This window comes from Dasypus novemcinctus, chromosome 10 (assembly GCF_030445035.2).
Source record: "Dasypus novemcinctus isolate mDasNov1 chromosome 10, mDasNov1.1.hap2, whole genome shotgun sequence".
NCBI classification, from domain to species: domain Eukaryota; kingdom Metazoa; phylum Chordata; class Mammalia; order Cingulata; family Dasypodidae; genus Dasypus; species Dasypus novemcinctus.
In genome coordinates this window covers 39,610,697-39,682,785 of record NC_080682.1, presented here as the reverse complement: position 1 = coordinate 39,682,785, position 72,089 = coordinate 39,610,697, and the positions used below count along the sequence as shown (strand labels likewise).

Below are 72,089 nucleotides of genomic sequence, written 5' to 3'. Positions count from 1 at the left end.
ATGGGGCTATTAGCATAGTGAACCCTGTTCCTGACAATGATTGTGTTTAATAGTACAAATTTAAGAACGTTCTTCAGTGAAGCAGAAAAGTATACATTACTAGTACAAGATGTTAATAGAAGGGTTATATCTAAGCTAAAGTGCACTTAAATTATGGACTATAGTGAAAAGTAAAATATGAATATTTTTTCAATTTAAAAAAAGTGTGAATTATTAGGTGACAGAAACTAGACACAGTACTACATATTGTTTGTCCTCCTTTGTATAAAATATAAATATAAATAATTTATAAAGATGGAATTGATTAACATATGTATAAATGCTGGATAGAGGAATTGAAGTATAACTGCTAAGGGTGTTTTTTTTTTTCTTTTTGAAATAAAAATTCTCTAATATCGATTGAAGTGAGATGAATACACAGCTCAGTTATTATGCCAAAACCCACTGAATGTACACTTTGGATGGATTAAATGATATATGAATATTTCACAATATAATTGCTAAAATATATATATAGTAGCTTTTTCCTGGTCTAATATTCAATATTGAAGTACTCCATCTATGCATGCAGAGACTATATATTATTTAATATTTGGAGGCATCATTTTGGGTTTATCTAAATTTGTCAGTATATTCTGTGTTCTTCTAATTTTAAAGCCAAACGCTATAATTTAATAAGTGTATATAAGAACAGATTATTTTCAATGGAAACTCTGTTGTGCAGTTCCTGGGGTAAGAAGAGTTGAAGTCTGACATCTGATAAATAGAATGTAGGTGCTCAGGTGGAGAGAGAAGTGCAAAGGAAGAAATGAATATAAAATAATGTGAAAGAACTCAAAAGAATTTTCTGCTCTGAACTAAGGCCTAGGATTGATGCAACTCTATTTTACTATGTTCTACTGTAATTCTCTATCCTACCCCCTCACAAAGCAAACAGACAAACACATATCAAAACTACTTTAATAATATACCAAGGGATGTTCCTAATTCTATTAGGCACCCTAATAATAGATGATGCCTAGTTATAAAAAATGATACCTAGTTAAAAAATAAACAGTATCCTGGCTTCAATGTTTCCAATGGGTGTAATTAAATATATTATAAACTAACCCATATACATATTAATGACAAAAATTCTACATTGAAGAGGAAGATCTTAATGATCTTCTGATACATATTTAACATATTTATCCAAATGAACATTTGTTAAGTATATAGCTGTATTGTATATACCAAGATAAACATCACTAACTTCTGATTTTGAAGAGACTATTCTAGGAAAGAATGGGTATGGAAAAGCAAATATCCGTAATGTTTCATCAGTACTGGCAAAATCAGAGTAATCTTGAATCATTCATAAGACATTATGAAGATAAAAATGAAAGAAGTAAAAGCCTAAACACATCACTATAACTAGTAAAATAATATTGGCTTTATTTCTGCAGTAATAACTATGCCTACATTGACTGCAGTAAAATGCCCAGGCGAGATTTTTCTGCCAGTCATTTTTGTGCCTTTTAACTCAAGCTGTTCCCAGCATTTCTTCCCTAAAATGTTCTATTGGATAAAAGATTCATGGAACACTCAGAAGCTTTCCACATATATTTGCTGCTTTCATAGCAAAGTCACAGAAAAGCAAAAAGACTTAATGTGGACATTCATCTTTTAGAAACACAAAATTATCTGTTGGAAGAGAACATTATAGTTAGTATATACAAATGATATTAACAGATAAATTATAAATGGATAGATGATAGATATATAGATGACTACTATATATGTGGGTTTGGGGATATATATATAAACGATAAAATTGTTGGAATTCTAAAAAACTCATTTTATTTAAAATATTATCATAGTAAATTCAAATTTTTAAGTTTAAGTTCTAGATTATTTTAGCTTGTATTTATTTCAAGACAGGTAATTCAGGATAATCTGAATAATAATTTGAGAGAAAATTAAAGTTTTAAGACTGTTTGAGAGAAGAAACTTAAGAATAATGAAAAAATGCATGAGATTTAGAATCATACGATTATGGTTTGGATATACACCTTTCCCTTAGTATTTGTGTAGTTTTGGGTTTTCATTTCCTTATTTGCAAAACAGTAGTAATGCATGCATAATCAAGTTGTGGTAAATTGGTTTCACATATTTGAAGCTATAATGTTAGTGCTAGTATCACTCAGAGTGTAAGGGCATATATAACTTCTCAATATTTTACTTGCTTCCTATACGACACCTAAACATTTTATTATAAATCCATCTAATAATTAAGCCCATGAATTTCACTTTCACACATTTTATTATCATTAATATACACGTGATAAGCAGTTAAAGAAACTGAAAACAAAAATTTTAAAAATTGTCCTTGGATATTTACACTATCATTTACTCCCATGACATATAATCCCACTTCTCAAGAGGCTTCTTCAATGGTTTTGTCTACCTTTCAAAATTTTCAACACATCATTTCAAACAATACCTCACAGTACTTTTCTGCAGGTATTTAAGTTTTAAGGGTAGAGAAAATTTTGGAAGAGACTCTAACGTATTAAGGTATTTGAACAGGTGGATTCAAAATTCTTTCTCCAAAAACCCTGTGTATCTATGTATGCATGCATACACCCGTGTGTGTGTGTGTCTGTGTGTGAGGGAGAGAGAGAGAGAGTGAGAGTTTGGGTAATATATATCAGCATAAGGTACCTGTTTCAAAGGATTCCTAGTAGAGACTCTGGGCACTGATTTGAAGGATCTTTTTCTTCATGGCTCTCTGTTTTCCCAGCCAATGGTCAATTACCATAAGTAGAGAAGTACTAGATCTGAATGACAAGTGATGCAAAGGCTGTACTTTGTTATAGAATCTAAAATCAGAGTTGGGTTTCTTCAGTTATAATCCCATAGTTTTTCTTGAGTTTTGTTCTACAGTTTTAATGAAAAGTTATCTATAAGACCTTTTTAACTTATCACATTCTTCATGTACACAGAGCACAGATTTGGGTATTCTTAATTTTGAAAATTCCTTATTAGTTTGCAATTTGAAACATGAGTAAACTTTACCAACTCCTATCATTTTTCCTCTAGTTAATAGTTATTGTATGTTAATTCTTCCACATGTCACTTGTGGCAGAATAAAAAATCCATGAGTGATAAAACCAATTAACTGGTAAAAATGCAGATACTGGTAAAAATGCTCTTATCAAAAACATTTTTAGATGTTTTCTTCTCTAAAACATTCAATGGTCTTGTAGTAAGTTAGAATCATAAGCCCTTAATATAATATAGTCTTTTTATGGACTTCATTTCCTTTTCTTTTGACATGTATTAAATGGACCCAGTTTCATCAGTTCTGCCAGATGAAGAAAGAGAGTCAAAGAAAATGAATTGCCCAGTGCTAACATCGATTAATAACATACCAGGACATCCAAGACTGCATGCTTTTCCTTGTGATCCTCAGACTACACTATATTGTATCCTCACTGATGCTATTATAAAGCTAAAGTAATTTCATCTAAAGTGAAAGTATTTGGGGCAAGCCATTGTTTTTCTGAGGACATGTGCATTTAGGAAAAGGTAATGGTTTCAGTGTAAATGTATTAGCTCCCTCCTCCCAGATACTATACATATGAATTTTGCAGTCTTCTAAATGTGTGCACAAATATGTAGGTCATTTCTTAATCTCCATAGGGCCTTCAAAACTTCCTGAGAAAAAAAATGAACCTTCTAATTTCTTCCTAAAGTGTTAACAGCAGCCTCTAAAATGTACCTTTAACATAATTAGTAGAAAGGTGAAGCTTTTATATAGCAAGATCATTTTTCCTATATTCAGTACCCAGTAGTTACTGCCTCTAGGTCCCAATTTGCAGTCTTTTCATTTTCTGAATGGACTTCAATCAAGTATACCAAACATTATTGTCTGATTCAGAGTATTGTATTTCTCTGTTATGATTAAGAGCCTTGATTTTATTTTTTTTTAATTTCCTGAATAAATATTTAGTTTTGGTGGATATATGGAATATTAGTGTAAGATTAATTTTACATTAAGGTTTACATAATCCTTATGTAGCATGTATGAGGGGAGTGCATTGCTTAAATTTTATAGTTAGTGTCATATATGGAGAAAGGCTTCTTTTCTTTTATAGAGATAGACCAAAAAAATGGAATTCCTCAGTGCTGAGGATAATGTAGCATGGCTTTGAAATGCATGGAATCTTGCGTAAGATACCGGTTCATATCTCAAGTCTGGTACTTAATCTTAATGACTTGGTGTAATTAACAAACCCTCTTCTACCTCTATTAGCCCACATGTAAATTGTAAATTGAGTATAATAAGAGCATGCATTTAAGCTTGGGATTGATACTGGAGATAAATATGTATAATATAATTATAAATATTCCAGAAGTAAATTATGCCTTTATTAAAAACCTCTTTGTATGATAATGATGGCTTATTCTAAAAAGGGTTTAAAAATATAATCCTATAATTAGTCTGTTATGATGTTTATTATCCTCCAATTTATAGATCTATTTAATGCCAAAAATTCTATTACATATTTAATATTATGTTTTGAGCCATTTATGATAAATTAAGTTGTGAATGCACATTAGCGTCATGGAAAATCAGATCAATGTCACTGGATTTGTCTTCTTACGGCTGTTGGAAAATAGGCAGATAGAACTGCTGTTCTCTTTCTTGTTTCTGCTTTGTTACTTGGCAGTCTTAATTGGGAACTTCATTATCTTCTTCACCATCACTTGCAACCATTTGATTGAACAGCCAGTGTATTATTTTCTCTGTCACCTATCCATCACTGACCTTTTCTATACCTCCACTGTGGTTCCTCTGCTAATCACAGACTTAGCTTCAGAGAGAAAAATTATTTCTTATAACACCTGCATGGCCCAGCTCGTCACTGCCACATGCTGTCAGGTGTGGAAATATTAATCTTGGTGCCCACGGCTTTTGACAACTATGTTGCCATTGTCAAGCCCCTGCACTACATGGTCATCATGAAACGGCAGAGGTGTAGCATGCTAATCATGACAGCCTGGGTCTTGGCCGTTTGGCACTCTATTGGTCTACTGCTTATAGTCCTCAATTTACCTTTCTGTGGCCCAAATCAAATAAATCATACGTGATGTGAAGCTACTTTTAAAACTTGCCTGTAAAGATATATATGTCTTTAATATTTTATCAATTGTCAATTCAGGAATGGTGGGGGTAGTAGTTTTTCTTGTCCTTTTGACTTCTTATATACTCATACTCTGCCATTTTAGGACAAACACCTCTTCAGGGCAATGCAAAGCTCTCTCAACCTGGAGCTCTCACATGATGGTTGTAGGTTTGTTTTTTGTACCCTGCATCTTTACCTCTGTACTATCTGCTGAACGTGAAATCAAGGAGAAGGAAATCTCTCTGTTTTACACAGTGATTGCACCCATGCTGAACCCTCTCATCTATACTCTGAGAAATACGGAGATGAAAATTGCCTTGCAAAAGGTATGGTCTCAAATGGCACCTTCGGAATTAAAGTAAATAAGGTGATATTCATTGTTCATTCTATTTTATGTTTGAAGGGTAGTTAATAGAGATGGTTTAGAAATAACTAAATGTCCTCTACTATTACATGAACTGAGACCCAAATTTCTGTTATTCTTACTCCAACTGATTTGAAAGCTGAGCAATTGTATTTCATGAATGCAAGAAATACTTCCTGAAAGCACATCATTCATCATGTTATTCAAATCTCACACTATTTACCTGGAAGACTTCTTTGAAATAAAATCTTCCAAAATTGTCCCAAGCCTAATTTGCTAATATTAGACCTATGACATTTGTATAATATATAATGTACCAGAACAATAATAGACTTTGAGGTCAAGGAAATGTTTGTCAAATACTAATTGTACATTTTTATATCTGGGTATTGCCACTTTGCTTATGTCTAGTCAGCCTCCATTTCTGGAACATATATGAAAATGTGGTAATATTATTCCTATGATGATTGTAAAACTATGTTGACTAATGCATGTGAAGTGTTAGATGGCATACGGCATAAATAAATGCATATTAGATCTTTTTGCACTCTCCTTTAATAATTACTCTTTGACTGTATGCTTCCATAAATCTAAACTGGAAACAGTCTACCTTCTGTTTTCCCACATTACAAAATGTAGTGTAAGTATCTCAGACATGTTTGAAAATACGTTTTGAAAAAATTCTAGATCCTTTTTGTAAATAACTGAATATTTATTTTCATATCTTATACACAACAGGTAGAAATATGAGAAGGGAGTGTTATCAGGTGAAAATCTACTCAAGATTGAATACAGACGGACACTTGCCATATGCACATGCGGAAAATATGTATACTTTTATTTGATATAGGGTCTTGCTGGACAGTAAGATACCTTGATCTTTCCTTGAGGGGAGAGGCAAGGAGAAATATACATCAAATTCTTCAAGGTGGTATCACTTTTATTCTCCTAAAAAGACTTAAAGTGCATTACAAATCAAGCCTCAATCCTTACTGCTAGAGGTGGCCTCAAGGCCATAATTGATATTCATCAACTTAGTCTTCCAATCACCCAGGGTATATCTCCCCAATACTCAACTGTGACCTCTCAGTTGCTTAACTGCTGAGGTGACCCTGAACTTCACCTGAAGGAGTCTGGCCTCTTTCTTATTTTACCCATGTCAGTGGATCTCACTGACAATGATCAAGATTTTCATTTATTGATTGAGAATAACACTCACATGGAGTAGATGTTGCTTCCAAAAAAGAAAGAGCCATAAAATATTGTGCCTATTTCTTAGTGATAGAAGGTGTCAGGCAATAACAATTTTTTTTCTTTTTTTTTGAGGGAATTTTTGCATACCTTAGATCACATGAAATCTAAGAACTTCAGTCACGTGGCAGTCTATTAGAATTTATTCATGGTACTTATCTCCTATTTTCTGGCATGTAGGTAACTTAGTCATATAAAAATTATCTTTTGTATACTAGCAAATAAAAGTTAAACTAACAATTAGTGGCATAAAATAAAAATTTAGTCCAAAAATAAAATGGGTGCACTCATAAAGGGCTTAGGTACATCAGTTTTCTTTCATATGGTCATTCATTCTCTAGTACTCTAAGTTGGCTTCTAACACAACATGATTGTATTGCTGCAGTGGTTGTCTCACAAAAGCTAAAGTTGCAAAGCTCCTCAAGGACAACCCTCAGGTGTTACACACATCACTTTACCACAATCTGCTCATCAAAACATGTCACAAAGTGACACCAGATAAAAGGATGGGGGATAGACCTCACCTATTAATGGGGGAAGTTGCAAAGAGGTAACGACTATTTTAAATAAATTATACTGTGATATATAGAACACTTTTCATTTCTTGCTTATCAGTCCATTTTGCATGATGGTATCATTTTAGTTGACCATTCTGATATTTTGAAATATATCTGGGATTCTATGATAAAAATAATGACAGGAGTAAACACGGTCCCAGGCCAAAAGTGTATTGTCACTTGCTATATATAAGCAAATTTATTATGTTTTGCCTTTTCGTAGGATTGGAGAAAAATTCATCACAAGATCAGAGCTACAAATTAAGTGTTAGAGAGTATGATGTTCTAAAAAAGTTAATATACCTGCCACTACAGTTTTGATTTGAGCAACCACCTGTGTGATATTACAGTAATCTATAGAAATATGTTATAATTCATCTACTTGTTACACAGGCTAGGCCAATTAACTCAATGGCAATATTATGGGGACCTTGAATCTTTTAATGTATCATTGTTATTATTTCTGGAAGTCCTTATAAAGTATCTTTTTTCTTTTCAGATTTTCTGTCTTGTCTGTTATGTAAGGTTTTTTTTCAGTAGACTAAATAGAAGAATTCTCTCAGATACTAAGTATATCTGTTTCAAATAAACATTTAATAATGAGGAAATAGTCACAGAAGATAAACAGCCACACAAAACCTACTCTGAAGTAGTCTTGAATTAAAACTCAATTTATAATGTGGTCTTAATGAGCTTACCCTCTAACTAGAGGATTATGATAGTATTTTGATTCTTCTTGTATCAGTAACAGGTCAGAAGTTTTATCCAATAGCTATTAAAATGTCTCACTAATCCTCTTCCTCCAGTGCACAATTCCTCTGACAAACAATCCCCTTCTCAAACTTAACCTTCTCCCAGGAAGTTTACAGTCTTCATGTCATTTGTAATAACTGTCACCCTGTCCAAGTTCCAAAGGTATGGCTGTCTATACCATTAATAGAATATTGAATCCCAAGGTTTTATTGAATATATCCTCCAATTCCTAGAATTAAATTCTGCCCATCACCCAACTCTAACACACTAGAGATCCATCCTTCAAAAGTATTCTACTAGGTCACATAGTTCATATTAGTAGAGTATTGAAAAGGCATTAGGTTTTAGGCAATTATTTCTTAAATTAGGATCCTTAATTGTGTTAAGCTGAGATGTGGTCATGATTATTGGTCTGGAGATATTTAGGAGTGGTGTCATTTGATTTTGGGAATTTTGTAAGGTTCCTGTTTCAAGTGAAATCACCATGTGTTATCTAGTCATGAGAATGCTATTTATTTGGAGAAAGGATAGGGGATTAATTCTTTTAGCCAAAAGATTCAGATAATTTTGAAGTTCAAGATCTGAAGCTTTATCAAGCAAATCTCTTATTCTCCCCTCAAGTATAAACTTTTCAAAAAAAAAAAAAGGGTAAACTCTAATTTGTAGAATATACGTACTTTATTAAGTGTCTTCATCCTACAGCTAGCTTGGATATGAAAACTTAACACCTAGATCCCAAAGGAGACAATTTTCTTGTATTTTTGAAAATAGATATTTGGGACACTGTTTAGTTGGAACTGAACCTGTCAGAATCCCCTGACTATAAATCTGGGCCCCAATCCTGTATTCCTGAAGTAAGTGTTTGGGGCTTGTGTCATGCTCCTTGTGAACTGGAGCATGAATTTTGGTAGCAACATGAGTCCCTTAAATTGACCTCTACTGTATTAGTCAGGCAAAGGGGTGCTGATGCAAAATACCAGAAATTGGTTGGTTTTTATTAAGGGTATTTATTTGGGGTAGGAACTTACAGATGCCAGGCCATAGGGCACATATTACTTCCCTCAGCAAAGTCTATTTGGAGCAAGATGGCTGCTGACATCTGTGAGGTTCCAGGCTTCCTGGGTTCTTACACTCCTGGGGCTTGCTTTACTCTTACTTTAAGGTTCCTTCCTTCCTGGGACTGGCTTCTCTTTCCTCAGCATGCTTACTTCCCAGGGTCCCAGTTCAAGTCTGCAGCATCAAACTCCATAATCAAAACACCAACTTTAAAAGCCCTCAACTCTGTTCTCTGCCATGCCTTTTATCTGTGAGTCCTCACCCACCAAGGTGTGGGGAATCAACACCCTATTCATAACTCAGTCATGCCCAGGTACAGATCAGACTACAAACATAATCCAATATCTATTTTTGGAATGTATAAGCATATAAAACCATTTATCTGTTTCCAATACACAAATGGACAGACATAGGATAAATATTTTTATTACTATAAGGAGAAATTGAGGGAAAAAAACATGAGTTACAAGTCTCCTACAGTTCAGTAAACCTGCAGGGCATCCTCCATTTAATTTCAGTCTGAGAGTCATTCTTAAGATGATGGTTTCTTCTCCTTGGGGCCATCTGAGGACCAACCCTTTCCACAGGCTTGCCCAATGGCCATTTTCTTGGTTCCACCCTCATCAAACATTTGGGTGTTGACCAATCCAGACCTCTCCCTCCAAGAGTGTTGAGGTGATTGCTGCGCCTTACCCAAACTTTGGACTAGAATCTTAACCCCCCTAGTGTAGTGAAGTGAAGACAACATTCCCCCTAACCTTTAGTATACAGGCTCAACCCTCTCAGAGAAATGCAATGAGTTATTCACCTAGTCTTTCTTAACCTTTGGGGGACAGGTCTACCCCACTCAGACCTCTGGGGTGCTGCCCTTAACCACAGTAATCCTTGGGGAATGTGCCCCACCCATTTTGTACCCTCGAACAGCAAAACTCTCCCAAAACATCAGACAGAAACATCCACCTCTTCAACTTCTGGGGCAAACTCACCCTCTCTGTACATATAGGTGGGGTTCCTTCCTTGGCCCAAGGTAATGTCTTAATTCCAGATCTCAGCTTTCATGGTTTTCCTCTTAAAGCTGTTTCCCCTTCAATTGCTCCTTTCCATTCCTTTTTATTTCAGGTTGACAGTGGTTTTGTTCATACAGCTCTCTCAAAAATCTTGTTGGTTTAGCATGCAGGAAGCAGGGGTCCAAGCCTTCAGACAATAAGATTTTCCACAAGTTTTCTGATGTAACTGCATCTTCCTTCCTGATTTGCAAGTTCCATGTTTAGTTAAGTTCTCCAGTGGAGCACTTTCATCTGGAAGCCTGATTTCCAGAGGCTTGGAATTTTCAGAATCAGTTTCTGTTTTCTTTGTGCTCAGCAATTCAGTTCTCAGCTTATCTCACTCATCTAGCAATTTTTATAAACTGCATACAGAAGCCAAGCCACATTCTCTGGGTTTACTTTGGAAATTTCTTCAGCTAAATGCCCAAGCTCTCCATTTTCAAATTCTGCTCTCCATAAAACACAAGGAGTTAATCTTGCTAAATTCTCTGCAACTTAAAACACTGATCACCTTTCCTCCAGTTTCCAATAATAGTTTCATCATTTACTCCTAAGGCCTCATAAAAAGCCTCTTTAGCATCCATATTGCTATCGACAGTCTCTTCAAAGTATTCTAGGCCTTTTCCATCAAGCATCTCACAATTGCTCCAAAAATTACCCCTTACACATTTATGAAACCATTTCAGTATTTTGGTAATTGCAAAAACACTACCCCACTTCTGGTACTAAACTCTGTATTAGTCAGCCAAAGGGGTGCTGATGCAAAATACCAGAAATGCCAGAAATTGGTTGTATTTTATAAATGGTATTTATTTGGAATAGGAGCTTACAGATGCCAGGCCATAAAGCATATGATACTTCCCTCACCAAAGTCTATTTGGAGCAAGATGGCTGCCAACATCCATGAGGGTTCAGGCTTCCTGGGTTCTTGCATTCCTGGGGCTTCCTTTACTTTGACTTTAAGGTCCCTTCCTTCCTGGGGCTGGCTTCTCTTTCCTCAGCATGCTGACTTCCCAGGATTCCAGTTTAAGTCTTCAGCATTGAATTCCTATGTCAAAACCCCAACATTAAAAACCATCAACTCTGTTCTTTGCCATGCCTCTTATCTGTGAGTCCCCACTCACCAAGGGGTGGGAACTCAATGTCCTAATCAAAACTTAATCATGGGAAGCGGACTTGGCCCAGTATTTAGGGCAACCATCTACCACATGGGAGGTCCGTGGTTCAAACCCCGGGCTTCCTTGACCCCGTGTGGAGTTGGCCCATGTGCAGTGCTGATGCGTGCAAGGAGTGCCATGCCACTCAAGGGTTTCCCCCACATAGGGGAGCCCCCCACACAAGGAGTGCACCCCATAAGGAAAGCCACGCAGTGCGAAAGAAAGTGCAGCCTGCCTAGGAATGGCGCCACCCGCACAGATATCTGACACAACAAGATGGCAACAAAAAGAGACACAGATTCCCATGTCGCTAACAACAACAGAAGTGCACAAAGAAGACGACGTAGCAAATAGACACAGAAAACAGACAAGTGGGGTGGGGGAGGGGAGAAAAATAAATAAATAAATAAAATCTTAAAAAAAAATTAATCATGCCCAGGTACAGATCAGATTACAAGCATAATCCAATATTTCTTTTTGTAATTTATCAATTATATCAAACTGCTATAACTATCAATCAGTAGAAAGATAAAGCACAAAAAAGAGAGAAAAGCTAAGTAAGAGAACAGAAAAAAGATGAAGGATTATAAGAAAGCTGAGAAGTATAAGTCGTATGAGACTATGACCACCAACTTTACCTCTATGAACCCATCTCTTCTGGACAAAATTAAATTTTCCCAAGTAGGTAATAACCAAGAATTTATAGCATCTAACCTCATAACCTAAGGATGTTACCCTGATATCTGTCATTAACTCAAATTTTTCATTTAAGTCACTGGAAAAGCAAAGGCCTTCTCTTGCCTCATTTTAATCCCTCAACAAATGCATTCCTTTCTCTCTCCCCTTTCTTGTTAAGACCTCAGTGGTTGAGAGCCTACTTCCCAAGTATGAGGTCTTGGGTTTAATCCCAGGAACTTCCTAAAAAAATAAAAATAAAAATAAAACCCTGCCACACTCAGCTGAATTTTTTGCATATGTGCAAGAAATATACATACATATTTCGATATCGAGTAGGACTTTTCCTCTCTTATCTTGATATTACTGAAGAACCACGTGCTATAAATAAAAAATTCTAATTATTTCACATTTCAGTTTAACAAGATGTTAGCAACTGGGGCCAACTACTTCCCTCTCCTTGCTAAAAAAGAGAATGCCATTCATTTACAAAATGTCTTTACATTCACAACTCTAATCTTTCCCATTTCATGGTCATACCCCTTACAGTACAAATACAAGATTGAAAGGTGAGTATATTGAAGGTAACATACGAAGTGTGGTGTTTTAGTTGAGCTGGTCTGTTCTCTGCTTATGGTTTCAAAAAGTGAAAATCACTCTGTATTATCTGGAGGTTTGAGGGGAGAATCCATTACCACGCTCATTTAGGTTATTGATGGGGTTGTGTTCCTGTGAGTGTAAAGCTGAGTTACTAGTTTCATTGTAGACTGTCAGCCAGAGTCTCATCTCTGAAAGGTCACTTGCATTCTCATATTCTTACCTTGTCTATCCTCAAACCAGTATCAATGTTTGAAGACATTCTCATGCTTTAAATCTGTCTGACTTCTCCTGACATATCTCTCTTGGCTGGAAATAGTTCTCAGATTTTAAGAGTTATTGTGGTTTTTCAGTGAATGCAAGATGACAACATATGTGGTCATTAGAATCACAAGATAGTTTGTGCAAATGACCCCATTGTGGACACCAGCAATAGGTTGATTTTATATATATATATATATATATATATATATATATATATATATATATATGCACACACACCCATACAGACAAGTCACAGCAATGATTGTATATCAAAGCACTAATGATCAATTAAATAGGACTCAAAGAATGGAAATCTCAGGCTCAAAATAATCTGATTACAGAATGCCAAATGGACTCAATCTAAGCCAAGAAAACAAATAAAGATTTTTGCCTGCTCCTGACTGCTTTGTAACATAAGGATTCAAATATTGCTACATAGAGATAAGCAGTCATGAGATGGAGAACCAAGATCTTGATGTCACTAAAGATATGGTGTGTAAAATGTGGATTAAGTAATAATTGTCGACTATTGCATTCATTGCAGAATAGCTTCAAAAAGTAATCTAAGGGTTATGGTAGTTGAGAGATAGGTGTGTGTAATGGCCAGGTACAATTGGAAGAAATTTATGGATCACAAGATCCCTAATAATGAGAAATTTCTACACCTTCGTCCTCAAGTAGAAATGAAAAAGATTTTAATTTATTCTCTGCTTTGTAGGATCCAGTGTCAGTCTTAGTTATATGAACATAATCACTGTATTATTCTGTTGCAAGGTTTCAGTGTATATGAGGAAGCCCAACTAAGGAATCATCTGCAAGGAGAAAACACAACTTAATAAAATGAACTTTGAGTCCAAAATCTCTTTTCTCACTGAGTTTTACAACTTACCTGCTTAGAGCATCATTTGCCTCTCTGGGTATTTTTATCATCCAGACAAAATGGAATTAATTCTACCTATTTATACTATTTAATTTTTAGGATGTCAGAAAAAATATTATTGCCAATAATAAAGATATTTTCCTAAAATAGGATTCCCTAAATTTAATTTATTTAATTCCTCTATCATATTCCTTGGACCTCGAGAGAAAGTTTGGGTTAATATTTGAAACTATTTTTTTTTTCAGTAAGAAATAATAGCAACAGCTTCAAAGAAATAAACAATCAAGGAAATTTGAAACCATATACTTCAGATAATTGCTGGATAATATCAACTGAAAAATAATGCAGTGAAGAACCCTTTAGGAGTTTAAACAACATGAACATTTATTATACTCTATTGCCTTGACTATAGACTTGTCTCTTATATTTTGCTCCCCCCTTCTTATAATTCCTAGTTTTTTCTACCTCTAAATTCAGCTTGTTTTATTAAATTTTATTTTTGTAAATTATAAAATGTGTTCACAGTCAAGTCTGCCCCATTTCCAGTTTTTCTCTGAATTCCTTAAGTGTTTCTTAAGATATAGGAGGGCACTAATGTTATATTTAAAGAAAGTAAAAAAGCATTAACATGCCACTAATCAGATTATCTTTGTGCATTTCAGTTTTCAATTTCAGCTTTTGTGATACAGAAAATAAACTGTAAAATTTTAGGCCATTCCTGATGTTTTTTCAATAACTTGCATCTTGTGGAATGCATCATATGTGCCATACTATGACTTCAATGGAGAGAAAACAAAAATATTAAGGGATTAAGATTTCTTGAGATTCAACTGTGGTCCAAAATATAGAGATAACTTTCTACTGATTACATTTATATCACAAAAGCAAAATACAAATACCAGAACTTGTAAATATATTTATAATGCATATGATAGATAAACATATTTCTTTATCAGGTAAATAACTCTCAAAATCAATTAAAGAGTGATAAGAAATTATCTTCACTTGCATTGCAAAGTAAGAAGTGCAAAGTAATATGTACATTTTTTAGGACACTTTTACAGATTTTTTCATTGACTGCTGTCTGATAGGCTTTGTATATAAGAGACAAAGTCCAGTGATTTAATAATCACTGACTTTGAATAACTTACAGTCCAAGGAGTGGAGGTGGCATACTGTACATGGTTTCATTTAATATGCTGAATGAAAAGAAAAGCTAGTAACATAGAAAAAATAGATTATGAAAGAAATAATATCAGAGTTGAATCTTGAAACATTAGTTACATTTAAGGTAATGAAGACAGATGGAAGAGATAGTGCCAACAGAGGGGATAGCACAAGGGCCCAAACCATCTCAGCACCATTAAGACTACTCTTCCTGCCCTTGGTTCATCTTTAAGCAACTCTTAATAGCTTGTTAATTCTCACATTTTCTAACTTTCTTGCTGACTTCGGCAATTGAATCAATTCTTCTATTCCATTTCCTTAGTAATTTATGGTTTCATTTACTTTTACCTTTCCAGTTATCTTTACCTAGGATTTAGGCAACAAATCCCCCCTGGTAACACAGTTTGTAAGGGCCAGGGGTCAGCCTACCCTTATCTGGAAATTTAACTCCCTATTCCAATTATTTCATTTCATTTCTGCAAAGACCAGCTTTTCATACTTCCTTAACTATTCGTGGCACTCAAGTTTCACTCTGGAACACCAGGCAAGGCACACCTTTGCCATCAAGATTAAGGTATTAGCAAGTAGGCAGATTCAAAGCTGAAAAGTATGAAAATAATCATTGATAATATTTAGTAAATATCTAGGAATGGGGTTGAGACATACGGTAGATGTACATTTAGTTTTATAATAAACTGCCAGAATTTTTTCAAAATAGATGGAACATTTCATAACCCCATCAACAATAAAAAGTATGTCCATAATAAGAATACTTCTCACTATCTGTACTGCTACTTACCTGATCCAAAATTCCATCATCTCTTTCCTACACTATCACAGTACGTTCCTAACCAAACTTCCAGCTTTGACTTTTGATGCTCAATAAGGCAATCAGAGTAATCTTATTAAACAATGAATGAGCTCATGTCCTGAATCTATAAAATGTTTTCCATGTGCACTCTGGATAAAATTCCATATCCTTTGATGATGAAGGGTCCAAATATATTTCTGATCTCATTTTTAATTATTCTCTCTTATTCCCTTACTTTTGTCATTCTGGAGTCCCCAATTTTCTTCCTACAGAACAAGCATACTACATTGGCTCTTGTTATTATTATCTCTAGAACTCCCATTCCCTTGCAGAAATAGTCAAAATTTATTCCTTTAGTTCATTCAAGTCCAATAGATGATATTGATATTTTGGACTAGATAGTTCTTTGTTGTGAGTGACTTTCCTACTTATTATGGGCTACGTAGGTATGTCACTGCCACTAATCACAATATGCCATTACCATCCTCCTTCTTCAGTTGTGACAATCAAAAATATCTCCAGAAATTGTCAAATGTCACCTGGGGGAAAATTCTCCCAATGGAGAACCAATGACTCAGGTCATAATTCAAATGTCACCTTTCAAATGGGCCTGCACTGACCCTCCTTTCCTAAACAGTGCACAACCCATCTCCTTAGCTTTGCTACCACCACTCTTTTTGGTTACTTTGTTTTATTTTTATTTCATGGCACTTTTCAACCTGGCATATTATATATTTGCTTCATTATTTATTATCTACCTTCACTGTATTTAATATTATATAGTATAGGATAATGAACATTATCTATTTTATTCATTGTCATATTTTCAATAGGGAGACTAACACATATAAATGAGAAGGTGGCAGAATATTACCTGTTACACATTAATCTTTTAAAAAAATTTATCTGGTACATTTTAAAGGAAGTTTTAGACACCACATTTGCTTACAAGCATAGTCATTAGAATCAAGGGCTCATTGTTGGACCTTCCTATTTTTTTGTCTTTGCTGTTGCACTTGGGTGATTGTTGCTGTTCCTTTAGGGACTGTGATAGAGCTCCCCTGGCTAGGAACACAGCACTCCCTCAGTTGTTGTTTTTAATTGTAACCACAATGAAAATATCCAAATAATTTTATGTACCCTGGATATATGCCCTGTAGAACTCCCTGCCAACCATGTCTCCGCTCTTAATAACATTCCACACCAGTATTCCTCCCATGCCATTCTTGAACCTCTCTGTTGTGGCGGCTTGCTCGGTCGGTAGAGGTGGGGTCTGGCTGCGGACGAGGGGTCAGTCCAGCTTTGGACGAGGGGTCGGTCCTGCTTGGGACGAGGGGTCGGTCCGGCAGCAGACGAGGGATCGGTCTCACAGGGGTTGCGCGGTTCAACTGATGGGGTCGCCCAGCGAAGCTGGCGACGAAGGGGTCGCCCGGAGAAGCAGGTGACGAAGGGGTCGCCCGGAGAAGCAGGCGACGAACTGGGGACAAGGGAGGCCAGGCCCTTGTCGGGGGCTCTCAGGACTGGAGGGCGCACGGCAGAAGAACTACCGTGGAGACAAGGTAAACACGCAAGTCCACTTTACTGAGGGAGAGGCAACAGTTTTATAGGGGCTGGGGAAGGCTGATTGGTCAAAGCCATGCCCTGTTCTGATTGGTTGCCGGCGAAAGGTTAGTGGGCGGTACTGGATGGGGGAGGGGTGGTGGTTAGGGATTGGCTGTCGCTGTTGCTGGGGGAAGGGGCAGGGTTTAGGGATTGGTGGCTGCTGTTGCTGGGGTGGAGGGCAGACTTGAGTTTACCGCCCACACCCGGCTGTTGCTGCTGTCGGGGGAGGGGAAAAGGGCAGACTGGAATTTTCCGCCCTGTGCCTGCGCAGGGAGAAAGAAGAAGAAGGCTGCCGCCCCACAGGCATCGGGTGGCGCCATCCGGGAGAAGGGGTGGCTGCGGAAGCATGGCTGCCGAGAAGGGGAGACCCGAGGGCACTCTGCGCCCATGCCGAGCTTCCTTCAGGGGTGGCAGTGAGTCCGACCAGCCACCCTATTATGGGGGCAGCGGCTTGGCCTGCCGCGGCTGCTCCCCCGCCAGGCCAGCAAACCACACTTCAGCCCGAGGGGTGACCGCACACTCTGTGATCCAAAACTTCTTCAAAAATGAAGCCAAATATATTGCCAGGTTCCATTAATAGTAAAATGGAATATAGTGATGAGTTTAAAGGTTAGATATAAAATACATATTAATTTAGAAAAATTAAGGTAAAAATATATAGGGGTTTCAAAAACTTAAAAAATGCAAAAGCTTTGTTTTTGATGTTTTACCTTCCATTACTGTATAGTGTTGCCCTGTATGCAAATTGGCAAGGCAACTTCTTCTGTCTTTTCCTCGTTGTATACATCCTTTCTTTTTCTTTTTTTCCTCATTATTAAGCTTATCTTCACAAAAGTTTTAGATCACAGTAATTCATATATACACTATACAGTATTCTCACATATCCAACATAAAATCCTTTTCCCTTCCACAGCAAAAATCTTTTTACATATTCATACTATATTTACTGAAACTGATGTACAGATATTGAGACAATAGCTTTCAAAGAAGGCAACATTTGGGTTTACATTGTGGTTTATATTTTAGAATATACAATTTTCTAAATTTTTAGTTATCTTATGTTTTACATTATGATTTACATTTTAGCCTATCAGCCCTTATATATTTTTGGTGTAATTTAACATGTCTTACATACACCCTTGTGTAATCTTGTGGAACACTTCTATTGCCCACCCAGTTACACTGATTCTGTCTATTCAATACTTCTTTCCCCCTCCCCTTAGGGCCAAAATGACAGTCAATCTTCATTGCTTGAAGGGCCATGTTCAGAAATACTTGCAACAGTGTTGAGGGCTTGACATGCTCAACTGCCCTAATGCAATGGGAGCCACCATTTCTCTTGAGAGATACAATTCCCTCTATTTGAGAATAGCAGTCCTCCCCAGAATATGGATATACCTTCACTCTCATTATATTATAAGATGTGAGTTGGTAATTCTCTTTCATTCTTTTACATATGGATATCCAGTTCTCCAGGCACCATTTGTTGAATAGGCCATTCTCTCCCAGTTGAGAGTGTTTGGTGGCTTTATCAAATATTATATGACTATATACCTGAGGATCTATATCAGAACTCTCAATTTGGTTCCATTGGTCTGTGTGTCTCTCCTTGTGCCAATACCATGTTATTTTCACTACTGTAGCTTTGTAGTGTGCTTTGAAGCCAGGTAGTGTGATTCCTCCAATTTCGTTTTTCTTTTTCAATGTCTTTGGCAATTTGAGGCCTCTTTCCTTTCCAAATAAATTTTATAGCTGGTTTTTCTATCATTAAAGAATGCTGTGTTGATTTTTATTGGGATTGCATTGAATGTGTAGATCAGTTTTTGGTAGGATAGGCATCTTAATAATATTTTTCTTCCAATCCATGAACAGGGAATATTCTTCCATTTATTTAGGTCTTCTTTGATTTCCTTGAACAGTGTTGTGTAGTTCTCTTTGTATAAGTTTTTCACATCTTTAGTTAAATTTATTCCTAGGTATTTGATTTTTTAAATTTACTATTGTAAATGGTATTTGTTTCTTGATTTCCTCCTGACTTTGCTCATTACTGGTGTACAGAAATGCTACTGATTTCTGCACATTGATCTTATAACCTGCGACTTTACTAAACTCATTTATGAGTTCTAGAAGCTTTTTTGTAGACCTCTCAGGATTTTCTATGTATAGGATCATGTCATCTGCAAATAATGAAATTTTTTCTTCTTCCTTTCCAATTTGAATGCCTTTTATATATCTGGTTCTTGCCTCAGTGCTCGATCAAGTACTTCTAAGACAATGTTAAATAGAAGAGGTGATAGTGCGCATCCTTGTCTTGTTCCTAATCTTAGAGGGAAAGATTTTAGGATTTCACCATTGTAAATGATGTTGGCTGTGGGTTTTTCATATATACTCTTTATCATGTTCAGAAAATGTCCTTTTATTCCAATCTTTTGCAGTGTTTTTATCAAGAAAGGGTGCTGTATTTTGTCAAATGCTTTTTCTGCATCTATAGATATAATCGTGATTTTTTTCCTTCAATCTGTTTATATGGTGTATTACATTGATTGATTTTCTTATGTTGAACCATACTTGCATACCTGGAATGAATCCCACTTGGTCATGGTGTATAATTCATTTAATGTGTCATTGAATACAGTTAGCAAATATTTTGTTGAGGATTTTTGCATCTAGGTTCATTAGAGAAATTGGTCTATAATTTTTCCTTTCTTGTGGTGCCTCTGTTTGGCTTTGATACTTGGGTAATGTTGGCATCATAGAATGAGTTAGGTAATGTTCCTTCTGTTTCAATTTTTTGGAAGAGCTACAGCAAGATTTGCGTTAGTTCTTTCTGGAATGTTTTGTAGAATTCACCTGTGAAGCCATCTGGCCTGGGGCTCTTCTTGGTTGGGAGGTTTTTAATGACTGATTATATCTCTTTACTTGTGATGGGTTTGTTGAGATCATCAATTTCTTCTTTCATCAATATAGGCTCCTTATGTGTTTCTAGGAATTTGTTCATTTCCTCTGAATTGCAATTTTTGTTGGAATATAGTTTTTAAATTATCCTCTTATGATAGTCTTTATTTCTGTGGGATCAGTAGTGATATCTCTTTTCTCATTTCTTATTTTGTGTATTTGCATCTTCTCTTTTTTTCTTTGTTAATCTAGTGAAGGGTTTGTTAACTTTATTAATCTTCTCAAAGAACCAGCTCTTTTTTTTTGCTTATCTTTTCAATTGCTTTCTTATTTTCTATTTCATTTAGTTATGCTCTTATCTTTGTTCTTTCTTTCTTTTTTCTTCCTGTGGGGTTATTTTGTTGATTTTTTACTAATTCCTCCAAATGTGCAGTTAGTTCTTCAATTTTTGCTCTTTCTTTCTTTTTTTTTTTTTTTGATGTATGTGTTTATGGCTATAAATTTCCCTCTTAGTACTGTTTTTGCTGCATCCCATAAGTTTTGGTATGTTGTGTTATCATTTTCATTAGTTTCAATGTAGTTATTAATTTCTTTTGAGATTTCCTCTTTGACCCACTGGTTTTCTAAGAGTGTGCTATTTAAATTCCATATCTTGGTGTGAAATCTGGGCATCTGGCCCTTGCAGATTTCCAGCTTCACTGCATTGTCTGTGGTCAGAGATATTATTTTGTCGACTTTGAACTTTCTGAATTCATTGAGCCTTTCTTTGTGGCCTAGCATATGATCTATCTTGGAGAATGATCCATGTGCATGAAAAAATGTATATCCAGCTGTATTCAGGTGTAATGATCTGTGTATGTCTATTAGGTCCAGTTCCTCTAATATACTGTTCAGAGTTTTTGTTTCTTTATTGTTTCTCTATTGAGATGTTCTATCCAAAGTTGATAGTGGTGTATTAAAGTCCCCCAATATAATTGTAGAGACATCTATTTTTTTCACTAAATTTTCCAGTGTTTGCCTCACATATTTGGAGGCACCCTTTTTAGGAGCATAAATATTTATGATTGTTCATTCTTCTTGAAAGATTATCCCTTTCATGAATATTTAGTGTTCATCTTTGTCTCTCACAACCGTTGCACTTTTAAAGCCTATTTTGTCTGATATTATATAGCTACTCCTGACTTTTTTGGTTATTGTTTGCTTGTAAGATTTTTCCAGCCATTCACTTTCAACCTCCTTGAATCCTTGGGTCTGACATGTGTTTCTTGTAGACAGCATATAGATGGGTAATATTTCCTTATCCAATCTTCCAGTCTGAATCTTTTGACAGGTGAGTTAATCCATTGACATTCAGTGTCATTACTTTCAAGGAATTATTTATGTTAGCCATATTTTTGGACTTGCGTTTTTCATATTTTGGTTGTTTTTTTTCCTTCTCTCTCTTATTTTATTTTATTTTTTTTTTGCTCTTCAACTCTCCTCCAACTCTGCCTCTCCTGTTTTTTTTCTCTCTTCCTGCCGAACTTCCTTTAGTGTTTCTTGAAGGGCTGGGTTCTTTTTGGCATACTCTTTTAATTTCTGTTTATATGTGAATATTTTTAAGTCTCCATCATTTTTGAATGCTAGCTAAGCTGGATACCCTGACTTAGCTTTAGTACCTTGACTATATCATACCACTGCCTTCTTGCCTCCATGGTTTCAGATGAGAAATCAGCACTTAATCTTATGGAGCCTCCCTTGTATGCAATGTTTCTCTTTTCTCTTGCTGCTTTTAGAATTTTTTCTTTGGCTTGAGCATTGGATAATTTGATAAGTGTATGTATTGGGGTAGGCTTTTTGGGATTTATGGTATTTGGGGTGCATTGTGCTTCCTGGACATGTACATCAATCTCCCTCAGTAGATTTGGAAAGTTTTCAGCCATTATTTCCTCCAACACCCCTTCTGTCCCCTTTCCCTTCTCTTCTCCTTCTGGGATGCCTGTAATATGTATGTTTGTGCATTTTGCACTGTCATTCAGGTCCCTAAGACCCAGCTGTTTTGTTTTTTTTTCTGTCTTTTTATTGATCAGTTCTACTTTTTGTTTGATTTCAGATGTACTGTCTTCCACATCACTAATCCTCTCCTATGCCTCTTCTAATCTGCTGCTATTTGCTGAGAGTGTATTTTTGATTTCTTGAACTGTGGTGTTCATCACCATCATATCTGTTATCTTTTTGTGTATGTCTGCAATTTCTTCTGTATTCTCGCCAAGCAATTTCTTCATATTGTTAATCTCTTCCTTTACTTCATTAAGTTTGTCTCTAATATATGTTTTGAGATCTTTAATTACTTGTCTGATGTTCTGCTCCTCTTCTTGGTTTTTAGTTTTTTCATTGGATTCAGCCATGTTTTCCTGATTATTTTTTTGGTTTGTAGTTTTTTGTTGCTGTCTGGTCATCATTTTATCTTGATGGGTTTAATCAGTTCCTTAGCTTCTTTGTCTTGTCTTGGGGATTAATTAGTTTTTGTTCATGTGTAAGTGTTATGTCTTCCCTTTGTCACTTTGTTCTTCTTACTCTATTTTCTTGTTGCTGGCTAAGTTCACTTTGAAGGAAAATATTAGGGCTAGGGAAAGCAAAATCAGTAAGAAAAGAAAACATATAAAGTAATATTGGTAATAAATGTTAACAGAGCAACAATGTGAGATCTAGGAGAATGTATATTAGACTCATGAAAGTTGTGTAGAGTTATAGCAGTAAGTAGAGTACCTATAATTAGACAGTCAACTGAACATAGGGAGGAATATAATATGAATTAAAAGACCAGTGTTTTCATGAAAGAGGGAAAGAGAAAAAGACAATAATATCAAGAGTGGATAAAAGACAGAAAACAGAACAAAGGTACTAGATATAAAATGTCAGACATTTTGGGGGCCAAAGAAAGGGAGGTGGACTATAAGAGAAACAGTAGATGATGGAGGATAGAAAGTTGTAGGGGAAAGTGGATACTGTAGGTGGCCAAATCAATACACATAGAAAATAGGAAATAGAGGATGAGGAAACACAGCAAATGTGAAGCACTCCCTGCAACACCTATTATAAAAAGAAAAGAAAATTAAAAAGAAGAAAAAGAGAGAAAAGAAAAAAGAGAAGAGAAAAGGGGGGCAAAGAAAAGGGGAGGGAAACAAGCAAGAAAAATAATAAAAAGAGGAAAAAAAAAACTAAATAAATTAAAAAGGACCTTGGGGGATAAAATGGGAGAAAGACCAAGAGACAAAGCAATATTAGCAACCATGACAAAAAAAAAAAAAAAAAAAAAAGAGAACCAACATTTCAAGCTAGGAATCCTCTTCGCAGTTAAATAAAATACTTAGGGACCTGACCTTCCCCCTTTCTCCCTTCCTCACTTCTCTCTCTCCCAGGGCAGCAGGAAAGCTGCCTGAGATGTCTGGTAGGAGATTCAAGTCGGTCCTTGTTGAAACAACTCAACACAGAAGGCTATGACTCTTTATTTCCAGCGTGAGAGCCCCTACACCTCACCAGAAACTCCAAATATACTATTGGAAGCTTGGATAGTCCCTCCCCCTTAGGTGTGCTAGGGGAGGTCTAATTGATTTTCTGACTCCACCTTCTCCCAGACCAAGTTTCCTATTCCAGGATGTTTAGGTAAATTGGGCTTCCTCAGCAGATTTGTCTCTCCTTTCTTCCCGGAATCTCCCCAAGTCAGCTGGTACACTCCTCCAAGCTCATGGAGAAAAACAACAACAACAACAAAAAACACGGAGGGCTAGGGTAATCAAGGACCTCAGATGGACTTCAAGGCATGGCGGATTCAGGAATAGGAAGTCCGTGATATTGCAGACTCAAGGTGTGTGAGTCTCTGTAGCATGGGCTACCAGGGTTTAAGGGATACAGACCTGGGAACCACTCATTCAGTTAACTGGGTTTGGGAACACCACAACACCACAAAGTTTTCAGGGACTGCTGTGGCTGGGCCACCAAACCTAGGGGAGGGGTCCCACCCACAACTTCTGACCTGCATGTCTGAAACCCAAAATTCCACCTCTCACAAGAATCTCTTCTGTCACTGTCTCACCAAATCAACATCAAGACACCTCCTGCCCTGCAAGCACCTGAAACAGCCTGGTCCAACAAGACTCTGACCCTACTCAGCTGCTTCTTTGCAGGACAGATTATGAGGTGCAATCACTCAGATGCCATCTTGCCCCACCTGTCTTGTGTATTCTTTAATAATATTTCATAGCACATTCTGATGAATGGGCATTTGAGGGTATCGAGGATAACAATAAAAAGGTTTACTTTATACCATATAATGAATTTGTATAACATTTGTAATTAAATATTTTCAACTATGGTAATGAGAAACTAAGGTTTGTTCTGTGACTGTAACTTAAAATCAATTTTTATAGCTGGTATCGCTACTGTGGTAGCTTGGATCAATGTACTCCAGAGAAACAGATTTTTCAATTTAATCTATTCCTATGGTTATGAACCCTTTTAAATATGACATATGGATGAGATTACTGCAGATAATATCTGGAACAGCTTAATTAGGATGGGTCTTAATTCTATCATTAAAGGCCTTATTGAGAAGGTTACAAAGAAAGAAAGTGAGCGGGACAAGCAAGGAGCTAGAAATCAAAGGAAACTGGAAGGGAAAGGAGAAACCAAGAGAGGCTGCATGTGCATTGTCACATGACAGAAAAGCCAAAGACAAAGGATCCCTAGCAGGCAGACTCATAACACAACAGTCTTCTAGGGGAAAGCATCACCTTGATGATGCCCTTGATTGTGGATTTCTCCTAGCCTCAACATGCTGAACCAATAAGTTTCTGTCATTTAAGCCAACAATTACATGTTATTTGATTTAGCAGCCAGGAAACTTACATAGTTATTAGGTTTTTAACTCTCTATTTTGACATAATTTCATTCTTACATAAACATTGCAAGGTTAGTACAAGTAACTCCCATAACCACACTTTACTTAGATTCACTTTTTGTTTACAATTTGTTCCACTTTGTTCTTTGCTTCCCTCCCATTATTCATTCCTTCCTTCTTTCCTTCTTTCCGTCCTTCCTGCCTTCCTTCCTTCCTTTCTTTCCATATTTAAATGTAAATGTAATTTTATTCTAAACCATCTGAGGGCAAGTTGGTGGCATAATGCCCTTTTATCACAAAGTGTCCCAGTGTGTATTTTTTTAAGAATAAAACACTCTTTTAAACCACAAAAAGTTTACATTCTAAAAACTCAAGAGAATTTAATATTGATATATTATCTAATTCAGTCCAAATTTGATTTCATGAACAGTCCCAATGATGCCATACTTAGCTATTTTACATTAGTCAATTCAGGATCTAATCCAAGATCATACACTGTAGCAAGTTTTCATTTCTCTTTGGCCTCCTTTAATCTGGAATAATTCTTATGTCAGTCCCTGGGTTTCATAGCCTTGAAAATTCTGAAGCTTATAGGCCAGTTACTCGGCAAATTAATCCTCAGTTTGGATCTGTACCAGGTTTCCTTATAACCAGTTGAGGTCATACATTTTACAAGGGATAATACAGAGCTGATTTTGCATCTTTATTGATAGTATAATGACAAAAAAGCACCAAAGGAGAGTGCATGTAGCTCAAGTGGTCGAGTGCCTACTTCCCATGCACACAGACCCTGGTTTAATCGCTGGAGCCTCCTAAAAATAGACAAACAAATGAAAAACCAACTGTCACTGGGCAGTAAATGTAGCCCAGTGGTTGAGCACCTGCTTCCCATATATGAGATCATGGGTTCAGTCCCCAGTACCTCTTTAAAAAAAAGAGTTAGAAGCACAATGAAGAATGTATTCCTAAAATGAAAGTATAATTATAATTTACAGTTTCTATTTAGGTCAGTCATTTTTGGAGGGGGTGACCATTTCAAAATTGTCCATTAGATGATATGGTGTCCTAGAATTTTATAAAAATTACTTCAATTTCCCAGGTTTAATTTGACTATAAATACTTTTGAACAACACAAAACTATCAAAAGTTATTTCCCTACAGATTCTTCTCGTTCTATTATCCCATTGTTATTTTTTCATTTATATTTTAGTTTATTTATTTTCTTTTTTTCTTCTTACCTTCACTTTTTCACCTAAGAGGCAAATGACCATGAAAAGCTAAATAGTTTGTATGTGTTTTTGTCTGTGTGCTTTTGGGTATATACATTTGTGTTGTTGCTATGAAAATGTAGATTAGAAAAGTTTATGATGGATTCTATCAAGTATGTGACCTTCCTACTGTGGGAGTCCAGTGTTAACCTTATACTTCTTAGTCTCACATGAAGGGGAAAAAAGTGAGAACAGAGAAAAGTAGTGTCATTTTATTGACATTATTTTAAAATCTTTTTTCACTGGAGGTAAATTGGATAAGTTTTGCCCAATTAAAGAATTACAAGCATATTTGAAATAAAATAAAATTTGTAATGCCACTAAAGATGCATTATATTTTAATACACTGAAACCAATAAATAGAAAAATTTCTGATATAACCATTGGCAAATACAATCAAGGTGATGCAGCTAAACTCCTCTGCCCTCTCATGACACAAAAATTCCCTTGGCTATTTTAACTTGGAAATCTGTACAATTGCTCTATTCAGACGACTCAGCTAGAAAGAGAAATCAGATTTCTGCTGCATTATGGGTTCTCCTCACTTCCACTATTTTGAGACAAATATTGTTGGCAATCTTTAAATGTCTATCATAATTTCATTTATTTCATTTATATGGTACAACTTTAAATAAAATAATGCCATACCATTAATTGGCTTTAAACCTGGTTCTTCATTTCTGCTCATCACTCCCATAAAAAATGTTGCTTCTCTGATATATTTGTATTTTTTATTTAGTCTTGATGTTATACATTGTTTTACTTTCTAAGCACTTAGGGTTTAAAAGTTCTGTTGCTGTAGCTTTTTTACACCAATCAAAGTGAATATGTCAAGGCCCATTGTAACATTATATAGATAAATATCCCACAAATAATCCTTCAGTTATCTTCACACAAGGAAACAATGATAATAATATAGTTTATAATATAAGTACATTTTTAAAAGTCTCTGATTCAAAAATATGTAACTTTTAAAAGACAAACTAGTGATAAAGTGGAATGGATGGTCTTTGTAGACTGAGTTCCTTTGCCCTGGAGACATACAATAGGAAGCTGCATAACTATGTGGAAATGTGTTAAAGATGATTTAAGTATTTATTTAATATTTTATGAATGATTAAAAGTTGGAGAAGTTATTAACTAAAAATCTTTTCTCTTAATAATCCAGAGTGCAGATTCAGAGTTGGGAAATAGAGTTAATAGACAGCAATGCCTAAGAGGAGCTCTTAGGAAAAGAACAAGTCAGACTGACGTCCAGAAATCTTCCAGAGGCAGTTCAGAATATAGTAAAAAGTAAATGAATCAGCAACATTCTATATTAGAGTACATATGGGGAGGCAGGCATGTACCTTAATGATGGTATGACTTGAGAGACAGAGGAGCCTATAGAGAGGAAATATTATTGGCCCATAATTATCTGAAGCAATCTAACACGTATTTTTCTCCTAAAGAGAAAAGGTGCCTGGATATTCAACTTCTCTACAAATTATTTTTTAAAAATAGCAATCTGTGTTCTCATATACATTGCATGTCCTTCTTACATGATCGGATACTATCATATTTGATGTATGTATCAAGTTAGTCAAATGATTCCTTAGAAAGCAGTAGGAGGGAAGCGGACTTGGCCCAATGGATAGGGCATCCACCTACCACATGGGAGGTCCATGGTTCAAACCCCGGGCCTCCTTGACCAGTGTGGAGATGGCCAATGCAGTGTTGATGCGCACAAGGAGTGCCCTTCCACACAGGGGTGTCTCCCACGTAGGGGAGCCCCCTGTACAAGGAGTGCTCCCCCTAAAGAAAGCCCCCAGCAGGAAAGAAGATGCAGCCTGCCCAGGAATGGTGCTGCACACACAGAGAGCTGACCCAACAAGATGACGCAACAAAAAGAAACATAGATTCCCGGTGCCACCGATAAGGATTGAAACAGTCACAGAAGAACACATAGTGAATGGATACAGAAAGCAGACAACTGGGACGGGGGGAGGGAGGTGGGAAGGGGAAAGAAATAAATAAAAATATAAATCTTTAAAAAAAAAATAAAGAAAACAGTAAGATCCTCAGGTCATCCTTTGACTTCTGAGGTAATATTAATATTCTATAACTTTTTCATGGCATTTTTCACTTCTACATTCCTTAGTATGAGGTTGAGTGGGTTGAGACAGGATATTCCAATGGTATAAAATACTTCTACCATCTTGTCCATGGAGAAAGTGGTTGGGCGATGTGTGTACATGAATGCACATGGACCAAAATATAAGATAACTATGGTGATGTGGGATGTACACATTGAGAGGGCTTTTTTCCTCCCTTCTGCACTGTGATTTCTCAGAGAATGCAAGAAAACAATGTATGAGGTTATTGGAAGCATGAAATTGCTTGAATAAAGGGCCCCACTATTGGACAACAACAGTAGGTTGATCACGTAAGTGTCCATGCAGGCAAGTTTCAACAAGGGCTGTAAATTACAGCAATAATGATCAATTAAATTGGATCCACAGAAAGGCAATCTCAAGGCCAGGACAATCTGAGCTGTATATATGAAAGACTGTATTCAGGTAAGAATAATCAAGATGGTGAAGACCTGCCATCTCATGATGATTGGATAATGTACGAGCTTACAGATGACCACTTATCAATCAACAGCCATAAAGATGAGAACGAAGATCTCCATTCAGCTAAATAAATGTACTGCAAAGACTTGAGTCATACACTCATTGTAAGATATGATTTTCTTTGCAGAGAGAGCATCCACTATTAGTTTAGGGGCTGTGGAATTTGAAAAGAAAACATCAGGAAAGAAGAAGATAAATAGGAAGAATTACATGGGGCTTCCAAGACTCCGGCTGAACTTTATAGTCACAATAATGAGCAAATTCCCCACCACAGTTCCTGTGTAGAAAATTAAGATTATTACCAACACCATTTTCTACCTCATTGGATTCTGTGTCAATCCTAGCAGTATGAATTATGTTACACTGTTATTTTGGTGCATTGTTTAAGTCAACTTGGGGAAAGCACAGTTTAGAAAGAGTTCATCTGCAAGGAGAAAAGAATTAATTTTATAAAATAAATATATTTTAGAGCTTGAATATAGGTTTGATCATGGAACCTTCTTTTACCAAGGAGTAAACAGTTACTTTTCTCTGTATTCATTTTTTCCCTGAATGAAATAAGCATCACATATCTATTCAAACTAGTTGCATAATTGTATAGGAAAGTGCAATAAGAAAATGATGGAAAATTAAATGATTCTTCAGACTTAAACATTAATTTTTTTTTATTTGGTAGAAGTAGATAATTTCATAATCTGAATATCTTTCTTTAGTTTTCAGCAAGGACCTATCAATATTAGAGAGAATATGCATAATTTATTTTTATGAGCTTTCACATTTCTTGAACTTGGTCATCCATTCATTAAAACTCTTCTAGTAAAATTCCCAGTACTCCATGAATGATTGTCTAAACATTTGAGGGCATTTTCCATAAGAAAACCTACATACTCACAGAGATTCAGGCAATAAACTTAAGATTTTAGCTTGTCAAACAATTTATGGTGATAAGTGAAAAATCATTCCATGAACAACCAGCCAACAAGCCAGTCAGCCTGGTCCAGCATACTCATATTTGCAACTATTGCCTGGAATAATTTTAACTATTTTTCCTTTTACTTTACCTCTCATATCCTTCTGGCTGTATCCAGTTCTAAATTCAACCTCTCATTCAACTTTGTACTTTTTTACCATACTATGTTGTCCACAGTTAATTCTTCCCCTTATTCATTTTTGCTCTGCCTTTCTCATCAACATTTCCTAAGACACAAGAAGATACTGAGACTATGTTTGAAGAAAATGAGAGAGAGAACATTTGCTCTAAATCAGGACAGTCTATCAAATTTCAGTTTTATAACTTATGCACCACGAATGTGAAAAATGAATTCAGAAAGTACTCTAAGTGATAGCAGCATTTCAATAGGACTTTTGTCACCTATATTCTTGCTGTCCAATATTCTTACTTCAAGGAAGAGAATACAGAAACAGAAAGTAGACATTTATTTATAACTATCTATATATCAGTTGTTGGCCAAATTGTTTGATGTCCATAGCCACATTTATTCCCCCCCTATTAATAGCATAGTCAAAAGCAAAATAGCAAAATTGATGCTAAATAGGTAATATATATTTGCAAAAGAGTAATTTCTTCAATTATAAATAAATTCCACAAATCAGTATTAACAAAGGACAACACAGATAAATAATGGGCCAAAGAACCATTCTTATAGGAGACTATTCTCTTTATCAAAATAATTAAACATATGAAAAGATACTTAATTTCATTCATAGTTAAGTACATGGAAATAAAAATTCCAATTAGATACAGTTTTCATCTATTATATAAATAAAATTATCTTTTGATGAATGTTAATATGTAGTGCTAGAAAAGAAGTGGGAAACAGTCAAGCTTATATATTTTTGGTAGGAGTTTAAGTGTATACAGTCCCTTAGGGGGTGATTTCCAATGTCTATAACATTACAACTTTACATAAAAATCAGGCCAATGATTCAATTTCCGAGAGATGCACTTACTCACATGTATTAAAAAGAATCATTGTGGGCTGTGGTGGTTTGAAGTCCTATGTACCTGGATTAGTAAGGACTTATGATGATGCTACTTCAGTTATTACCCACCACATTCAAGATGGGTTTTAATCCTCTTATTGGAGTTCTTTAAAAGAGGAATATATGTGTGTGTGTATGTGTGTGTGTGTGTGTGTATAAAGCCATAAAAGGAAGAAGTTAAAGTCAATGAAACCCAATAGAGAAGGGAAAGCCCAGCAGATGGTGCCATATGCCTTGCCATACGGTAGAGGAGTCAAGGAACACAGGCAACTGTCTTTGGGAAGAAAGCATTGCATCACTAGTGCCTTGATTTGGGCACTCTCTTGGCCTCAAACTGTAAATGACTAAATTTCTATTGTTTAAAGTCAGCCCATTTTATGGTATCAGCTTGGAGCAGCCTAAGAAATTAAAACACAGCCATTTCCATGGTACCACAAGAAGGGGAACAAGTAAAATGTGTATCAGAAGGGGACTTAATAGGTAGGAGATGAAATTTTTATGTAACCATTGATAAAAATGAAGCATATACATAGACAATGGGCTCTAAAATACATTGTAAAGTGAAAAATCTGAGGATAGGTCTATATGCTTAGGATGATAAAATTTTCTTTAAAAGCAGGATATTATATATTACACCTGTTTTTTTTATATAAATGGGTTGTGTTTGGAAAAGTACCAAAGAAAGGCAAATATCTCTAATCTCTGAGGAGGAAAACTACTGTCTAAAATACATCAGGCACAGTTACCAGACATTGTATGTCCTCCCATGGCCCACTGGGTGGACTGTGGGAGAGTGTGGGCTATGATGTGGACCGTTGACCATGAGGTGCAGTGGTGCTCAGAGATGTATTCACCAAATGCAATGAATGTCTCATGATGATGGAGGAGATTGTTGTTATGGGGGGAGGAGTGGGGTGAAGGGTGTGGGGGGTATATGAGGACCTCATATTTTTTTTAATGTAATATTAAAAAAATAAAGACAAAAAATTTTTTAAAAATCAAAAAATAAAATGAAATAAAATAAAAGACATCAGAGATTGGAAGAAGAGCTACTCTTTGAGATATGTCTTTCATTAATATTTGAAATTGTCATAATCATGTGCTGCATTAAAAATAATGATTTTAAAAATCTCTTAATTATGTGATTACAGATTTCTATAACATATCACTAAGAACTCAATATTGTTCTCTTACATAGGTAGTAGGAATATATGTAGGGAAATATTAATATGAAGGAGCTTGGTAAGCTGGTGAATCAGATATACAGTTAGTTCTGGATCTCTGTGCTCTTAACCCCACGCAGCATCATGTTGTTATTAACTATAGTTTCACAGGCATTTTTGAAAATTTTCCATATATGTTTCAAAATGTATTTCTTTTAGCAAAAAGAAATGAAAAATTGTTTGAGTTTACTATCAATTAATTATTTAGCTAAAGCAACATAGGCAGACAGATAAATGATAGATAGATGATAGATAGATAGATAGATAGATAGATAGATAGATAGATAGATAGATAGATAGATAGACATGGGCACAAATGTATAATTCATGTAATTGATATGTAGTAGAATTACATGCCATTAGAGTCACATACATTCGAATGAAGAAATACAAGGACATGGATTTCTGTCCATTTGTTCACTACTGAATTTATGCATCTAGAATAAAAGAAATTAATATTGGTTGAATGAAGGAAAGGATTAAAGGGGATTTCCCATAGGTACAATTCTATAACATCTCATGCTATTTTATACTCACTCTATATTGAAGAGATGGGAAATCTGCAACCTACTACTTCAATGACATAACCATCACCTCTTGGAAATATTTTTTGGAACACTTAAATAAATATTACTTCTATTGCTTGTCCCTTTCACTGACAACTACAAACAGCCCTTACCTTGTAGTACTCATTTGCAACAAAAACTGACTTGCTCATCTTTTATTTCCAGTTTCTGATTTTAGATTAAATCAATCCTAGAAAAGTCTATACTTACTATATCCTTCCACAGTGCCTTGTATATCTAAGATACTTACCATGCAATTGAACAGATTGATTTTCTCCAAGTATTAATAAATTCAAATAAAAAATTTCCCTAAAAAATCATACCAGCTTTTTTTCCAGAGCTTAAAATATTCAGCTGTGCTCTTTTATTGCCAAGACAATTTGGGTGCTATTAACTCAAATAAGAAGAAAAAATACTTCTAAAATCCTGATTATTCTGGAAACATTTTTGTTTGATCACACAAAGAGGCAGTAAGTTCTGGCTTGTCTGTTAAAAGGTTCCCAGTTTCACCCCACACTTTCTGAAATCTACCGTCATCTAAGATTTTAACTGGGAAGTGCTTAATTTTGCCTTTCCTAGGAGAGCATTTAACATGAATGAGGCAAAATATCCAAGTCTGGGGAATATCATTCCCTAAAGTGTTCCTTCCCTCCCAATTAAGAATCACAAACCAGATGTGATAAAAAGCTTAATATTCAATTTGTCCTCTTAGATTGTGGGAAAACAAATGGCCTGTTTTTGCAATTGAAGGTGTCAATTGGGCCCTTTAAGACAATTTTGGACACGAATAAAAAATGCATGTTCATCTAGTACACAGATCTTGGTTTCCGGTATCATTATAAAATAAAAGGAAACAGGACTCCTGGAAGATTTGCTTGATTTTAGGGTTGTAACGAGGAATATAAAAGATAAACTGGAGCATATTTTTATGCCATAACATAAGGAAGAATTTTTTAAAAACCGTAAAAAAGAACAAACACAACATACACACACACACAATGATAAGGATATATCCAATGGATATGAGACCTATTGAACAGAGCTCTCAGTAACCAAAGCTGGAAAAAAACTGTGCACTGAAATAAATTGCACACTACTGGATTTTAACCCAAGCTACTAAATTAATATCAATGAGCACATACTGAATAAATCTATGGTTTATTAAAATATAAATAAAAATATACAAATCCCCCTTTAGAACATTTCCAAATCATTTATGTAGATATTACACTCTCAAGGAGGTAATGAATAACTCCACTCTTTATTATGGTATACACATAGGGGCTTTCTTCCAAAGAGTACAGTATGAAAAATAGAGGTGTGAGGGAGTAACTCGATCATGGAGAAACCTGGCAAATGCTATCTCAGTTAAGTTGATGAAGATTAATATTGGAAGTAAATAGTGTGGAGCAGATGTAGCCCAGTGGCTGAGCACCTGCTTCCCATGTATGAGGTCATGGTTTCAATCCCCAGTACCTCCTAAAAAATAATAATAAGAGCAGTGACTGAGGGGGGAGATTAGGATTTGAAAAAAATAAAAATAAATAGTAAGGTTGATAGTATACATGATTTATGTGATGTGATGAAATGGAATTTTCTTTTGAGGTTCAAAAAATCCATAACCCCAAACTAATCATGAAAAAAGCAATAAAGAAACCACAGGTAATTGATAATATCCAAAATATTTTTCCAGTCCTTTTTATGATGTCAATGACATCAAAAACAAGTAAAGTCTGAGAAATTATCACAATCTCGAAGTGCCTAAAGAAACACAATTGCTAAATATAACATGGTATCTTGGATGGTATTCTGGTATAGGAAAACGATGCTAGATTAAAAAAAGGAAATATTAATAAATTATGGATTCTAGTTGATAATAATATAATAGCATGTGTTAATTGGTTGTGACAAATGAACTGCTCTGATGTAAAATGATAATAGGAAATAATAGGGAAAACTGAGTGTGAGAAATATGAGAACACTAATATATCTGTAACATTTTTGTATATGTAAAATTATTCAAAAATAAAATATTTATTTTAAAATGGTGAACAAATTGTACTATATGTATAATTCAATCAACTTATCAAATAATGAATGTGAATTATATAAAAAGTTATGGTCTAAATGTCACAGTAAATATATTATCTGAGGTATTAGTTTGTAGAGAAGAAAACATTCCCTCCAATTTTCATCTATAATTTTAGTAACAGAAACTAAGCAAAGGAGAGGAAAAAGGTACTTGGTATCTTTCATATACATAATATGTGAAAGCCACTCTAATAAAAAATCCACATGCTGACATTTAAATCTGCTCCACAATTCTTTTAAACATAAATATTTTCTTTAAGTAAAATGAGGCTCAGAGATAATAAGCACTAGAGAATAACAATGGTGGCATTGAACTAATATCTGTGTAAAACAAAAGTTTCAGGTTTTATACTCTTTTTTATTTAATTAATAGGCTATTTTAGTCTAGCTTTAAGTTTTAAGAAAAATTGTGAAGAAAATACAGAGTTCCTTACAACTGCTCTACCAGTTTTTCCTATAATTAACATCATGCATTAGTGTGGTACATTTGTTACAATTTATGAATACCTATCAATACTTCATTGTTAAATGAAGTCTATAATATACATAATGGTTGACTCTGTGTTGTATTGTTTTATTTATTTTTATAAATGCAGCTCATATGTCCACCATTATGGTATCATACAGAAGAGTTTCAGCACCCTAAAAATGCCCTGTGCTTCACCTATTCAATCCCTATGTTATTTTAAATTTTGTAATTTGTATGTATTATATGCATTATCCTTAGGTATAGGATATTGGATTATTAACATTTTTTAAAATTTTAATAAGTACCGTTAGATAATGTTAAATTCAATACTATAAAATTATTCCATGACTTCCAGTGAACTAGTCCAGACTTAAGACCTAGAAGAAATGTTATTTGAGTTGTCTTAAAGGAATAGTTGCCAACAAGATGAATTAAGAAAAAAAGGTATTCCACAGAGAAGGAACAGAAAGAATACCCACACCATCTGACTTCTTTATCAATGCTATCCTAGTCCATGTTTTCAAAGACATCTCATAACAGCTCTCTCTGCCCTATCTATATTTGCATAGATATTCATTTTGGATCCCCATTTTTTTTCTTCCTACCTGGTTCTTTATTATTTGATTTTTCTCCTTGTTCCTAGATACTCTTGCCTAGAAATGCACACAATTGCTCTTGGCCTTTAAGGTCCATTTTCAGGAGCCAGCTCTGACCTTATACAATACATATACTTCATTTTCCATTTATTCAATATCCATTGAAGCTAGTTCTCCATTCTCCTATATCAAGCCCTGACATCCAGTTATCAAAACCAATAAGTTTCTGGTTTATAAAGGGAAAAGGATTAAATGAACTATTGTTAACATCCAGAGAATCTCTGTTCCTGATAATTATCCTTGACTTAATGAGAAGGGGTGGGTCCATGCCATCAAAACTGATACCATGATTAATGTCATGCATATCTCTTGGTTGACCTTTCACCAGAAATTGGATACTGATTTTCCATAGGTTCTATAGTTCGACCCTATCCATAACACAGGATTTTAGTTTCTCTTCCTTTTTTCTCTATAGTTGTTAGTCCTGTCCACTTTCATTCTCAGTGCTAGTTCTGAAGCCAGAAACAACCAAACTTTACTGATTTTCACACTCATCATGGAGATGAATGACAATAGCAAAGTACCAAGGAATCTGACTGGATCATTTGTTTGAGAAATGGCAATAATTTCAACATTAACTACAGAGGTAAAGAACTAAACAGAGCCTGGTTGGAAAAGTTGCTAAAGAAGTGTTTGAAAACCAGATTATAAAAAGGGACATGTGTCATGCCAGGGAATTTCAACCTCATATGTAGAATATAGAATATTATCAAAGGCTTTTAAATGAGATATAATATAGGCAACAGATTTAAAGTGGTGAAATGTTGACCAGGAAGAACATTTAGCACTTTTTTAACTCCTTGGAAGAGAAAATAAATCTGAACTGCGGCAGTTGAAAGTAGAGAAAAAAAAGGAAACAAAAACAATCCTTTTAGGTTACTTAGGAAATAAAAGTCCTCTGGACATGAGGGGTAATGAGTTATATGTAAAAAATAAAAGTGTTTTATTACAAAATGTCCTCTAAGTTTCTGGTCAATGGCACTTTATATACAATTACAAGTATTCATTCAGAACGTCTTGTTCAAGTAGAAAAATCCAACATAGACTGAAACATAAGGGAAAACTCAGAAATGTAATGATTTTGATATACATTTATACTCTATTTTTTTCTGATAAAGTTTCAAGGGCAATTCAATAGAGAAAGTTATGTGTGTTTAACAAAAGCTGCTACAGTAATTAAACAAGTATGTGTAAAAAATGACCTTATATTCCTTGTATGAAGGAAAGATTAATGATGAAAGACAAAAGCAAAGTACTGAAGCACTTTATACTATGTACAAAATTTAAGTCAAAAGGAATTAAAGATCTAAAGTAAAATCCAATAAGATATAAAACTTCTAAAAAATGTGTAGGAGATTATCTTTCTGACCTTGGATTAAATATGTTCACAAAACCAAATCTATAAGTGAAATAAAATGGATGATATAAAAATTAAGAATTTGTGAAAAAGCTAAGGTTATTAAAAAAAGAAAAATCCATAGGACACTTTACCAAAGATATATAAATGGAAAAAAGAATATGAAAAGATGTTCAGAATCATTAGTCATTAAGGAAATATAAATTAATGTGATGCTACTACACACATAAAGAAGTATCTAAATTTAAGAAATCCAATGATTCTTAGTGTTAGTGAGACTGTAGAAATACTGAAATTCTCATATAATGCTGACAAAAATGTAACATTACAAAACCACATTGAGAACAAATTCAGGAATGGAATATACACAGATAATTCTAGAAAGGTCCTAGATACTCAGTATTGTATAATACACTTGTAAATTGTCTCTCCATGTAATACATTTTGTTTTTATTGTTGCTGGTACATAGGCATGTAATTGATTTTTGTAACTTAATCATGTTGACAGTCACAATGCTGCTCTACCTACTATTATTTCTATTAATATCTGTAGATCCTCTGGGTTTTTTAGTGAATGATCAAACCATCTGCAAATAAGATGAGTAATACTACCTCTAATCCATTTCTTTTTATCAAAATTGTATTTTCTCATTGTACTTGTTAGGGCCTGCATAATATATGATGACAGCATCTTTGTTTCATTTCTTTTTTTAAAGAGAAGGTTCTAAGTTTTTCCTCCAGATAATGTTTTATGGAAGGTTTTAAATAAATATTATTTTTAGTGATATAAAGGATCCTCAATTTTCCTAACACATGAAGAGTTTTGCTGTGAAATTTTGTAAGTATATTACATGATTTTTCTGTATTATTTAATAATTCATTTTTCACTTTAAATTTCTAATTTTGCAGATAAAATTGATCAGTTATCCAGTAATAAAGCTAGAACACCTAGGGTAAAATTAACTTGAAATTGGAATATAAATTATTTTTCAACTACCAAGTCAGAGTAGTTTTGCCACTATTCTGTTAAGTTTTAGAGTTTCAAGTTTGGAAGGAAATGCACCAATAATTAAATTTCCTTCCTTGTAAATATAATGTAGCAAAAAGAATTAACAATATTTTGTTTTCTACTTTTCTAAGGAAGTCTTTGTCTAAGAGTGGAAATCTAGTTTTGAAAATATGATCATTTTTTATAAAGCCATTTGTTGTTGATATTTCCTATATAGGATTATTTTTAATCAGTATAGTTTCTTATTAGTTATATAGTATCAAACTTTCATAATTCTTTTCAAGTCACTCTTAGTAATAGTATTTTACTATAAACATCATTTTTGTCTACATTTTGAAAACTTGGTATTTAGATTGTGATAATAATCTACAGTTTTTGTTTCTTTTTTAACAATAAAATTTCATTTTAGAACACATTTAGATTTCAGAAAAAAATGCACAGAAATAAAGCTAGTTCCCATTATATCAATTTCCCCCCCCACACACACACACTTCATTTCTACTCTTATTAATATCTTGCATGATTGTGGTAATTTGTAACAATGGATGAACCAATATTATTTATACTTTACTAATAACTAAAGTCTCTAGTTTGCATTAGGTTTCACTTCCTGTGCTGTAGAATTCTACGGGTTTTAACAAATATGCAATATCACGAATGCACCGTTATGGCATCATACAGAATATTTTCATCGCCTTAAAAATACCCTGTGGGACTTCTTAATCCCTTCTTCTGTTGTCATGAACCTGTAGCATACACTGATATTTTTTCTATACCTATAGTTTTGTGTTTACGGAATATGATTTGGTTGGATTCAGGCAATACATATCCTCTTCAAACTATTTGCTTTCAGTTAGAATTGTACATTAAAATTCCTCCGTCTCTAGTCTAGATTTGAGAACTCATTTCTTTTTATTGCTGAATAGTAATCTGTAGTGCGGATGTACTAAAGTCTGCCCATTCCCATAAAAAATCATTTTAGCTGGTTCCAATTTCAGGCATTATGAATGAAGATGTTATTAACATTCAGATGCACATTTTTGTGTGGGCATATATTTTCAACTCTGAGTAAATAAATGCATAGGAGTGTCATTGCTAGATAATAAAGTAAGTCTATGGATAGCTTTATAAGAAACTACTAAAGTATCTTTCACAGTGGCTGTTTGATTTTTCATTCCCATCAGCAATGACTGAGAGTTCATATATACCAATTCCTTGCCAGCAGCATGATTTCTTTTGGGAAGTCTCTGTTTAGAGGAGATTATTACTATTGCTTTTTAATAGTTTTTAAACATCTAAAAACAGTTAAATAACTGTTTAACAGTTCTTCCTATATTTGTATTTTGGCAGATATGTATTTTGCAAATGTTTTCTCCCAGTCTATGGTTTTTCATGGCCATAGCCCTCATTCCTGCCACATTTCCTTTTCTTTCCAAACCCACAGCAATGGTCTAATTATTATTATTGGTAAGCTTGATGATGCCCCACAGGCCTCCTAGGTTTTCAACTTTTTAAAATTCTTTTTTCTTTCTATTCTTCATCTTGATTACTTTCATTTCTCATCTTCAAGTTCACTGATTCTCTCTTCTAGTGTCAATTGGCTGTTGAAACTCTCTAGGACATTTTTAATTTCAGTTATTTTGAACTGTAACTCCACTATCCATTTTGTTCTTTCTTATACTTTGTCTCTTTATTTTAATTCTTATTTTTTTTTATTATCATATTCCTGATATTCTTTAATTCTTTCTCTGTGTTTAATTTTGTTCTTTGAGTATATCAAAGATTGTTTTTTAATGTCTCTGTATGGCATGTCTAAAGTCTTGTCACTATTGTTAATAGCTTCTGATATTTCATCTTGTTTCTTTGTATGGCCCTCATTTCATTCTCTTAATTTGTCTTGTAATATTTAGTTGTACATAATGTATTTTATTATTTAATGTATTAACTCTGTAATTTAGTATTTTAATGTCTATTTCTTAAGTTATAAATAGCTAGTGGTATAACAGAAGTGTACATCAGTGCCAGTAGCTAACAAACTAATAATCCAAATAACAGACTTAGCAAAATACCTGGTTCTCTCATTGAGAATTTAGCTCTCCTACCAAAAAGGTTAGCCTGAGGTGAAAGTACATGGTTTCCTCTGTCTTTTCTGAGCTTAAGTTTCTTGTGATCATATATTGTGGACTTAGGAATTTCTCCATTTAAAGGGAAAAACAAACTCCTTCTACTAACCCTTCCTGGTTGTTGTATTGCTTGTATTGAAATAGATAATAATTTGTCCCAGGTTGCTTCAATTTGATTGTTTCCAAAATTTTTTTAACTGTCCACAAGCTGCTCCTGCCTGCAGGGCAAGATCTTCAAAGGGGAGCCAGAAAGGAGTAAACTGGATTAGCCTTTCAAGCTGTCTCCCAATAGTATGACGCTGATATACATGCATGTATTAGTCAGAGTTTTCTAGGGAAGACAATCAACAGAAGATATTTATAAACAGTATGAGATTATCATAAAATTATCTCACATGACTGTGGGGTTGCATGAGTCCATTTTACTCTCACATGACTGTGGGGTTGCATGAGTCTATATTCCAACAGGGCAGGCTGCAAGCCAGGAACTCTGATGAAGGTTCTCAGTGAGTTTCATAGGAGATATGATTGTTTGAAGTAGAGATGGAAATTTTAGCCCTGAATGCTGAAATCACTTCTCATTTTAAGTTCTTCAACTGATTGGATGAGAAGTCATTCATTGCTGAAGGGAATCTCCTCAGTTGATTATAGATACAATCAACAATCACTGCTATTAACTCAATGATTATTAAAGCCTAGGAAATGTTCCTGCCAGCTTCTGCTGGAGAATCCATTGAAAACCTTCATCAGAGTTCCCAGACTACAGCCTGCCCCATGAAATTTGCACTTGCCCATCCCCACAGTCAAGTAATCCAGCTCCTATAAAAATTACTTAATATTTATTGTATAACTATCCTGTCAGTTCTGCAGCAAATTTCATTCTACCACGTTTTTTTCCCACATTGCAAAATTTACTTTGTGTCTATGAGATGTTTGAAAACATGTTTTGATAAAATGCTAGATCTTTTATGTAAATAATTGAATATTAATGTCCTTATATTATACAGGAACATGAGCAAGGGATGGTTGTCAAATTAGAATTATCTTCCCAAGGATAGAAAAAGAGAGTCCCTTGCCATATAATTACATATAATTAATTAATATATTCTAATTTGATATAAGATCTTGCTGGATAGTGAGATACTCTGCCTTTTCCATAAGAGGAGAGGTGGGGAGAGACACAATGTCAAATTCTTCAAGGTACTACCCCTTCAACTCTCCTAAAAAAAATGTAAAGTGGGTTAGAAAATCAAACTTCCTTCCTTACTGCTGAAGTTTTCTTATGTTTATGCAATTTGGGCTAGATTCAGCTGTGTTGTTCTTCTGGTGATCTTACCTGATAAAACTCTCACATTTCAAACAGGGTGTTCAGTCCCAGATAGCCTTATTCATAAATGAAGCAATTGGTATAGGTACCTTGGTTCTCTTTCATATGACCTTTCATTCTCCTGTAGACTAAAATTGGTCTCTATCATATCATAATTGTATCACAGCAGTGGTTGTCTCACAAAAGCTAAAGCTTCAAGGGCCCTCATGCCCAATGCTTAGGTGTTATACACATCATTTTATTATAGTCTGTTCATCAAAACATGTCACAAACCAGATGAAATGATAGGAAGATTCACTTCACCATTGAATGGAAAGAGTTGCAAAGTTGGCATGACCATTTTAAATAAATTACACTGTTATAAATGAATATTGTTTATTTCTTGTTCATCAATGCATTTTGTATGATGCTTTCAATATAGCAGGTCATTCTGATATTTTGAAGAATATTCAGAAAATTAAATCCCCTGGGATTCTAATATGGACAAAAAATGACAGTAGAAAGTATGACCCAGGGCAAAATGCTGTTTTCTTATGCTATGTAAAGGTTAATTTATTTTGTTTCACCTTTTCATGTAGTTAGAGAAAAATTCATTCACAATATCAGAACTACAAACCAAGTGCTGGAGGTTCTGACATGCTAATAAATTTTATATTCATGGCACTGCAATTTTATTGGGGCTACCACCTGTGTGATATTATAATAGACCACATTCTTATGCTACAATTCATCTACTTGTTACGTAAGCTAGGCCACTTATTTCAATGGTGATATTATGGAAACATTGAATCTTATAAATATAAAATCTTATCTTAGCTAATGATGTGATTACATATTTTCTGTGGCATGAGACTGTGACCTCAAAACTTTCTTTGTCATAGGCATTAAGAACAGCAATAGCATTTAGGGAGCTCAGAGGATAGTGAATCAGATGTAGAGGTAGTTCTGGATCTCATTGGTCTTAATATTCATACCCCAGCATCTTGTCATTAACTGTAGGTTAAAAAAACATTATTGAAAGTTTTCCAAATATAATTTTTGTCAAATCTCTTTAGCAAAAAGAAGTGAAAAATTGTTTGACATTTCTATCAACTAGTTATTTGGTTAGAAATAGATACATAAATATATTGATAGATGCTAAACAGACACGCACTCAGGTATATAATCCCTGTAATTGATACACAGTAAAATGACATGCCATAAGAATGACTTGTGTTAGAATGAATGAATATAAGGACATGGATTTCTATTTCTTCACTGCTGAATTTACACTTCTAGAATAAAAGTAGGTAATTAGTATTTACTGAATGAATGAAAGTATTAAAGAGGATTTCCCATAGTTGCATTTTTATAATGTCCCATACTATTGTATACTCACTTTCCTTTGAGGAGATGAGAAGCCTGCAACCTACCCTATCCATGACATAAGCTATCACCTCCATGAAGTATTGCCTGGAACATTCAAATAGATATTTCTGTTTGCTTGTCTTTCTACCAATAACTTTCAGTAGGTAGTACCCATCCCCATCACGATCTACTACGCATGTTTTACAACTTCTCATTTTAGATTGTAAATCATTCCTTGCTCAAATAAGAAAAAAAAATGTTTCTAAAATGTTGATTATTCTGGTAAAGTGTCTGTTTGACCTAAAGAGGCTTAGGTTCTCACCTAAGCCCTGCCAGCTTGTTCCCAGTTTCATGCCACACTTACTGAAATTCACCATCACCCAAGATTTTAACTGGGAAATGCTTCCCTTTTGCTTTCCCTGGACATTTATTTAACATGAATGAGACAGAATATCTGAGTCTAGAAAGATCATTCCCTGAGGTCTCTTTCCTTCCGATTAAGAAACATGAACAAGATGTAATAAAGAGATCAATCTTCAACTGGTCTTCTTAGAATATGGGAAAATATGCGATCTATTTTTAAAATTGAAGGCATTAATTTGGCCCTAAATTATACTTCTTGACTATAATAAAAATACATGCTCATCCAGTGCAGAAATCTTGGTCTCCTGGGAGTTTGCTTGATTTTAGGGCTGTTACAAGAAATGTAAAAGATGAACTGGAGCACATTTTAGCCAGAAAGTAAGGAAGAATTATTTTTATATCCAATAAAAAACAACAAGTACACATATGCACAGTGATGAAGATATATCAAAGAGACATGGATACCCAGTTGAAATATATCTCAATGACCGAGGATGGAAAAATATATGCAATAAATTAAATAGTACAGTATTGAACATTAACCTACACTAGTAATTAATATCCATGAGTCCATACTGTTATAAACAAGTGAGTCAATAAAAAAGTAAAGGGGTAAAATAGACAAATCTCCTATACAGAACAATTCCAAATGGTTTATGCAGAAACTACAATTCCAAGGAAGTAGAGCACAACTCTCCACTTTTTAGTATAGAATATATATAGCCACCATCTTCCAAAAAGTTCAGTATGGAAAGAGTTGGTAGAAAGAGTAACTTTATAGTGGAGAAACCTGGCAAATACTACCTCAGCCAGGTGATCAAGGTTAACATCACTAATAAGTAGGCTGATAGTATACACTTTTGATACAATGTGATGAAATGGAATTTTCCTTTTGTGATCTTCCTTCCAAAGTTTCACAATACCAATCAGATCACGGCCAAACTATCAGAAAACCCCAGGTGATTTATAATGTCCAGAAGATTTGTTCATTCCTCTGTAGTACTATCTAGGTCATCAAGAACAAAGAAAGTCAGATAAATTGTCACTATCTAGAGAGTCCTAAAGAAACTTGGTAGCTAAATGTAAGACATTATCCAGGATAGAATTCTGGTTTAGAAAATGAATGTAAGGACAAAACTAAGGAAATATGAATAAATTATGTATTGTATTTTATAATAATGTATTAGCATTTGTTAATTAGTTTTGACAAATGTGCCATATTCTTGTGGGATGATAATAATAAATACTAATAAGTGATTAAGTATAGAGCATATGGGCACACTCTAGTATATTTGCAACTTTTTATATATCTAAAATTATTCTAAAATAAAATATTTATTTTTAAATGGTGAACATTTTATGTGGTAATGGTGGTAATGTATGTGTAATTCAGCCAATTTATCATATACATAATGAATACTAATTGTATATAAAATTGTGATCTACATGCCAGAATAAACATCATTCTCTAAGACATTAGATTGTAGAAAAGAAAATAGTCCCTCTAATTTTCATCTTTAATTTTAATGACATAAGCAAAGCAAAGGAGAAATTTACCTGGCATCTTTGGTGTACATAACAATTTTAAAGTCATTGTAATAGAAACTTGACATGCTAACACTTAAATCTCTACAATTCTTTTGACCATGATTATTTCATTTAATTTCTAAGTAAAGTGAGGCTCACTGATACTAAGCAATTTTTCTTAATCATATAGATAGAGAACAACAAGGGTGGAATCGAACTCATATTTATGTAAAACAAAAGTTCCTGGTTTTATTTTATTTGTTTACTTATTTAGTTAGTTATTTACTTATTTAATAGACTATTTTAGAGTAGTTTTAGGTGTAAAGAAAAACTGAACAGTTTCTTCTATAACTAACATTTTTGCATTAGTGTGTGTGGTACATTTGTTATAATTGATGAATAGCTATTGATATATTTAAAGTCTCTCATTTTTATTATGGTTCAATCTATTTATGTTGTGTAATTCTCTTGGTTTTCACAGATGTATAAGGTCATATTTCCACGATTATGGTATCATACAGAATAGTTTCAGTGCCCTAAAAATATTCCTTCCTCCATCTATTCACCACTATTTCAATTTTTTCTCAACAAATCAATTTTATTGTTACATATTAATAAAACATAAATCCATCCATAGTGTACAACCAATGATATTTGGTGTAATCACATTTTTTTTTCAGGTTAAACAATGGGAATTTATTTGGTCATGGTTTTAGAATGGTAAAAAGTCTAAATCAAGGCATCATCAAGACAATGCTTTCTGTGGCATTTTGGGACTGGTTTCTGGCAATTTTTCGTTCTTATCTTGTCACAGGGCAAGGCACATGTTGTCATCTCCTGGTATCTCCTCTTCCGGGTTCTATTCATATTCAGCTTCTGGCTTCTCCATCTGTGATTTTGTCTCTCTCTGTCTGAATTTCTTTCCATTTATAAAGAATTCCAGTAATAGGTTTAAGAACCATCCTGACTGGACTGGGCCAAACCTTAACTCAAGTATAATCACATATTTGTGCTTTCATTACTTCAATCATTCTTAGAACACTTTCATTATTCCAGTAGTAATAATAACAGAGCAAAATAACAACCATAACTCATCATCTCTCAATCTCTATGCTTCCCCTGTCACACACAGCTGCTATTCTTTTGCCTTCTTTGTAGTAAATTTGAATTTATATTTTGTAAAAATTCTTATTTATGCAATATTGTGTGTATTCATGTTTTATATGAGGTTTTACTATCTTATTCAGCCTATGTTACAGTCTTTTGACTTTCCATCTAGGAATACGCATGACTTTAGATTTCCGTTTCCACCACTGTCATACCCTCACAACAGCATTGCTATAACATATATACTTTATATAAATATATATATATAACATATATACTTTATATATAAAGTATATTCATATATACTTTAACCATTTCTATTCATTTCCAAAGATGTACAAACAACATTTTTCCAATTCTGTACAAATTAACCTTTAGATTCCCTTTCTTTACCCTCCTTCTATTTTCTGGTCATCTATATTCTAATTATTAACTCAATGATTTTACACACATATTTAGTTCATAATAGCACAATTATACAGTATTTGTCCTTCTGTGTCTGGCTTTTTTCACTCAATATAATGTTCACCAAGTTCATCCATGTTCCTAGATGCTTCACAATTTCATTTCTTCTTATCACTGCATAACATTCCATCATATGTATACATCACAATTTACTTATCCATTAATCAGTTGATAGACACCTGGGTAGTTCCCAATTTTTGGCAATCATGAATCATGGTGCTATGAACATTGGTGTGCTGATGTCTGTTTGTGTCTCTGCTCTCAGTTCTTCTGGGTATGTACCTACTAATGGTATTCACGGGTTCCATGGCAAGTCTATATTCAAAGAGTCCTCCAAAGTGGCTGTACCATTCTACATACACCAACACTGAATAAGCATTCCTATTTCTCCACATCCTCTCCAACATTTACAGTTTTCTGACATTTTAATGGCAGACAGTCTAACAGGTGTGAAATGCTACCTCATTATAGTTTTGATTTGCATTTCCCTAATCACTAGTGATGTTGAACTTTTTTTCCATGTGTTTCTTTGCCATTTGATTGTCTTTTCAAGTCTTGGCCAGTTTTTTAATTGGATAGTGTGACTTTTTATTGTTGAGTTATGTGATCACCTTTTATATCATGGATATTAAATCTGTATCAGATATGTGATTGTCAAATATTTTCTCCCAATGAATTAGCTGCCTTTTTACTCTTTTGACAAAGTCCTTTGAGGTGTAAAAGTATTTAATTTTGAGGAAGTCAACATTTATCTATTTTTCCTTTTGTTTCTCACTGTCTGGGTGTAGGGTTTAGGAAAGTATTGCATACTACAAGATCTTGAAAATGTTTTCCTACATTTTCTTCTCCAAGGAGTTTTATGTCTGTCACTTTTATATTTATGTCTTTGATATATTTAGAGTTAATTTTTAAATAAGGTGTGAGATATGGGTCTTCTTTCCTTCTTTTGAATATGGATAGCCAGCTTCCCCAGCATCATTTGTTGAATAAACTGTTCTGGCCCAGCTAGGAGGGCTTCACAGCCTGGTCAATATTTTTTGTGATCTATGTATCTTTTAAAATAAAAGACAATTAAAAATAAAAAAAGAGAAAGTGATACATAGACTCTTAGTACAAATTCAAAATCCAGTTTGAAATATTATTGAAAATTATCCAGTATACCTATGATTATACAACAGAAGTTTTCCTGGGATAAATAATTTTCAGTGTATCTAACGTATAACTACAGGGATTTGTATACATCACCTTAAAACTGAGATATATATATTACAGCACAATTTCAATAAAAAATGAAAAGGGAAATGCAAAAAACAAAAACAAAAACAAAACAAATATTGTGTTATAAAAGAAATGCGTAAAACTTGGAGAATCCCTTAACCAAAAGAAAATATATATTAGAAATTAATTATCAGGTGGACGTCCTGTTAAGTGGATATTTTTAAAATTTCTTTTTCCATGAAAATATAGCCCACAACTCATGTTCCATGCAGAATGCAGACTTCTCTGCTCCTGAATTTGAATAGTGAGTTCTAGAAAGTGACAGAATGATTGTCATGTATTTGAAAATAAGAATGGTCTTTCTATTCCAGATAGTCATTGGAATCCTGGGGAACTTCTCACTCTTGTGTGGTTATATCTTCCTTTAGTTCAGTGGAAGCCAGTTAAGTGCTACAGATATGATTATCAGGCACCTGTCAGGAGCCAATATTTTAGTTATTCTTTCTAAAGGAATCCCAGACACTATGGCAGCTTTTGAGATGAAACATCTCCTCAATTATATTGAATGCTAACTCGCTTTGTATGTACAAAGAATGGGCAGGGGCATGTCCATTGGCACCAACCTGCCTCTTGAGTGTCTTCCAGGCTATCACCATCAGCCCTCTGACTCCAGGTGGGCAGAGCTTAAAAGGAAATTCTAAAAGTATACTGGCCCCTCCATTGTCCTCTGCTGGATACTGCACATACTTATAAATATGATTTTTCCTATATATGTAAGTAGCAAATGGAGTAACAAAAACATCACACTGAAAAATGACTTGGGATACTGTTCTCCACTTGGTGACAAAGTTGAAAGATCACTGTATATAGCATTATTATCTTTCCATGATGGTATGTGTTTGGGACTAATGATCTTGGCCAGTGGCTCCATAGTTTTCATGCTGTACAGGCACAAGCAACAAGTCTAACACATTTGTAGGAACAACCTCTCCCCAAGATCTTTCAATGAGAATAGAACCACTCAAAGCATCCTGGCCCTGGTTAGTAGCTTGTATCTCTTTATGCCCTCTCCTCCATCATTTATGTTTATTTGGCTCTCTCTGATAATTCCAGTTTGTGGCTGGCACTCATCTCTACACTAATTAATGCCTGTCTCCCAACAATCAGTCCCTTTATTCTCAAGAGCTGGGACTCCTTTGCATTCAGGCTCTGTGGTTTCTGCCATATAAGGAATGCACGATTCCCTCACTTCGTCAGAAAAAAATATACTGTCTGTTCTACACCATATTCAGTCATTGATGGACTCATCTCTCACTGCATCTTAAGCCCAATTATGAGCTAGTCTCATTTCAGAGAGGTGAACCAGACAGACTGAGGTTTTTCCCCAATGATAGATATTAAATAATTGGAACAGTAATAAATAAAATAGTATATAGTTCTTATGTAACTATTTATTCTGATTATATTTTGTTAAATGTTGCAATCCAGATAACCAGTCTCTAGACAATAATAAAACAGATCATTCTGAAAAAAAAATCACTTAACCGTAGATGTGAGATTCTACTTCTGAATTCTTGATTCAATTTCATTGGACAATGTGTCTGTCTTTATCTAGTACCATGCTGTTTTAACCACTGTAGCTAAGTAATATGCTTTAATGTCCAGAAGTGTGAGTCCTCAACTCTTTTCTCTTTTTAAAGATCTTTTTGGATTTTTGGGTCCCTTTTTTTCCATTTCTGCAAAAAAGCCTGTTGAGATTTTTACTGGCATTCCATTGAATCTGTAAATCTGTTTCAGTAGAACTGTCATCTTAAAAATAGTCTTCCAATCCATGAACATGGAATATCCTTCCATTTATTTAATTCTTCTTCAGTTTCTTTTAGCAATATTTTGTAGTTCTCTGGATATAAATACTTAGTGCCCTTTGTTTAGTTTATTCTGAAATATTTGATTGTTTTAGTTATTATAAGAGGAAGGTTTTTTTAAATTATTCCTCAGTATGCACATCAGTAGTATATAGAAAAGCTTTTCATTTTTGCATATTCATCTTGTATCTTGCCACTTTGCAAAACTCATCGATTAGTTCTAGAAGTTTTGGTGTGGATTTTTCAGGAGATTATAGATATAGGATCACATCATCAGTGAATAGTGAAAATTTTACTTCCTTTTCTATTTGGGTGCCTGTTTTAGTCAGGGTTCTCTAGGGAAACAGAATTAATAGGAGATTTCTTTCAATGGTATGCAATTTTATGAGTCTCTCATGTGACCATGGGATTGCATAAGTCCAGGTTCCACAGGCAGGCTGTAAGCAGGGTTTCCAGTGAAAGTTCAGTGAAGGTCCTTGATGAGTTTCTGGGAGAAGTTGAATGTCCAAAGACAAGCTGGGAAATTCTCTCTGAATGCTGAAATCATTTCGCCTTTTGAGACATTCAACTGTTTGTATAAAGCATCACTCATTGCTGACAGCAATTTCTTTGTTTTTCTTTTGGTTTTGTTTTTTATTCATTTTTTTAAATGTTACATTAAAAAAAAATGAGGTCCCCATATACACCTCACCCCTTCACCCCACTCCTCCCTCATCAACAACCTTTATCATCATCATCGTGGCACAGTCATTGCATTTGGTGAATACATTTTGGAACACTACTGCACCACATGGATAGTGGTTTACATTGTAGTTTACACTTTCCCACAGTCCACCCAGTGGGCCATGGCAGGACATACAATGTGCAGAATCTGTTCCTGCAGTACCACCCAGGACAACTCCAAGTCCTGAAAGTGCCCCCACATCATATCTTCTTCCATCTCCCTAACATCTTTTTTCCCTATGTTGCTTTCCAAGGTCTTTATGGTCTTGTCTCTTATATTTAGGTCTTTGATACTCTTTCATTATTTTATATATGTATATCCAGTTCTCCAGGCATCATTTTTAGAAGATGCCATTCTCTCCCAGTTGAGAGGGTTTGGTGGCCTTGTCAAATACCTTATGGCTGTATATATGAGGATCTATATCAGAACTTTCAATTCAGTTCCATTGGTCAGTTAGTCTATCCTTGTGCCTATGCCATGCCTTTTTCACTACTGAAGCTTTGTAGTATGTTTTGAAGTTGGATAGTGTGATTCCTCCTATTTCATTTTTCTTTTTCAATGTCTTTGGCTATTCGGGGCCTCTTCCCTTTCCAAATAAATTTCATCGTTAGATTCTCTAGTTCATTGAAGAATGCCATGTTAATTTTTATTGGGATTGCATTGAATCTGTAGATTAGTTTCGGTAGGATAGACATCTTAATGTTTAGTTTTCCTATCCATGAACAAGGTATTTTCTTCCATTTATTTAGGTCTTCTTTGATTTCCTTGAACAGTGTTGTATAGTTTTCTGTGTATAGGTCTTTTACATCTTTAGTTAAATTTATTCTTAGGTATTTGATTATTTTATTTGCTATTGCAAATGGTATTTGTTTCTTGATTGCCTCCTCAGATTGCACATTATTGGTGTACAGAAATGCTACTGATTTTTGAGCATTGATTTTTTTTAAGATTTATTTATTTATTTATTTATTTCTCTCCCCTCCCCCCCAGTTGTCTCTTCTCTGTGTCTATTTGCTGTGTGTTCTTGCTTTTGTCTGCTTCTGTTGTTGTAAGTGGCATGGGAATCTGTGTTTCTTTTTGTTGCATCATCTTGTTGTGTCAACTCTCCATGTGTGCGGCACCATTCCTGGGCAGGCTGCATTTTCTTTCGCACTGGGTGACTCTCCTTACTGGGTGCACTCCTTGTGCGTGAGGTCCCTATGCTGGGACACCCCTGCATGGCACAGCACTCCTTGTGAGCATCAGCACTGCGCATGGGCCAGCTCCACATGGGTCAAGGAGGCCCGAGGTTTGAACCGCAGACCTCCCATGTGGTAGGTGGATGCCCTATCCATTGGGCCAAGTCTGCTTTTCTGAGCATTGATTTTATAACCTGCAAATTTACTAAAATAATTTATAAGTTCCAGAAGTTTTGTGGTAGACTTCTCAGGGTTTTCTATGCATAGGATCATGTCATCAACAAGTAGTGAAATTTTCACTTCTTCCTTTCCAATTTGGATGCCTTTTATGTCTGGTTCTTGCCTTAGTGCTCAAGCAAGTACTTCTAAAACTATGTTAAATAGAATGGGGTGACAGTGTGAATCCTTGTCTTGTTCTTGATCTTAGAGGGAAAAATTTTAGGATTTCACTATTTTAAATGATGTTAGCTGTGGGTTTTTCATATATACTCTTTATAATGTTCAGAAAGTTTCCTTCTGTTCCAATCTTTTGCAGTGTTTTTATCAAGAAAGAGTGTTGCATTTTGGCAAATGCTTTTTCTGCATCTATAGATATGACCGTCTGATTTTTTCTCTTCAATCTGTTTATATGGTGTATTATATTGATTGATTTTCTTATGTTGAAACATCCTTGCATACCAGGAATGAATCCCATTTGGTCATGGTGTATAAATCATTTAATGCGTTGTTGAATACAAATAACAAATATTTTGTTCAGGATTTTCTGATCTATGTTCATTAGAGAGATCATTCTGTAATTTTCCTTTCTTGCGGTGTTTTTGTTTGGCTCTGGTACTCGAGTAATATTGGCATCATAGAATGAGTTTGACAATGTTCCTTCTGTTTCAATTTTTGGAAGAGTTTAAGCAAGACTGGTGTTAGTTCTTTCTGGAATGCTTGGTAGAATTCACCTGTGAGGCTGTCTGGCCCCAGGCTCTTCTTAGTTGGGAGGTTTTTAATGACTGATTCTATATCTTTACTTGTGATTGGTTTGTTGAGATAGTCAATTTCTTCTTTCGTCAATGTAGGCTGCTTATGTGTTTCTAGGAATTTCCATTTCCTCTAAATTGTCCTTCTTTTTGGCATATAGTTTTTCAAAGTATCCACTTATACTAGTCTTTATTTCTGTGGGATCAGTGGCAATATCTCCTTTCTCATTTCTTATTTTGTGTATTTGCATCTTCTCTTTTTTTCTTTGTTAGTCTAGCTAAGGGTTTGTCAATTTTTTTGATCTTCTCAAAGAACCAGCTCTTGATTTTGTTTATTCTTTCTTCTTTCTTCTTCCTTTAGTTTGTTGTTTTTTTACTAATTCCTCCAAGTGTGCAGCTGGATCTTCAATTTTAGCTCTTCTTTTTTGTGTATGTATTTATGGCTATAAATTTCCCTCTCTGTACTGCTTTTGCTGCATCCCATAAGTTTTGATATGTTGTGCTGTCATTTTCATTAGTTTCAATGTAGATATTAATTTCTTTTGAGATTTCCTCCTTGACCCACTGTTTTTTTAAGAGTGTGTTGTCTATCTTCCATATATTGTTGCTACATCTGGGTCTCTGGCCCTTGCAGACTTCGAGCTTCATTCCACTGTGGTCAGAGAAATTATTTTGTATGATTTCAATTTTTTTTCTGAATTCATTGATTCTTTCTCTATGGCCTAGCATGTGGTCTATCTTGGAGAATGATCCATGTGCTCTTGAGAAAAATGTACATCCTGCTGCATTTGAGTGTAATGTTCTGCATGTCTATTAGGTCCACATCCTCTAATATACTGTTCAAAGTTTTTGTTTCTTTATTGATTCTCTTTTGAGATATTCTGTCCAAAATTAATAGTGGTGTATTAAAGTTCACTACTATAATTGTAGAGGCATCTATTCCTTCACTTAGTTTTCCCAGTGTTTGCCTCATGTATTTGGAGGCATACATATTAGGGGCATACATGTTTATGATTGTTCTTTCTCTTGAAAGATTATCCCTTTTACTAATATGTATTGTCCATCATTGTGTCTCAGAATTGTTTTGCATTTAAAGTCTATTTTGTCTGATAGTAACATAGCTACACCTGCCCTTTTTTGTTTATTGTTTGCTTGTGAGATTATTTTCCAGCCATTCACTTTCAATCTCCTTGAAACTCTGGGTCTAAGATGCATTTCTTGTAGACAACATATAAATGGATCATATTTCCTTATCTAATCTTCCAGTCTGAGTCTCTTGACAGGTGAGATTAATCCATTGACATTCGGTGTTATTACTCTCATGGAATTATTTATATTAGCCATATTTTCTTTGGATTTGTGTTTGTCATATTTTGTTTCATTTTTTTTTCTCTTTTTGTCTTTTTAGTTGCTCTTACACTCTATTACAACTCTGTCTCTCTTGTTTTCTTCTTTCTTCCTGCAGAACTTCCTTTAGTATTTCTTGAAGGGCAGGATTCTGGTTGGCATACTCTCTTAGTTTCAGTTTCTCTGTGAATATTTTGAACTCTCCATCATTTTCTAGTTCTAACTTTGTTGGATAGAGTATTCTTGGTTGGAAATTCTTTTCTTTTAGTACCTTGACTATGTTATACCACTACCTTCTTGCCTCCATGGTTTCAGATGTGAAATCAGCACTTAATATTATGGAGCCTCCTTTGTAGGTGATGATTCTCTTTTCTCTTACTTCTTTTAGTATTTTTTCTTTGTCTTGAGCATGGTTAATTTGACAAGTATATGTCTTAGGATAGACCTGTTGGGATTTATGTTGATTGGGATGTGTTGTGCTTCCTGGACAATTCCATCCATCTCCCTCAATAGGTTTGGGAAGTTTTCAGCCATTATTTCCTACAATGACCCTTGTGTCCCCTTTCTCTTCTCTTCTCCTTCTGGGAGGCATATGTTTGTGCATTTTGCATTGTCATTCAGGTCTCTAAGTCCCTGCTGGATTTCTTTTTTCTAACTTTTATATTGCTTAATTCTACTATCTGTTTGATTCAGGTGTATTGTCTTCCACATCACTAATTCTTTCCTCTGCCTCTTTGAGTCTGCCGTTACTTGCTGAGAGTGTATTTTTGATTTCTTGAGTTATGCTGTTCATCACCATCATATCTGTTATCTTTTTGTGTATGATTGCACTTTCCTTTGTATTCTCTCCAAGTGTTTTCTTCATATTCTTAATCTCTGCCTTCACTTCATCGAATCAATTCCTAATATGTTTTGAGAGCTTAAATTACTTTTTCAATGTTCTGCTCCTCTTCCTGATTTTTTGTTTGTTCATTGAATTGGGGCATGTTTTCCTGATTATTACTTTGATTTGTAGTTTTTTTGTTACTGTCTGGTCATCATTTTATCTTGACATGTTTAATCAGTTGCTTAGCTTCTTTGTCTAGTTTGGGGTTTAATTAGTTGTTGCATGTGTGTTAAGTCTTCTCTTTGTCAGTTTGTTCTTCTTGTTCTATTTCCTTGTTATTGGCTAAGTTCACTGGAAGGAAAATATTAGAGCCAGAGAAAGCAAAAGGAGTAAGAAAAGAAAATGAATAATAGTAATATTGATAGTAAATATTAACAGAGCAACTATGTGAGATCTAGGAGAATGGATATTAGACTCATGTAATTTCTGTAGAGTTATAACAGTAGGAAAAGAAGAGTACCTATATTGAGGCAGTAAACTGAATATGGGGAGCAATATAGTATGAATTAAAAGGCCATTGTATTCAGGAGAGAAGGAAAAAGAAAAGAAAGGCCAGTAATATAAAGAGTAAAATATAAGACAGAAAACAGAACAAAGGTATTAGAAATAAAAACTCAGAAAAATTGGGGGCCAAACAAAGAGAGGTGTAATGTAAGAGAAACAATAAATGATGGAGGAGAGAAAGATGTAGAGGAAAGGGTATAGTGTTGGTGGTTAAAATCAATATACACAGAAAAGAGGAAATGGAGGATGAGGAAATACAGCAAATGCAAAGTGCTTCCTGCAGCACCTAATATAAAAAAAAATTTAAAAAGAAGAGAAAGAAAGGAAAAAAAGAAAAAGGGACAAAAGTTGGAAGAAGCAAAAAGAGAGAGAAAGAAAGAAAGAATAAAGGGCCTTAGGGGGATAAAGAGGAAGGAAAAACAAGAAGACACATCAACAAAATACCAGACAAAGTTTCAAGCAAGGAATCCTCTTTGCAGTTAAATAAAGTGCTTAGGAATCTGACATTCCTCCTTTCTCCCTTCCTCACTTCCATCTCTCCCAGGGCAGCAGGAAAGCTGCCTGAGAGGACTGGAAGGAGATTTAAGTGGGTCCAGTACAGAAAACAGTGATTTTTAATTTCCAGAGAGAGAGCACCCACACCTCACCAGGAACCTCAAGTAAACTATTGGAAGCTTGGAAAGTGCCTCCTACAGTCCCTCTCCCTCAGGTGTACTACAGGAGGGCTAGTTGATTTTCTGACTCTACCTTCTCCCAGATCAAATTTCCTATTCCAGGTATTTAGGTAAATTGGGCTTTCTCAGCAGATTCACCACTCTTTTACTCCCAGGCTCTCCCCAAGCCAGCTAGTATGTTCCTCCAAGGGCAAACCAAAAAAAGGTGGAGGGGGGACTAGAAAATTGAACCTGCACTCATTTGGCCCCTCTGCACCTCCCACCAAATCCCTCCCACTCATGTAGTCAGCCCAATACCAGAGGGCTAGATTAATCCTGGACCTCTGGGAGCACTGGACTCAGGAAAGGGAAGTCTGGGATATTGCAGACTCAGGGTATCTAGGTCTGTGGAATGTGGGCTATGGGGCTTAGGGGACATTGACCGGGGACTATGCATCTGGGGATTGTGGTGCTTGGGGACACTGCTGCACAACCAACAGTTTTCAGGGAACATAGTGGCCACCAACCCTAGAAGGAAGGGTCCCACCTCCCCACGACTTCCGATCTCTGTGTTAGTAACCTGCAATTCTACCTTTGGCAAGCACTACTTCTGTCACAGTCTCTCCAGATCAATATCCATTCACCTCTTGCCTTACAAGGCCCTCAAACAGCCCGCTCTGGCAAGATTCCAACCCTACTCGGCTGCTCCCTTGCAGGAGAAATTGTTTGGTATACTCACTCAGATGCCATCTTGCCCCACCCTACCAGCAATCTCTTTGATGTAGATGTAATCAGCTATCTATGAAGTAAACTCACTGGTGACTAAAGTCCATAAGTGTCCTTGTATTACAATTAGCTTAGTGCTTACTTGACCAAAAAACTGGGCACAATTACTTGGCTGAATTGACACATTAGACTAACCATCACAGTGCCTTTTATTTCTTTGTTTAGCCTAATTGCTGTAGCTAGAATGTCTAGCACAATACTGAAAAATAGGGTGACAGTGAGCAACCTTGTTTTGTTCTTGATCTCAACAGGAAAGCTTTACATCATTCATCCTTGAGTACAATGCTAGCTGTAGGTTTTTCATATATGCACTTTGCTATACTGAGAAAGCTTCCTTCAATTCCTATGTTTTGGGGTGTTTTTATCAAAAAAGGGTACTGTATTTTGTCAAATGCTTTTTCTACATCAATGGAGAGTATTAAGTGATTGTTCTTCAATTTATTCATGTAGTTTATTATACTAATCTGTTTTCTTGTATTAAACAACCCTTGCAAAACTGGGATAAGATGCACTTGATCATGGTTTAGAATTGTTTTTAATGTATTTTTGGATTCCATTTACAGTTATTTTGCCAAGGATTTTTGTATCTATATTCATTAGAATTATTAACCTGTAATTTTCTTTTCTTTTTTCCTTCCTTCCTTCCCTCCTTCCTTCCTTCCTTCCTTCCTTCCTTCCTTCCTTCCTTCCTTCCTTCCTTCCTTCCTTCCTTCCTTCCTTCCTTCCTTCCTTCCTTCCTTCCTTCCTTCCTTCCTTCCTTCCTTCTTTCCTTCCTTCCTTTTTTTGTAGTATCTTCAATGGTTTTTGTACTAGGGGGATGTTGGCTTCATAGAACGAGTTTGGTAGTGTTCTTTCCTGCTTAATTTTTTGGAAGAGTTTAAGCAAGATTCATATTAGATAATCTTTGAATGGTAAAATTCACCTGTGAAGCTATCTGTTCCTGGGCTTTTCATCTTTCGGATGTTTCAATTGCTGTACTTTTGATTGGTTTTTTGATGTCTTCTATTTCTTCTGGGATGTTTCAATTGCTGTACTTTTGACTGGTTTGTTGATGTCTTCTATTTCTTCTACGGTCATTTTAGGTTGTTCATGTGTTTATAAGAATTTGTGTATATCTGCTACATGGTCTAGTTCTTTGGCATACAGCTGTTCATATTATTCTTTTATGACCTTTCTTATTTCTTCAGTGAATGATACTGACCCTCTGTTTGTTGCTCATTTTAGTTATTTGCATCTTCTCTCTTTTTTTATTTGTCAGTCTAATTAAGGGTTTGTCCATTTTGTTGATCTTCTCAAAGAACCAACTTATAGTTTTGTTGATTCTGTTTTTGTTGTTGTTGTTGTTGTTATTATTGTTGCTCTCAATTTCATGTATTTCTGATGTGATTTTTACTATTTCTTTCCTTCAGCTTGGTTTTGGATTATTTTGCTGTTCTTTTTCTAGTTCCTCCAGGTGTTCAGTTCGATCTTCACTTTTAATTCTTCCTTTTTACTGTAACCTTTGAGGAATATAAATTTCTCTCTCAGCACTTCCTTTACAGTGTCTCATAGGTTTTTTCAATATACATTTTTATTGAAGTATATCATTCATACATGAATATTCATAAACAATAAGTGTATACACTTACAAAATAAACATATATAGCTTCATGCAGGAGTCTCATATATTGCCCCTCCACCAACATTTTACATTGTTGTGAAATATTTGTTACAAATTATGCAAAAACATCATCAAAATATTACTATCAACTATTTTCCCTCTCTTGTATTTCATATATTTTTCCTCCAACCCACCCTATTTTTTAAAAATGTATTTTAATTACAGAAAGTGTGAACTTGCACAGTAATCATACATATGTGTACATTTCCCATATAACAGTCCTTCACCAACACACTAAACCATGGGGGAACATTTGGTACAGATTATGAGACATCATCATACTATTACCACCAACCATGGTCCATAGTGTACATTCGGCACACTTTTTCCATATGCCTCCATCATTAACATAGTACAACTTTGGCATTGCTGCAAGAATATTATAATATTGCTATCAACCACAGTTTATAGGTCTCACCAATTTTAGTTTTCCTGTGCTTCTCCACATTCCCCCATGCAGCAATAGTGATGTATAACTGTTCTAGCCTACAGAAGGACATTCTTGTGTGTTTATCTTTAACATAATCTTCATCCACCTCTGGGTTCACTGTGTTCTTCAGTCCCCAGATTATTCTTTAGTTTTCTTTGTATTGACATTTACTTCCCCAGACTACACTTTTCAGCCACAATCCCATTTATAAAATATTATGAGTTGCTACTCATAATATTTTACCATCAACTATATCCATTTCCATAATTTTACAGTCAAGTTAATTAAAACTTCTATATACATTAAGCATCAGTAGTTCTTCTCAATCTTCCTCTTATCTCCTAATAACCTATTTTCCAGGTTTTAACTTCATGTATTTATTCATCATATTTAGTTCATATTAATAAGACCATGCAATATTTGTCCTTTTGTGTCTGGCTTACTTTGCTTAGTATAATGTCTTCAAGATTCATCCATGTTATCACATGTGTCCCAATTTTATATATTCTTACTGTAGCACAGTTTTCCATCAAATGTATATACCACATTTTGTTTATCCATTCATTGATTGATGGACACTTGGGTCATTTCCATCTTTTGGCAGTTGTGAATAATGCTGCTATGAACATCATTGTGAAGATATCTGTTCATGTCATAGTTTTTAGTTCTTCTGGATATATTCCTAGTAGAGGAATTGCTAGGTCGTATAGCAATTCTCTATTTAGTTTCCTGAGGAACTGACAAACTGTCTTGCACAGAATCTGCACCATTTTACACTCTCACCAACAGGGAAGAAGTGTTCCTATTTCTCCTCATCCTCTCCAGAACTTATTGCTGTCTATTTCTTTAATAATGACAATTCTATGCTGTATTAGATGATATCTCATTGTGTTTTAATTTGCATTTCCCTAATAACAAGTGATATGGACCATATTTTTCATGTTCTTTTCGACCATTTCATCTTTGGAGAAATGTCTATTTAAATCTTTAGCCCATTTTTAAATTGAATTGCTTGCTCTTTTATTGTTGAGTTTTATGTTCTCTTCATATAGAATGGAAGTCAAACCCTTATTGGATAAGTGGTTTCCACATATTTTCTCCCATTAAGTGGGCTGTCTTTTCACCTTCTTGATGAAGTCCTTTGAATCACAGAAGTATCTAAGTTTGAGGGGGTCCCATTTATCCATGTTTTCTTTTGTTGCTCAGCTTTTGGTGTAAGGTTTGATAATCCACCACCGACCAAGTCTTGAAGATGTTTCCCTATATTTTCTTCGAGGAGCTTTATTGTACTTGCTTTTATATTTAGGTCTTTGATCCATTTTGAGTTAATTTTTGTATAAGGTGCAAGGTAGGGGTCTTCTTTCTTTCTTTTGGCTATGGATATCTATTTTCCCCAGCACCATTTCTTGAATAAACTGTTCTGTTCCAGCTGGTTGGGTTTGACAGGCTTGTCAAAAATCACTTGTCCATAGATATGATGGTCTGTTTCTGAACCATCAGTTCAGTTCCATTACTCTATGTGCCTGTCTTTAAGACAATACCATGTTGTTTATACCACTGTAACTAGGTAATGTGATTTAAAGTCTGGAATTGAGAGTCCTCCAGCTTCACTTTACCTTTTTAAGATGTGTCTGGCTATTTGCGTCCTCTTACCCTTCTGGATAAATTTGATAATTGTGTTTTCCATTTGTTTAAAAAATGCTGGTGGAGTTTTTATTTGGATTGCATTGAATCTGTATATCGATTTGGGTAGAAATGACATCTTAATGATGTTTAGTGTATAGAAACACCACTGAATATTGATCTTGTATCCTGACATGCTGCTGAAATCACTTATTAGCTCTATCAAATTTATTGTAGATATTTTCAGGACTTCCTTGATATACAAGCATATCCTCTGTGAATAGTGAAAGTTTCAATTCTTTTTTTCTGATTTGGATGCCTTTTATTTCTTTTTCTTGCCTGACTGCTCGAGTGAGAACCTCTAGCAGTATATTGAACAGTGATGACAGTGGGCAGCATTTTCTTGTCCCTGATTTCAATGGGAAAGTTTGCAGTCTTTCACTATTCAGTACAATGTTAGCTGTGGGTTTTTCATATATGGGCTTTATCATGTTGAGAAAGTTTCTTTCACTTTCTTTTTTTGTAGTATTGTTATCAAAAAGGATACTATATTTTGTCAAATACCTTATCTGCATCAATCAATAAAATCATGTGATTTTTTTTCTTTGATTTATTGATGTAGTGAATTAATTTTCTTATGGTGAACTAGCCTTGCATGTTTCATATAAAACCCACTTGATCATGAAGAATAATTCTTTTAACGTGTTGTTGGGTTTGATTGGCAAGTATTTCATTGAGGATTTTTTCATCTGTATTCATTAGAGAAATGGGTTTGTGATTTTATTCATATAATGAGTTTGGCTGCATTCCTTCTTGTTCAATTTTTTGGAAGAGCTTGAGTAGGATTGGTATTAAATCTTTGAATGCTTGGTAGAACTCATAGGTGAAACCATCTGTTCCTGAGCTTTCCATTTTGGGGAGATGGTTGATGACCATTTCAATTTCTTTACTTGTGATGGTTTTTTTTGAGGTCTTCTATTTCTTCTAGGGTCAGTGTATATTGTTTGTACATTCTTAGAAATTTTTCCATTTAATCTACATTGTCTAGTTTTGGGGCATAAAGTTGTTCCTAGTATCCTCTTATGATCCCTCTTATTTCTGTGGGGTCAGTAGTAATATTCCCCTTTTCATTTTTTATTTCATTTATTTGCCTCTTTTCTTTTTTTTTCTTAGTCTTACTAAGGGTTTGTTCATTCTATTAATCTTCTCAAAGAACCAAGTTTTCATTTTGTTAATTCTCTCTATTAACTTTTATCTCAATTTAATTTATTTCTGGTCTGTCTTTGTTATTTTATTCCTTCTGATTGCTTCGAGATTAGTTTGCTCTTTTCTTTCTAGTTCCTCCAGGCATGTAGTTAGGTCATTGATTTTAGCTCTTCCTTCTTATTTAATGTAAGCATTGAGGGATATAAATTTTCCTCTCAACACAGCCTTTGTTGCATCCCACAGGTTCTAATATGTTGCACTCTCATTGTCATTTGTTGCAAGATATTTATTGATTTCTCTTGAAATTTATTCTTTGACCCATTGATTATTTAGGAATATGTTATTTAATCTCCTTGTATATGTGAATTTCCCCTTTGTCTGCTGCTTGTTGATTTCCAACTTTATTCCATTATGATCAGAGAAAATGCTTTGTATAATTTCAAATTTGTTTAATTTATTGAGAAATGCTTTGTGACCCAACATATGATCAATCCTGGAGAAAGATCCATGAGTACATGAAAAGAATGTATATACTGCTGTTTTGTAGGGACATCTATTTCTCCCTTTAGCTTTTTCAGTTGTGCCTCATGTATATTGGGGCACCCAGGTTAGTTGAATAAATATTTAGTATATTTATTCCTTCTTGTTGAATTGTCCCTTTTATTAATATATAATGACCTTCTTCATCACTTATAACAGTTTTATATTTGAAATCTTTTTTTCCCCATATTAATGTCAATACTCCAGCTCTTTGAATACCTTTTTCCAAACTTTCACTTTAACCTGGTTGTTTCCTTATGTCTAGACAGAGGTCTCCTAAAGACAACATATAGCTAGCTCATATTTTTATCCAGTCAATCAGTCTACGTATTTTGATTGGGGAGTTCAATCCATTAACTTTCAATGTTATTACTGTGAAGGTATTACTTACTTAAGTTCATCCATTTTGTCCTTTGGCTGTCTGTTGTCATATTGTTCTATTGTCTGTCTTCCTTTTGGTGTTTTGTTTTTGTTTGACATTTTGGGGGGATACCGGGGGGTACTGGGGGCTGGGGATTGAAACTGGTACATCATTTGTGAGGAAGCCACGAATCCACATTGGTTCCATGAGTTGGTATTTTTGTTTGTTTTGCTTGCTATTTGTTTTTGTTTTTTCAGGAGGCACTGGGAACGGAATGTGGGACCTCTCATCTGGGAAGCAAACTTTCGACTGATTGAGTCATATCTGCTCCTTACTGTCTGTCTTCTTGTCCTTTAGTTTACTCTTCCTAATAATCTTCTTTACTAAACTAGTCTCCAAATATCTTGCCAAAGTTTTTTTTTTTTCTTTTTCTTTTTAGGCTTCACTACTCTCTTTATTATCTCTTGTAATTCTGGTCTTTTGGTAACATATTCTATCAGTTTTTGTTGGTCTGGGAAGATTTTGAACTCACCCTCCTTTTGGAAGGACAGTTTTGCCAAATACAGAATTCTTGGCTAGCAGCTTTTCTCTTTCAGTACCTTAAATACATCATACCACATTCTTCTCACCTCCAAGGTTTCTGTTGAGAGGTCAGTGCTTAATCTTATTGATTTCCCCTGTATATGATGGCTTGTTTTTCTCTTGCTTCTTTCAGAATACTCTCTTTAACTCTGATATATGCCACTGTGAATAGTAGGTATCTCAGGGTAGGTCTATTTGGATTTTTTCCTGTTTGGGCTGCATTGTCCTTCTTCGATATAGATACTTATATCTTCCATAAGGCATCTCCTCCTGTTTCCTAGTATGGCTTGTAATTTTTTGCTGATGTCTAGGCATCTGAATTGGTGAATGTATTCTGAGCACCAATTTATAACTTTCTAACTTCTCTATGGTTGATTGGTTGGTTTTAAACAGCTCTTCTTTAATATTTGGTTTAATTTATTCTTAGTCTTTAAAATTGCCTGGCTTAAGTTATCAAAATCAGGACAGGGACTCACTAATGGGGTGCAGATTTCTACCCAGGGTAGGATACAGAGTACCATAAAGTTTTTTCCCATGCAATTTTCAGACCAGACAGCAAATGGCACCCACCAGTGCACCTTCAAGGGAGGTGTGTTTCCGTCTGGGCTTTCCTGTGCTCCTGTGTTGAATTTCCAGAATGGAGATTCAAAGCAAGCTTTGCTAGACAAATTCACTGAAGAAAAGCCTCCTAATTTCTCCTCCCTTTACCCATGAAACAGCTGACAGGGAGGAAGAAATCAGTTTCCCTCTCAGTTGACTGCAGTGAGACAGGTGTTTGACCCCAGCTTAACATCTTGGGGTGGGGAAGGGGAGCCCTTCCCAACTACCATAGAGTCTTGGTAACTCACACTTGTCATTTTGGCTTCTTTATGCCTCTACCCCTCATCCTGCTATGAGTTATGTAGCACTGACCTGATCTGCAACCTCCAAAAGAGGTCCCTCAGACAACTTTCGACTCTTTCTCCACTGTTTTTGTGAGAGCATTGAGCTCTGACTGTTAGTTTGTTATCATCTTCCCACAATTCTCCCTATTTTATTTTAAAATAATGTAATTTGTAATTTATTAAATACATTGTCCTCACATAAAAGGTATTGCATTGTTAAATTTTAAAATTATAATGAGCACTGGTAGACATCTTTATTTTAAATTCTGTAAAATTATTTTGGCCCTTCCAGACGGCTAGTGAAGTTTTAAAACCTAGAAGAAATGATATCTGAGTTCAGTCTTGAAAGATTAATTAAAGTTAAGAGATGAATAAAGAGTCACTTAACAGAGAGGGAATAGAATAAATGACTATACCATCTCATTTCCTTATCAATGCTGTCCTAGCTTATGGATTCAAAGATATTTCATAAAAGTTTTTTGAATCTCTGCATCTTAAACCATGAACTCTGCCCTATCTATAATCTAGTAGACATTGGTCTTTGGTCCCCCTTCTATTTTCATTCTCCCTTGTTCTTTACAATTTGATTTTTCTCCGTCTTCCCAGGCTTTACTGCCTAGGAAAGAGGCATAATTCCCCTTGGCTTTTAAAGTCCATAGCCAGGGGCCAGCAGTGCCCTTTCACAATACACACAGTCATTTTCTATTTTTTTCAGCATCTGGGGTAGCCAGTACTATATTTTCCTATAGCTAGCTCCTAATTCAACTCCCAGAACCAATAGTTTTCTGGTTCATGAAGGGGAAATGAAAAATTGATAACATCCATGGAATCTCTGCTACTGATAAACATTCAGTGACTTAATGGGAAGGAAAGGGTTCACTCCAACAAACCTGATACCATAAGTAATATCATGCGTATTTCTTGGTTTATCTATGAGTAGAAATTGAATACCCATTTTCTTTGGATTCTATAGTTCAATGCCAAACCCAACCTCATACACTCATGGAGTTTTAGTTTCCCTTCCTCTTTTTCATACAGATGTTAATTCTGCTCACATTCATTCTCAGTCCAAGTTTTGAAACTAAAACCAACATACACTGATTCTCCCACTCATCATGAACTGCAAAGTATCAAAGAATCTGACATCATTCTTTTAGGAATTACAGAAATTTACTATTAACTATTAAACAGAGCCTGGTAAGGAATGTGGCTAAAGTAGTATTTGGGAACCAGATATAACTAATGATAACTAATGATATATGCTATTCCAAGAAATACCAACTTCATTATGTAGGGCATAGGATATTACCAAAGGTTTATAAATGCTGTGTAATATAGAGAATAGATTTAAAATGCTCAAACATAGAGCAGGAAGAATAATTATTACTTATTTTAAACTCCTCGGAAGTGAAAAAAATCTGAACTGTGGCAGTTGAAAAAAAGGAAACAAAAAATGTTTTCTAAAGTTATTTATGAGGTAAAAGTCCTTTAACATGGGCGTAATTAATTACACATAAAAGATGAAAGTTTTATTACAGAATATCCCTTGGTTTCTAATAGGTAGTATTCTATATACCATTATGATGATCTGTTTTGAACATCCTGGATATGAGTCAAGTAGGAAATTCCAACAAATACCAAACTGTAAAGGAAAACTCAATATTGATCTTGATACTTAAATATATCAAATTGCTTTTCAATAAAGGTGCAAAGGAAATTCAATAGAGAAACGATAGTCTATCTAATGAATGCTATGTAGCAGTTGGCAATTAATGTGTTAAAAACTACCTTAGAGATGAGTACAAACTGAATCAGAGGAAACTTTAATTAAATATGCCTTGGATCCTTATAAGCAAAGGCATCTTAGGCACAGAAATACAAGACATAGGAGGAGATAGAAATTGACAGATGGCCATGTGATGAAGTCAGAGATTGATTGGTGTCAGACCATTGTCACTATGACTTAAGAAAAAACATATCTTACTGTTACCTAGAATTTTGATTTCTAACCTCAAAACTGAGACAATGCATTCCTGTTACTTAAAAAAACAATGACTTCAGTTTCCTTGTATGAAGGGAGATTGTTGATGAAAGACAATAGCAAAGTAAGAAAGCAATGTACACCACATTAAAAAAATGAGTTACCTATCATGAACTGGTTGCTTTTTGACCCACCAAGCCATAAAGTTGGGCATTACAGCAGCACTCCATCATAAAATAGAGTAGTATACACCAAATAGGGCTCTAGCAGGCCCAGAAGACACAAATAATTTACACAAATAAATGGCTTAAATGCCCATGGCCCCCAATCATGCCACATTATCTTCTCTTTCTAAACCCACAGCTGGGACCTCTTAGGGAGTTCACTAAAATCGTTTGACTGAGGAAGAGAAAACTTGGGCTTTGCTTACATACAGTTATGCATAATATACAGGCACTACCCAAAAGTGGACAGCCTCTTCTGGGATATCCCTGAAGGACAATGGTAAAGTGAAATCCTCCAAGTGTGAGACACTTTGAGCAGTTCCTGAAAAGAGAAATGACTGGTGATGAATTTGAATGATTCTTTTTGTAGAGTAGGTCCATTGGTGAGGAATGTTCTCACCTTTTCTTTAACTAGGAATGTTACATAAATATTATCCTCATTTTTGAAAGATTGTCTCACTGGATATAAAATTCTTGGTTTGAAATTATTTTCTTTTAGCACTTTAAATATTTCATCCCACTGTCACTTGCCACCAAGTTTGCTGCTGAGAAATTGGTTATTAATCTTATAAGGGGTCACTTGTACAAGACTTGTGAATTTTCTCTTTCACTTTTCAGAATTTTTTCTTTTTTTGCCATTCCACAGTTTGATTATAAAGTGTCTGAACATGGTTCTCTTCAAGTTTATTCTATTTGGTGTTCGTTGTGAGTCTTGAATGTGTATGTTCATGTCTTTTGGTAAATTTGGGAAGTTTTCTAACATTATTTCATTGGCTATTCTTTCTGCCACTTTCTCTATTTCTTTCCATTCCTGTCTCCTATAATGGATATATTGGTAAGCTTGATGATGCCCCTATTGGTTTCTAGGTTTTAATTTTTTAAAATTCTTTTTACTTTCTTTTATTTTTTTACCTTTAATTTTTTAAAATTTAATTCCTTAGGGAGGCAGAATTGGCCACCACAAACTGCTTGTCTAACATGCATACATATTTACCATATATTTCAATCCAGAACAAGGTGTAAAATAAAAAGATCCTAAGGCCTGGAATATATACCTTTCAAGCAGGTTCAAACACTCCTTCTTCCTGAGGTTTCACTTTGTAGGGTATCACTTGTGCTGATAGAAATCCATTTTAGGAAGAGTCACCTGGATTCCTCAGAAATCAGTAACTAACTGAGCAGCAACCAGAAAGGCAGACATTATCCAACCAAAGATGTGATAATTTATTTTTTTAGATGAAATACTTTATTTATTATCTTTTAAAAAGATACATAGAACACACAAATGTTACATTAAAAAATATAAGAGCTTCTTTCTACCTTCTATTCTTCATCCTGATTAATTTCATTTCTCATCTTACAGTTCAGTGATTCTTTCTTATTCCAGCTCCAGTTGGCCCTTGAAACTCTTAAGACATTTTTAATTTCAGTTGTTTTGGACTTTGACTCCAGAATGTGTTGGCTTCTGTCTTTTTTTTGATTCTCATTTTTGTCTCTTATCATTTTCCTGATATACCAGAATTATTTCTCTGTGTTTATTTAGATCTTTGAACATACTGAATACCTTTTTTTAAGTCTTTGTACGGCATGTCTAATGTCTTGTCTTCTTTGTAAATAGTTTCTGAAAGTTAATCTTCAGAGTTACCTAGTCCATCATTTCCTGTTCTTTTATTTATCTTGTTGTGTTTTGTTCTACATGGTATATTTTAATATGTAATGTTAATTCTGGAATTTAGTTCTTGAGCTGTCTATTCCTTAAGTTTGCATGCAAATAGAGATATGATAGAGATAATCATCAATTCCAGTTGCTAACAAAAATAAATAAACTAAACCAAAAACCACCCATACAGTCTTGGAATATTGGCTGGTTCTGTCATTCAGAGTTCAACCCTCTTACCAAAAAAAGTCAGCCTGAGTTGAAAATGCATGGTCTTCTCTGTCTTTTTTGAACTTATGTCTTGTGAGCATGCACTGTGGACTTAGAAACTGCCCATTCAGAGGAAGACAGGTGCCCCCTGTATTCCCTGTGGAATAGACTTTTCTTCTTCCTAGTTGCTCTATTGTTTTTCTTGAAGTCAGTAATAATTTGTCCCAGCCTGTTTTGATTTGATTTTTTCAAAAACATCTTTAGCTGTGCACAAGTTTATCATGCCTGCAAGGCAATTTCCAGTAAGGGGAGCAAGAAAGGAGTATCTTGGTTTAGTTCTTCATGCTGCATCACAATAGTATGGCACTGATACATATTTGCCTTAGTATATACATAGGGGTTACATTGCTCAGTCTGAAAAAGAGACAGTGACCCAAATTAGAATACTTGCTCCACTCTCCCAGGGAGAAATTTGCTTCATGTAAAACAACAGGGTTCCCACTCATCCACCAGAATTTATAATATTTTGCATTAGAGTGGTAACTTTGTTATAGTAGATGAGAAAATATTATTGTATTTGTATGATTAGCTCTAGTTCATTAGCTCTAGTTTACACTAGGGTTCATTTTGTGTTGTACCTTCCTGTTTTTTATAATTTTTATTCTAACATCATATATGCCACCTAAAATGTTCCTTTGTAAAAAAAAAAAAAACAACAACAAACCATTTCTAAAGGAGTTACCAGTGATTGAACCTGGGACTTCATACATGAGAAGCAGGAACTCAAACAACTGAGCTATACCCACTTCACCTAAAATTTCCCTTTTCAATTACATCCAGATATACAAATCAGTGGTGTTAACTACATTCACAGGGAAGTGGCTGTGGCTCAACTGATAGAAAGTCCACCTACCATATGGAGGGCCCAGGGTTCGATTCCCAGGACCTCCTGACCTGTGTGGTGAGCTGGCCTAATGATGCAACAAAATAAAGTGACACAGTTTCCCAGTGCTGATTACAACAATGCAAGCAGACACAGAAGAACACACAGTGAATGGACACAGAGAACAGACAACAGGAGGGAAGGGGAGAGAAATAAAGAAAACAAATCTTAAAAAAACAACAACCCTACATTCACAGTATTGCATTAAAATCCCCAATATACATTGCAAACTATTCCATCATTCTAAAAGAAATTGTACCAATTATGAATTAACGTCCTATCTCCTACTTCTACTGTTTATAGGTTGTTTTTTCTTGATTCACAATCACCCAGTTACTTTTTCTGTTTCCTGGAGCTCTGAGGAAGATGGTGCTGCCAGTTTTTTATTAATTGTTCAAACTTTTTCTAGGCAAAAGGAACCCTGAAACTTCTTATGCCATTGTCTTGATCAGCAAGAAATCTTGTTTATTGATTTTTAATCTTTCTTCATTTCTAATACATGCATTCATTTTTGTACATTTCCCTCCCTAAATTAATTTTTCTTCATCCTACAGTTTCATAAGTAGTATTTTTATTGTCATTTAATTCAAAATATTTTTAAAATTTTGCTTCATAATTATTTGTGTCTACTTATTCCTATGTATTTTGTTTATTTTGTTTTGTTGTCAAATTTTAACTGAATTATGCCTGCCATACTTATTAATAATTGATTAAATAGAATATAAATCTTCCAATGTTCATTTACCTGTTTCTTCATTTAACTTTATCCAAATTTGCTTCATATATATGTAGGTTTTATTATTAGATATTGGTCTCATTCAGAGTTTTGTAGAAAACAGAGGACACAGGAATATGCTATAACTTAATGAAAGTTATATAATTAGAGATTTTTTCAGTAGACATGGACAGCTCTGTGAAAACCACAAGAAATATGAAGCACCTGTAGCAATAAAAGTGGAATGTGAAATCTGTTAAATAAAGTATAATGGGTGCCCAAATGGGGCAAAGAGAGGAGATGGATGATGAAAAGAAGAAACAAATATAAAATAAAAGAGAAGTGGGAACTTGGATAGGGCCATGAGAATTTTGTGCTCTGAACTATGGGCTATGATTGACTCAGATCTGCTTTACTATGTTCTACTTACATTCCCCAACAAACTACCACCCTCTAACAAAAAACAAAACACATAGCAAAACAAAGCAAAACCAAATTAAGAAAACAAAATTTATAGTACACTGTGGTGTTTTATTCATAACCTAATAATGGATACCTAGTTACACAAAGTGATACCTAGTTAAAATTAAAAACAAAAGAGTATACATGGTTTCAAACTTTTCAATGGATTTAATAAATATTAGAAGCTATTCAAATATGCATCCAAAAAGAAATGAGTATCAGAATGCTCTCTGATTCTCATTTTGCATGTCAATCCAACTGAATTATGTATATAGCTATATACTCTATAATATGGTAAATATCAGTGGCTTCTGTTTTTGAGGAGGTTATTCCAGAAAAGAAGCCATGCGGAAAAACAAATATCCATAATATTTCATTGGTGTTGTAAGATCAAAATAATCTTGGATCTTTCATATGAAAACACTGAAAATGAAACTGAAAGAATAAAATCTTTAAATCCATCTCTAAAACCACTATAATAATTTTGGCTTTATTTCTGAAGTTGTAACTACATATGTATTGACTGCTGCAATATGCCTAGAGGAGATTGTCCCTCTAGTAATTTTTGTGCCCTTTAACTCAAGGTTTTTCCAGCAATGTCTCCCTAAAAGATTCTTTTGGCTAGATATTCATGGAACAAAGATATTCCACATAAATTTGCTGCTTTCATAAAAAAGTCACAGAAATATAAAGTCTTCTGTAGGAAGAGAGCACTATGGTTAGTATATATATGGTTAGTATATATATAAATGTGACAACAGTATATGTGTGTATGATAAATTTTGGAGTTACAAACAGTTCTTTACATATTTAAAATTTAATCTTAGTAAAATTAATTTTTTCAAGTTTTTTTTTTTTAAGATTTATTTATTTATTTAATTTCCCCCCCTCCCCTGGTTGTCTGTTCTTGGTGTCTATTTGCTGCGGCTTGTTTCTTTGTCCGCTTCTGTTGTCGTCAGCGGCATGGGAAGTGTGGGCGGCGTCATTCCTGGGCAGGCTGCTCTTTCTTTACACGCTGGGCGGCTTTCCTCACGGGCGCACTCCTTCCGCGTGGGGCTTCCCCACGTGGGGGACACCCTTGCGTGGCACGGCACTCCTTGCGCGCATCAGCGCTGCGCATGGCCAGCTCCACACGGGTCAAGGAGGCCCGGGGTTTGAACCGCTGACCTCCCATATGGTAGACGGACGCCCTAACCACTGGGCCAAAGTCCGTTTCCCAATTTTTTCAAGTTTAAGTTCTTTTGGATTATTTTAGCTTGTGTTTATTTCAAGAGATGATGTTCAGAAACATCTGGATCATAATTTCAAGGCAAATTAAGATATTTAAGATTATATTTATATTTGTGAGAAGAAATTTAAGCATAATGAAAAAATATATGAACCTGTATTAACACAGTTATGATTTGGATATTGACCTTTTCCTTAGTATTTGTGTAGCCCTGGGCTTTATTTTCCTAGTTTGGACAACAAGAATAATATTGTATACTTAATCAGATTGTGGTGAATTTGCTTCCTATATATTGAAGATGCAATATTATTATAGCATCATTCAGAATTTAAGGGCATGTAGCTTCTAAATATTTCACTTGTTCCATGTAAGCTATCTAAGCTTTTTACTCTAAATCCATCTACTAATAATAATTATGTCCATGAATTTCACTTTCACAAGTTTTATTATTATTATTTTTGAGGTAATAATTAAAGAAAACAAAAAGATAAAAGTGGTTTTGGGGGATATTTACCCTATCATGTACTTTTTTGAATGTTTTTGTCTACCTTTCAAAATACTGTTGATACTTCATTTCATACAATTCCTCACAGGATTTTTCTCCAGGGATTT

General features: G+C 34.8%; 2 pseudogenes; one reads left to right on the top strand and one right to left on the bottom strand.

The window, feature by feature from the left end:
- Positions 1-28,491: 28,491 nt before the first annotated feature.
- On the bottom strand, positions 28,492-29,388 carry LOC101441371 (olfactory receptor 4C11-like; annotated as a pseudogene).
- An 18,798-nt stretch (positions 29,389-48,186) lies between these two features.
- LOC101441810 (vomeronasal type-1 receptor 2-like) lies at positions 48,187-49,202 on the top strand (annotated as a pseudogene).
- The last annotated feature ends 22,887 nt before the right edge of the window (positions 49,203-72,089 follow it).